This window comes from Thalia democratica, chromosome 6, assembly GCF_965202585.1.
Source record: "Thalia democratica chromosome 6, ktThaDemo2.hap1.1, whole genome shotgun sequence".
In the NCBI taxonomy this organism is placed as follows: Eukaryota; Metazoa; Chordata; class Thaliacea; order Salpida; family Salpidae; genus Thalia; species Thalia democratica.
This window is the reverse complement of record NC_139170.1, coordinates 25,195,794-25,267,882: the sequence shown is the minus strand read 5'-3', so window position 1 is coordinate 25,267,882 and position 72,089 is coordinate 25,195,794. Positions and strand designations below refer to the sequence as shown.

Here is a 72,089-nt window from a genome sequence, read left to right as displayed (position 1 = left end):
TAAACATAACTAAATAATTTTGAAAAATTGTATGAAAATTGTACTTATAAAAATTTCAGAGGCATATCGAGGAAAATGCTTTGATGGGTTGTCGTTTTTCATACGAACGTCCTGCTTACTACTTAAAAGAGCCAAAAAAAGAAGACTTTGATGTAAAAGACTACGACTTCTACGGGTCTTACGGGCACGAGAAAAATGAACCATATCCTTACTTAGATGAAGTTTTAAATGATTGTACTTATAATTTTCCTAAAAAAAGTCACAGTTTGGTAAGTTAGAAACAAATTTTTAACTTTGTAGAAATTTTCTTAATCTATTTTTAAGTTGTTTTTTAATATTTTACAAATTAAAAATGTAGATGAACTCGTTTTTTATACCTTGTGCTTACCATACTGTTTTTGTTAGAATCAATGAATTATCGAAAATATAACAAATAAATTTGTATTTTTTTTTAAATGTTAAAAGAGATCTATAAATATATTATCTAAATAAATGTTTTAGTAAACACAATAAACATTTTTACTTTTTATACATGCTTTATTCGAAGTTATAAGTCTAAAGAGTTTATTTCATAGACAAAATAAAGGTATACTAAGAAAACTTATTTTCTTTATTTTAAAAACTAGTGATACAAAGAACCTTTACATTAAGATTGGGCAAGAATGTTTAACATGTCGAACATCGGTGGCAGTTATAGACTCCTCATACATGGCAAAAATAGCTATTACTGGAAGAGATGCCGTTCAACTTGCGACATTGGCATTTACTAGGGATGTTGCTAAGGCAAAACCTGGTCAATCTATCTATATGCTGCTTTTAAATGACGGAGCTGGAATCGAAAACGACGGTGTTGCAACGATTGTTCAATCTAAAAGTGGAGGTATTTTGATTAAATTAATTATAAATTTTTGATATTCAAAATTTATGCGACAAAAAAAATGTAAAGAACTATTAGTTTCTGTAATTCAATATTTTTTGTTGAAATAAATCTATAAAAAGTAAAAGCATTGAATATAAAATAACGTCATCATGACTTTGAAAAATATATCCTTATCTAGTTTCGTTTTAGCTTATCTTGAATAATGAACGATCTGTAAAGATATTACTAGATAATGAAAAACGACGCAATGAGCTACGTAGTTCTACATCTCCCGATCTCATTAAATGCACAAAAATCTTTGTTTAGAGAGTAATGACACATTTTCAAATCTTCTAATACAGAACTAGACTCTACAGTATTAAATATAATTTTAATTAAAATAAATTTAATAAAAATTAAAACAATATTTTTTTATTAAAAATCGTTACAAATGCACATATAGATAAGTATAAAATATCTAAAACTCTATGCTAATAAATCCTGAGTGTTTAGAAATTATCATCGTTTGTTCATCCTATTTTTTACTTCACGTAAAAACTTTGTAGAAGTAGCAATTGCTTAACTGTTATCTAATTAGATAAGATCAACGAAACATAGGAGAAAGTCTATCAGAGCTATGGCCTGAGTTTTAATGTTCCGTGAGATAAGTTCAAGAACACATAAAGTTTTTGTCATACCATATGGATCATCAGCACTTAAAATTTTGGTAGACTGAGACCCGGCTTTTATTTTACGTCTTACAAACGAACATACTAGCTGCTTTACCAAGTGGAGTAGTTAAGTGATCATTATTTAATATTCGTTTTAACTAATCGTCCTTTAAATGTAAATAGTTGTGTCAACTTTGTTTTGCACAGCTTTTTTTAAACATTGCCTAGTGCTTTAAAGAGTGTGTGTTTTATTAAAATCTAAGTGTAAAAATGTACTTGTTGGGCTATTTAGTAAACTCTCTGAACACAACATACCTTTAAAGTTACTAAAAGTAAAGCGTCCCGCAAAAGTCTATGTCTAAAAAACGGCTTTTATGTACAAAACACTGACGTATCAGGTCCACTGACTAAATAAATTGCCTAAACCTGTGTTAGAACATCGAAAAAGTGTACTAAAACTGGTCTATTTAGAAATATAAAATCATCAAAATTTAAAATCCTGCATATAAAAAGATTTTATTGGTTTTTCATGAAACAGAGGAAGCAAAGTTACTATGATTCAATCAATGTACAATTATTGCATAAAATAGTAATTACATCTCACAATAAAGATCTTACCTTTTTTTTTATCTAAAACTTTTGTATCTTCTATTGCAACGAATAATCACTAATAAATATTTGTAAGCTTACAATATATACCAATTACAAACTAAAGTACTAGTATAGTTTAGTATTGTTTATTGAACGACAAAAAATACGCTCAAAAAGCTTGGTCCAAGGACCTGGTGTACGAAAAAACCTTTTAGTTTTCGAGTCGTACACCAGACCAGTTTAATGTCATGTCCAGGACAACACTATATAAGTATTGATGGTGTGAATTTGTTAATGTTAAATAGTTTACTTGTATCTTTTCAGGATGATTTTTGTTGTAAATGTGTGTTGTTTCTTTATGACTAAGAAAAAATGACTACTAATCATTTTAAACAATTGGATCAAAACTTTATGCTAGTTATTTAAGAAAAATGTTGTATAATAGAACTTTTCTATGCTTAAATACTATTCTTTTTAATATACATGGCTTTTGGTAGGTTTTGACTACCAGAGGCATCTATTGATTTTTTAAATAACTGAGTATTGCTTACTAACTATTGTATTTATATTCACTAGTGTAGTCACTTTGTTTTTTTTTTGTACAAAATATTCAAACGTACTTAGGGTAATTGAAAATTATTCTATTTAGAGTACAAAGTGAGCATTATATAGTTATATATAATTTACTTAATAAGTCTTCAGAACCTCACATCTGGTGCAATTTAGTCTCTCAATAGACGTAAGGCAAGTAACTCATAACTTCCTGTTGGAACAATCGAAAAAGGAAAGTACTTCTATTCAACTATACATGTAATTGCTTCACACTGTTCTTCAACTTGATCTGATTCTGCTTAACAGGTAGTTGCACCATTATAAAGGTCATCAACATTATCAAAAAAAATACAAAATTCATGATTGACAAGATTTATATAGCTACCATGGGACACCTTATAAACAATACTGGTTGAAATGTGATTGTAAAATTTAGAAACTTCCTGTTTCTCCAAGCGAGTCTCCGAAAACCATCGATTCTGACTACAAATTTATCGAATAGTACCGCCTCAATTATAACTCCACTCTTGTCCCATTCTCGTGAATGAAAACTATTCTCATTCCGCAATAGATGTTTACTACCAACTCGCTAATTCTCCGATTGAGAGTTTCTGTATTCTCCACAAACTTTGTTCGAAGCGGCTCTATTTAAGGACAAATTAAAATTGCTATGAGTAGTATTTATCAACTGAAGTAATTGTAAAAAAAAATTATGCATTTTCAGTCTTCCTAATGCATCAAGATTTTTTAGTAGCAGTCTTTTGACATGCTTTTCTGCCGTTATAATTAATCTTAAATTTTCCGCATTGACCATTAGTTCTTCCACATTGACTATTGGGTCTACCACAATGACTTATGGCTGATACGATACAGTGGCCCAATAAAGTTTGAAAGTATAGCAAAGTCTTAAAACTATTAAAGTTTTGTTGTCAATTTAATAATTAGTGTAAATAATTAAAAGAAAAACGTTTTATATCATTTTATGACTATATTTTTAATTTTATTTAGATATTTAAAGGTTTAGTGTCTTATTGTACAATATTTTCTTTCAAAGTTAGTAACAAGTCTATAAATAATTATTTAAAATTATTATAAAGAAACTACAAATCTATTAGTCTACACTTTTGTAAGCTTGAATTTTAGTGTGTACAAGTTTGTTTTAAAGGTTTAAAGTTACATCAAAAATGTTCTGAGTTATAACAAAATTAACCGAGTCTGCATTGACGTTTTAGTTAATCTAACTTCAAATTTGTTTATAATATAAAAAATACTTATTTAAAAACCTTCTTAGAAAACGAAGTTTACCTGACTGTTAGTTCATCATCAGTTGTGTACGTTTCAAGTCACTTACAAAACCTTGCACAAGACAAAGGATTAAAATGTAGCGTAGAAAATAGAACAGATGATATTGCTCTTATTAGTGTCCAAGGACCAAAAAGGTTAATATATTCAGTTAAGTTAAATCATCAACTTTTGAAAAAAGTACTGTTTTAAAAAATGCTTCCTAATGTTTTCACCAGGGTTTCCCAAAGTGGGTAATACCGCCCCCCTAGGGCAATTTTAGTAAGTCGGGGGACAATAGCTAGTAAAGGGGAGTAAAGGGGAGGAAAGGGGCGTTTTTTAAATTTTAAGGAGTCATAAAATTTTTACTTTTTAGCTTGCTCTTTTACTAACTTTAGCTTGCTAATGAATATTTGACCCTGAGGTAAAATCCTGAGGTCATAATTTGAAACGTACATTAGATACTCTTGAGTTGCAAATGAAGAACAAAAAAAAAAGGTCCTAGCTGTTTTTAATGGTAATTTTGAAACTTACACTAGATATTCTTAAGTTGCAGATGAGGAGCAAAAAAAAAGTCTTAGGTATTTTTAATGGTAGTTTTTTGAGTATTTTTTTGAGTTTTAATGGTAGTTTCTTGTTGGAGGGGGCCATTTGAAAAAAGTTTGAGAAACCCTGGTTTACAATATAAAATCTAAATTACTTATTGTTTTTGTATTTTTATCTTTTTCTTTAAGTTATATTTATTCTATCAAACAAAATAAATTAATTTAAACATGTAAAAATTTAGCGTTAAACGCTTGGAGTATACATTATCATACTTTTATTAGATAACAGTTTATAACACTAATAAAACTAAAACTAGAGAGTATATACAGATTATAAACATTTTAAATTATTTCATTCTATGATTTTTAATTAAAAGTAAATACGAGCCATGCTTTTTTCTTATTTTAGTTATATAAACTGTGACGTGTACCTCCATTATCAAATCGTTTTTCTTTACACCAGGCCTATTAAAGACATTAATGAGCGTTTACTTTTTTTTAAATATTAAGATAAGTCATTTCCATAAATTTAACACTTTTTGATACTCAAGTCAACCGGATCTGAACACTTTAAAAAGCTGTCCTTAGTGAGTTGTTCAAGTAATTAATTAGTGAACAGTAGACAATTTAGTACACAACTTTTATTCTTAAACCTAAACTATAAAATTTTGCTTATTTTTGTGGTTATTACCTGTTAAAAAGCCATTAAAACAAAAAGACATACACACATATATTTTTTGTTTTGAACAACTTAGTTGCGTCAATTATTTCGACTGTACCCAGAAATGAACGCTATAATTTTAATCTATATAAATACATTTGCGAGACTTTTCAAAAAGTGGGCAATATCGACCCTTTTTAAGCGATTTTAGCTATTAACAAGTGTTAGTTAGGAAGGGAGCAAAAAAGTAGTTTTGTAATTAACTAGTAAAGGGTGCGACTTTTATTTAAAATTTATCAAAAAAGGTGTTAGTAAAAATAAATTCGGAAAACCCGTGGTTAGATTGTTATAAAGATTCGTCGTGATTATATCTGCCTAATGTTTCCTAATGAGGATAAAACCAGGTCGCAATATGTTAGGATAAATTTTTTTAATTATTGTTGGGTGTAGACTTGTGTTCGTTGTTTAGTAGCGAAACACTTCAGCTTTGCTTAAGATAAAAATAAGAATAAATAGAATAAAACACATTAAATAAAAATTTATAATTTAAAGTATTCCAGTTGTTAAAATTATTTAATAATTGAACTAAGATACTAACTTTTAAAGAAGTTTAAAAATAAATTTGTATACTTTAAATTTCTTTATAGCAACTAATTTATATATCTTTTCTATACTTGATACTGTTTATTAGTTTTTAATCCTTTAAGTATAACACTATACACAATAAAAATCTTTGGTAAACAAAGAAAAAAAAACGACTTGCAAAACTAAAAAAACATTTTATAACATTTTTGGATAGCATTGACGTGATGCAAGAAGTTACAAACATCGATATTGCCAGCTTAAAATATGCACGTTGGGAAAATGGATTGATTGCAGGAAACAAATCCATGGTTGGAAGGTAAAAGAATAACAACTTGTTTGGAATAAAAAACCTAGATTAAATAGAATCAAAAAGTCTAAATAAAAAAATAATCTGAACTTTTTGTTTTAATTATTGGTGAAAAATAGAGAAATTTTTTTTGGTGCTATTCTGTAGTAATATTCTTGAAATAACAAATTTAAGCAGTCCTTAAAGTTTTAAAAATAAATTACAAAAAATCTTGTAGCACTTGCATTAAAATTTTATTTTTTTATTAGATTTTAATTGAAATAACATGATGCAGTATCAAATTCATGTTACATCTATTTTTTAAAAAGCCTAATACAATTTTTAATAAGAATAAAAAACTACTCTACAAAGGAATTAAAGCCTAATGTTGATTTTTTAAACTATTACTGACTATGGTCTATAATTTATATTATTATCAATATATTTAGCTTTTAAAAAGTATACCTATAACAATGATATCTATAATAGCTAAATAGTTTGGTTAATGTAATGTAAATGTAAATATATTACTACAGTATTATCATAAATTATATTTAAAAAAGCTTAAGAAATAATTTCATATAAGTTTAGAGTTAACATTAGAAAAAATTACTAAAACTGTTTGTATAAACAACCATCTTCCAACATAAATCTAACACCACTTGTTGTCCTATAACTAATTTTGTTCTAAGTTTTGAAAAAATCTAGCTTACTGGGTGTTTTTTAAAATGGTTTATAAATTTCTAGAACTTTACATGTACTTTTTTAGATAAGGTTCAAGTCTTTTAAAGCTGAATTTATTTTATAATTTCCAAAAGCTAATTAATAAAAAAAAAGAACAACAACTTAAGATATTTGGACTTTATCAAAAACAGTTAAATTTCTAATATTTTGTTACATGAGCCTAGTTTAATTGTTAGTTCAGAGCAAACAGTTAATTTTTTTTTTGTAAATTTATTTTAGCAATATTTAATATTTTTTTAAATTATTTAAATATTTGATTAAAACGAACAAAAAAAAAACATGTAGCAAGGTTTTTAACATCTTATAAAACGTAAACTAAACATTAAGACTGTATGTTAAATAATCATTCTTTCCAGTAAATAGTAATTTAGCTTGTCAGATAATTAAAAAGAGCTTCACTTAAAAGTTTTAAAACATCAAAACAAAATTTGGAAAAAGAAATGCTCAGAGAAAATGAAACTGAAGTTAATAATGATACTTTAGTTTCTTATTTATAGAATATGTTACCTTATTAAAACAGCGCAAAATATAGTTTTTGTTACATGTAAGTAGAAACAATAACTTATCTAATTTACTGAAAAAACAAAAACATGTTTTAAAACAAATCATAATTAAACATTGAAGTTAAATTACATTATACCCCTTAACATCCAAACTACTATACGTATAAAATATTTATATACATTTAAGATTATCTTTCGTTGGTGAACTGGGCTATGAAGTTCATTGCAGCAGGGAAGACGCAGAAAAAGTAAATGACGTCATTATGGAGCAAGTATTAAAACGCGGCGGTTGCATGGCTGGATACAGAACGATGGAGTCGATGAGTACTGAAGTTGGTTTTCATCACTGGCCTCATTCCATTAACATCAGTGACAACCCTGTTGAAGCTAGATTGCTTCAATTTTGCGCTAAAACAAAGAAATATATTGGAAGTGAAAAGCTTACTCAGTTGAGAAAAGAAAAACCTGAAAAAGTTTTGGCTTGTGTAACCGTTGACAGGTTTGTTCTAATTGATATGAAAACAAGTTTAGGTAAAACAAAACGTATGTGTTGACAACATTTTTAATATTTCTAGATAAGTAGATAGAATAAAGTTTAACTATAAAGTTTATTTAAATCATTAACAAAACTTTTATATAAAATTAAAAATTAGGAATGTTTTTATACTATACTATTAAAACTATACTTTGTCCTGGACAAAACGTTAAAAGATATCCAAGTGGTGTGCGACTTGATAACCGAAAGGTTTTTTCGTGCACCAGGTCTTACGACCAAACATTTTGAGCGCTTTTATTTGTCGTAGAATAAACAATTTATACTATTATTTAAAAAATGGATTGAAACTATGTTGTTTTTCATAAAAAGTGATGTACCTATGTATGGACACGAGACACTTTGGAGAAACGGAAAAGTTGTTGGAGACCTGAGAGGATGTGACTTTTCTTATGCTCTTAACACAAACTTGGGATGGGGGTTTGAACTTTTATAAAACTTTTAGTTAATAAAACATTTAAAACTTTTAGATTAGTATAAAATAAAATTCACAGTACTTTTTCTTTATTAAATTGACATATAGTTATGGTTTTAACAAGTTAACTTGTTAACATACATAAATGTAAGTCAGTTTAACAAAAAAAAAGTACTGTCAAATTGATTTTACAATATATTCTACAGCGAACGTTATTCGCTTGGATCTTAAATTAAAAACTATTAGCTTGAATTTTCGAGTACTTAATAAGTAATAACGTTAAAAATTAGTATTAAATTCATCTTTAACACTACTGTCATGATATTTTGTTTTTCTTACTTAAATTTTATTCTGTAATATTTTAGAAAAAGTTTTCATTCTTTTAAATTTTTACATTATAAACTGTTCCACATGAACAAAAAGCTCTGATTTCTTTTAATTTAGGTTTTTTTTTTATTCAAAATAAAGTCCGAAGTAACGAATACAGACAACTAAAATGTTAAACTGTCTTGTTATTTAAAAATTAAGTTGTAAAAACTGTTCTTTACAAAAAATTTAGTTTTTGATTAAAATATTGTACTTAGAAAAAACAAAGTTACCTTAACAGAACCTTTTATTAAATTAAGTAAAAACTTTATTTTTTTAAGTTCAAAATTAAAATATTTTGTATAGCTATGTTCATGGAGACCAAATAAATGATGATGAGCTCCCAAGTGGAAAGTATGAAGTAGAAAGAATGTCCATAAAATACCCAGCAAAAGTTTCTGTATCCAGTCCATTTGACCCTACTTTGTCTCGCATTAGGGGAAAATATGATCCAGAGTTACAAGCAGTTCTTGTAGATAAGCTTAATAAGCTAAAATCAAACAGTTGATTTGTTTGTTTTTCAACAAATACTAAAAGAGTCTGAATGCAATAAACATCAGCAACAAATACAACAACACAAACAAGAACATGTAACTACATCTTTTATGCTTTAAGTTGAACTTAGCTTATTCGCTAGTAATATTTTTTAATGCAAAAAGTCTCATAGTAGCCTACTTTGATAAACTTAAAAATGTAAATTTTAACACATAAATACTACTTAAAATTTTCTAATTAGCATATCTTTTAGAAAACTTTATTTTACGAATAAACAAACAGATTTAATTCCATTATGATAAAAAAACGACATTAAACAACTAAGTTATTAAACTTGTACCTTTTGACATTAAACCTTAAATTTTCAACTTAAATAAACATAAAATTTTGTATAATTTATCAAACTTAATAAGCTCAACATTTATAAACTCAAAGTAAAAGTAGTCATTTAATATAGTTATAACCATGACTTACCAAGAACAACAAAAAAAAAGTTTATTATCAAAAAAGAAATTAAATTGTTATTTGCACGAGGATTTTAAGTTTTAAACTTAAATAGCATATGATATTTATAAAAAATATTTTTTTTAATTTAGAAATAATTTATTACTATACTTTCAAGATTCTGTACGTATTTATGATAATCAGGTAAATGATTTTTTTTAGTTTGAAAATCAGACTTTGTCTTTATATTTTTACTTTATCAAAAGTAATATGAAATACCAAACTTGGAATTTTATTAGAGTTAGATGTTATATAAAGTTTTTCAAACTTTATTGTCAAAACAATGTTTTACTCCTTTGAAATAGTACAAACGAGTACAACATTGTTTTAACAATAAAATTTAAAAAAATGTAGTTGTTAATCTCCTTAAGTCGAGAACTTTTATCGTAATCTATAAATTGAAAAGTTAGTATGCAGTACTTAGATATTGACTAAAACAAATGACTTTAACAATAAGTTTCAAACCCTGGCTTAATAAAAGGCCTGGTACAATAATAAGCTGCTCAATTTAGTAAAGACACGTTTCGTACAGATAAAATCTTATTGTTTTTTACTGCTAATTAATTGTTACGTTTGAGTTGTAATCAAAATTTGGATTGAACGACAAAAATACATCTTAAAATACTGATTTTGAGATATAGCGTAGTAAAGCTAGTCCGTCGGAAAGTCAAAACATTTGTTTTTGTATGAAAGTACTTTATTAAACTGACGATTTTTCTCGGTTCGTTAAACACGAGTAGTTCTACAGAGTCTATGAAGCGTGAAGATTGTGTACGATATGTATAGACGGCATATGTAAGTCTAGGCTTAGGCTCCATTTAAATTCGCTGATGTTTTCTTTGATCGTATTCCAAACGGGCGTACGAGCTGTCTAGCCATGTGGACAATGTATTAAACGTTGCACGAAAATAAGAAAAGCTGAAATCACTTATCATATAAGCAAACAGTAGTTTCATGGAAAAAAAAACTGTTTGTGTATTTATTTACTAATGCAGGTTTTATATTTTCAACTGACGGACAAGTTTCAGTAAAAACTAAACCCGGATGTCAGTCTCTCCAAAGTTTGTAGTTTGATGATCAAAGTGGTAGGACTAAACCTTTATGTTAACTTAAATTTGTCTCACGGTATATGTAAGTTCAGGTTTAGGCTCTGTTAGACTTTCACTAATGTTATCTTTGTTCGATATGTATAACGTGTATTTAATAAAAAGATTAAAATTAATTTTTAAGAATACAAAAAAATTATGTAAAACAAGTTATCTAAAATAAACTCAGAACTTAAACGTTTCAGATTTAAACTTAAGTTTAGGAGCATCAGTACAAATGCAAAGTGTAAGTTTACTTAAGGTATAAACATTATAAATGAAATTATTAAAAGTTACTCTATAAAATTTCAGATAACTTTAAAGTAAATAGTTTAAAATTTGCAAAGATTTAATATAATTTCTAATGAATAACACTTTACTGCTTGATAGCATCTTTGCTGAATAAGCTCTTTGAAAAGCTGTTTATTTATTTATTATTATAGTGTCTTTAATAATGTCTCCTACTTTGTGTAGATTTCTAAAGTCACAAAAAAAAAAGTTAACAAATATTTATCGTATTTTCAAGATTCAACTTAACAGATTAATAAAAAACAAAGTTTTACTCTAGGTTCTCGTCAGTTGTAAATTAAACAAGAATACAACACACGGCTAAAAACTGCTAATATTGTCGAATAAATCAAACCAAAATTTACTTAAAATATTTTGTATGTAATATTTAAACTTAATCAAACTTTATAAGTTAGTGAAGCTAATATAAAGTGAAAATATACTTAAATATAGTACATACAAACTGAATATATTTTATGTAGGGATGTGTAATTTACGGCCCACGGATTGGAAATAACTGACCCGCTAATGTTTACAGATTAAAGTGGAATCCGGCCAGCGATAAGTAAAACTGTGGCCTGCGAGCATGTAAATCTGACCCGCTAAACCAAAATTTGAAACAACTATAGATATTCAGGGCTTGTAATAAACAGCAAAAAAATCTCAGGTAAAATTTCGGAAGATTTAAAACTTACACTAGATATAGTAAAAAAAAAGTCACAAATAATTAGTTATATGAGTAACTTTCGTGAATTAAATACAATTGAAATGCTTTGGCCCGCTAATTTTTTTCTATTTACTAACTTTTTTTTTTTCTTTTTACTAATTTTTCTTTCTTCGGCCGCCAGCTAAAAACTTTACCCACCCCTAATTTATAGTATACATATATATAAATATACACAAAAAAAAGGTAAGACTTTTACATATTATAACCTAGATAAAATGCTTTAATTTAATAATCAAAATATGGAGCTGATACAAATTAAAAGTTAAAAGTGTACTAAATTTTGGCGATTATTGTCGTATTAATTGTTACTATAAAGCAGTGAAACAAAATTAGACTTAATAGAAACTAAGTTTTATAACAACTCCATTCTAAACCTTTTATAATTAAAACAAAATATAAATAAAGTTAACACAGTATAAGTTTAGTTGTTCAAGTTGTATTTAGTTTTATTGTTATATTACTTATTTATTTATAATATTACTGTTACTTTTGAATAAGTGAGGCTTATTGTTTGAACTAGGTAAAATAATCAATCTTTAAAAATTCATCCTTTAAATTTTTTAACGTTTATATATTATCTTATTTTATTCACTTTTATGTTAAATAGTTTTTTCTAAAAAATTATTTGAAAAAAAATTATGTGTGTTATTTAAAATAATTAATCTAAAGTTTTGGTTATTTTCTACTATTAACAATTTTTTAATGTTATTTTAGTTTTTTTATTGTATTTTAATACAGTTTAACTACATTAAGTTAAGTTTTATTAAGCGTTCTTTTTTATCAACATTGTTTTTTTTTGTCGATGTATTAAAAGTAAATAAGCTATTTAAACATTTTTAAGTCATTTAATGATAACTAAAAATATCTAAAAGCTATACATAGAGACGGTTTTTACTTTATTAGATAACTAAACTAGATATCTAAACCTAGACAAATATATTAAATGTTTAAGGAAAAATACAAGTTTAGATTGAACTGTATTTGTAAATATTATGAAAACAATATTAATGCACACACTTTTCAAAAATTTATAGAAGTATACATATACTACATTTATATACTGTAGATAACCAAACTTGGATCGATTGTGTATGCTATTCCTTTAACAAAACAATTACAATTATTTAAACTTAATTATATTACACATATCAAAACAAAATTTTTTATTTAAAGTTGCCTTAATATTAAACTTAATTCTAGTAGAAATACTTGAAATTAGTTCAAAACAATTCTAGCAAGTGTGCAAACTATGTTTTTCAATCATTAGTATAAGCAATAATCTATTTAAATCTAGGTTTTTGTGGTTAATGTTTTTTAAACTTAAACAATGTTAAAAACGAACCGTTCTTTAAAAATTAGTATACAAGACTTTTCTTTTGTCAAGGTATATTTTTGTTTTTTACCAATATAAAATTTCCTAAAGTATAGAGTTCAAAAGGAATTGAAATCCAAAACACGCTTTCTTTTGTATAAAGTGGCTTCTTGTAGTACTTTTAGCTTTAATTAATACTTAGCTGTTTACTTCATAGTTAAAGAGACTTTGAAAAGCTAAAACCTCATTATACATTTTCGAATAAAAGAGCTCAACCGTAGTCAAACCAAAGCTTGTTTTAAAATAAGAAATTTAACACTATCTAGACTTTATATTTTACTTTTTAACTTTGTTTAGAAAAGCAACTTTAAACTTCAGTGTTGAAAGTGTTATATATTTTTTTTTACTTTATTGCTATTTTTTTTTAGTTTTATTTCTTCCGACTAATGAATTAATGAAAGCCTTTAAAAGTAGTAACTACTTTTTTATTGCTATATTAAACTCTTCAGTTTAATAAAACGGTCAACAAGTTTTGTTATAACAAAGAGTTTTAAAAGTTAAACTAAAATTTAGATATTAGTGTTAAAGTTAATAAAAATTACAAAAATGTAATAAATCTGTTTGTTAAGTTTTACTTCAAATACAGTCTAGTATATTACTACAATTAACATTAAGATCAAAATAAAATTTCAGTATAGCGCTTCACAAATGATACCTAAATACTTGTATTTTGAAACCATAATTAAAACGATATTATTTAAGTTAGTATATTTTTCTTAGGTTATCTAAAACAAGTTTTATTCAATAAACAAACTTCTTTGAGAAAATCAAAATGCATTAAGTAAGGTTTAAACTTTTATAAAATTATACTTTTTATTTGCTTCTATGTTAAATTTTTTAAATGAAGATTATAAAAATAGTAAAAATAAAATCTTAATACAATACTTTTTATTTTTAATTTACTCTTCATGAGTCACACTAAATTTGGTTTGTCATGTTGGGGCACATTAAAATATCAATGAAGTCAATGTAATTATTAATAAGGCTCGTAGATGCATTCATTATAAAATATATGAAATGGTTTCCAAAAACTTTAAAATCACAGAAATAATTTAAAAAGTTGAAAATTTGTTTAGTTATAGTTTAGGTGTTTTTATGTATAAAATATTATACGAATGTATTTTACCAATCAATTTCAAATATTGTTTTAAAAGTTTAGATAAAGTACATAACCATTTAACAAGGTTTAAAAAAAAAGTTACAAATTTGTAATAGACTTTTACATAAATCTTTAGGATGTTAGGTTAGTAAACTTAGAACTAAAATTGCTGATGACTTAAAAGATCAGGACCATCTTGAAAGGTTCCAGATGGTTTTCAGGAATATTTTACTGAAAAAAAAAATAAAGTAAAATAAGTTGAAATTGGGGCTTATTCCCACATATTTAAGAAGTATACAAACAGTTACAAAGTATGTTCATTGTATTCTTACAATATTGATTCAGTCTAGATGTTAAGTTTAGACCGTTGGTTTAGGAATCTACAAATGTTAAAGCGTTTTCGTTTAAAAATCGTTAAGTTATATTATAGTAAGCAACTACTTAGTCAAAATATCGGTATTGTATATTTTAAAGGTAAACTAGAACTAAGCCTGATAATCATAAGTGTCATTGTTGTTGTAATACCTAATTTTTTACAAGAATTTATTTTGTAGTTAAACAAAAATGCAAACCTTCTAAATCTAATCTACTTATCGATGTTCCTACTTAAACTTTTTTTTTTTTTTCTTACGATATACTTTTGATTAAATGTAAAAGAATAAAACAGCTATGATTATAAGAGTAGTTTATATAGACAATAATTTACTTTTTAATAAAGACTAGCCTGTGTTTTGTTGCAGTCAAAATAGATTTAACGATTAAAATATAGCATTCAAAACAATGCGCTTTGATGTGAAATTCACTATACACAATTACCAAATTTCTTCTAAAATTATCCTAAAATAGCAGTAAATTTAAATATTTTGACTATTATAACTTTAACTTTTTGCTTTGTCTAAATGTGTACCTTAGTTGTAGCATCCATGCTCTAATTTAAGCGATGCCACTTGATATTATCTATGAGTAAATCTATTCTCTTGATGTATTTTTCCGTTCACTGGTGGTTGTCCATTAAAAACGGAAAGTATTTGATTATTTTAGATGAACTGTTTCTATAACTGATGCTATGCGAATTTTAAAATAAAACTTGTATATATTTAAGTAATCTTTACTGATGAAGCTAAATTTCATACCTGATTTTCTTTAGTACATTTTTCTGCTTCGGGTCTATAGTTTTGAAATACTGATTGTATGTTTCTTAAGGTGCTTCAAGGTGGCCTATTTGTCTCTTTTTATACAAATTATAGTTAAGTGTGTAGCGCGTTATAGTGGAGTTTGTTGTTAAACTCTTCACTCATTATATTGTATAGTATAAATTATAAATTGCATACCATAGTTTTTTTATGATTTTAAAACCTAATATATTTTTTTACCATTTAATACGATTGATGAAGAACTACTAAATATTTTTCTTGAGAGAAAAGTTTCTTTAATATATAGTAACTTTCTAGTTAAATCCTTAAGGCAAGTTTGCAAGGTTAAAACTATATAAATTTTGTGGTCTTCCTAATATTACTGAAATCATTATGATCAAAATTAAGTCTCATTAACACTTTTCTGACATTCCATGAATCCAGTATGAGAGTTTGCCTTTTTTTTTCTATTTTTCTTATTAAAATGTTTATTAAAACAGTTTTGTAACAATTGTACAGTGTATCTAGATCGTCATTAAACATTTTTTTGTTTAGTTTGAAATAGTGTTTTTTTTTTGTTGTGACTGACTGTCGATTTCCAATAAAAACAAAACGCAGGTCTCAGTCTACCAAAAGTTTGTAGTCTGATGGTCGAATGGGCATGATCAAATTTTATATTAGCTTGAGTATGTATATTAGCAAATGTAAGTTCAGGTTTTGGCTCTGACAGGTTATAGACGATTTTTTCTTCGATAAAATATTCTTTACTAACAGCTTGGCAAAAATTGGTAGACTTTTGATAGAAATTAAAAAAGAAGTTCTTCAGACATGCAGTGTTGTTTAAAAAATAAATGCATATGTAAAAAATAAATTATCTTTGAACGAATTAAGTCGAGTTTTTTAAATATATTCCTTTTGCATTTTGAAAGTTGTTTACATCTACCCATTATGAACTATCAAACGCTTTTCAAAAACTTTTAAAGAAAGCATGATTTTTTAATTTTTTTAATAACAAAATAAAATTTGAAAAAATTGAAAATTTAAAACTATGTTTTTATTTTCTATACAAGTTCAATGTTAAATTAGTAAACTTTTATATATGTTTATAAAATAAGTAAAGTAAATTTAATTAAAATGAATTAGAGTTCGATGATTTTTATATAGATTTTAAACTAAAAATTTTTTATTCAGTTTCATTGTATAAAACTAAATAGTTTTGAAAAATGAGTTTTTCACCGTGGAACTGTATTGAGTACGAATCAAGTTCTAGAATTTTTTCTCCAATAATTTTAGAAAGAAGAAAAATAATTCAAAAACAAAAAAAAGCAAGAAAAAAAGGTAAAAACTTGAATTACACAAATTAAGTACTAATTTATAAGAAGTATTTGTAGAAAAAATTTTTATGCTCAGATTTGAATAGAATTACACATGTTAAAGAGTATGTGTACACATTTAGAAATCAAGTTTCAGCAAAAGACTATATAAACGATTATCGTGGTCAGCGTGTAGAGTTTTTCAAAAAACATATCAAGAGCGTAAAAGAAAACTTCAAATGCTTTTATAACCAAAATGATGTTGAAAGTCTATACCGAAAGTATTTATTTAAGACTCAAATGAATAATTTGATTTTTACATAGACTTTTTTTCAGTTTAAAAAAGGAAAAGTATAAAATTAAACCAAACGTTGTTTATCACGACAATAAATCTACAAAAAGCTATAGCATAAGTTCTCAAAAATTAAAAAAACGCTGCGTCTTTCCTAAAATTATTGTGTCTGATCAAAAAGATCCAATGAAACCTACTTTTCTTCCCAGAGGTAAGCGTCAGTTTTATCGTTTTAGTACGTATTTTTCAATTTTTTCAAAAGTAGTTTCTGTTAAAAATATAAGAAGATTTATACAAAAATTTATTTATTTAATTTGATTTTAGGAAAAGATTTTGTTGTATATAAATACCATTTACAACTTAAAATCACTATGTTCTTCATTTTAATAAATTTTCATACATAAAGCTTTTTGATTTTTATATCCAATTTTTTGTCAAGAGTTAAATGAGATAAAAATATACTTGAGATGTTTAGTTTTAAAGTTAAAATGATTAATTATTTATTAATGAAGTATAAAGCAAATGTAAGTATAGATAAAATAAATTAGTCAATAAAAACTTTTTAGTAATCTTTTAAAAACTTTTAAATTTTTATTTGTAAAGTTGACAAAAGTAATGGGTGTAGTTTCGTTAAAATAACATGATTATTTTAAACAAATTGTATAAAATAGTTATGAGAAAACAAGGTTTGAGGAAATAGATTATAATATTAACTGTAAAAATACAAGTTCATGTATGTTAGCTGCATGAATAGTAAAAGAAAACAAAGTTGCTTATCACTGTGGGAACTGTATAAATATAAAAGGATATTAAAACTTATCCACGAGGAGCCCAACCAGGTAAGTTGTATGGAATGGTCTAAACTCACAAAACAATTATCAAATTAGACCGGTGTTATCTGCTATTAACACGCCAGAATATAGCTTGTCTAAATGACCTGAATTTAAACCGAAATGAAAACTTGTCTCAATGGCAAGTTTAGTTTTTTATCTTCAGTTGACAACTAAATGTTTGTCAGCAGAATATCTACACAAGACATAGAACATACAAACACCTTTACTAGTTTAGGTATCAAATTCTCTAAACACAAGTTCCATTTAATTAATTTATTGAAGATACTATAACAACTATTATCGATAAAAATACCAAGTCAATTTAATAGCAGCAAAATAAGAAAATAAATATTCTAAGGAAAATCTTAGATCTCTGCTCACAAACTTATTTCCTCTATAATCAAAAAGTTTCTAAAGAAGTAGACGACATTGCAATGAGTCGTCCACTTGCGCCATTATTAGCAAGTTTTTTTTGTTGCATCAAAAAAACGGGTCACTTTTGCACGGTGTCATAACGCGTCACTTTTCTACGAGTAGTCACTTTTTCACGAGTTGTCACTTTTACACGAAGACAATTTTTAACGAAGCATCGCTTTTTCAGAGCGTCATTTTTTGCACGAGCGTCACTTTTGTACGAGATTAGGATCAGGGTTAATGCTTGGGTCAGAGTTAGAGTAAGGTTTAAGGTCAGGGTTAGAGTAAGGGTTAGGAATAAGGTTAGGGATAAACTCGAGTTTGAGTTAGGTCAGTGTTAGGGTTAGGGTTAGTATTATGGTTAGGTTAGGGTCAGGACGAATACGTGCAATGTTACTGCTCGTGCTAAAGTGACGATTCTTGCAAAAGTTACTCCAGTGCAAAAGTAATCATTCGTGCAGAAGTGACTCCATGCTAAAGTGACGACTTGTGCAAAAGTGTCTACGTGCAAAAGTGACACTTGCGCAAAATTCACCCGTCGTGCAATTACTTTAAAAAACTCTCCTAATATTGTTTAAATATTTTAAATAAGAAAATTAAACTAGTTTCAAACAAACTACACACAAATGATTATAGAAAGCCAATAGTTACCGAACTGCTAATGCAATACACAAGTGTCATGACCTTGTAAAAAGCATGGAAATTACTTTTATGTAACTAGAGCACTAACTTATGTAAGAGCTTAATCCATTTTAAAGAAGAACTTTTTGAAGTTAATAAATACTATTGAATAATCAATATTCGGAACAACTTATACGAACTATAATAAATAATTTCATTAAACCCACAAAATCAATAGTTTAACTTTAAAACAAGAGCAAAAAACAAATACTGGTAAAAACTCTGAAGTTGATCGATTCTGTTACTTATAAAATTGTATGTTAAGATTTCAAGTAATGTTTAACGAACAAAAAAATGATCTTAGTATGATTAATTCGAATACAACACAGTTATTATTTTAACCTATTGAAACTAAAATTAACAAGAATAAAGCGTATTTTATTTAAAACAAGTAGACATTAGGTAACTTTTTGTTTAATAAGATTAAAATTTGTCATAAAACTGTAAGATACGCATTTAACGTAAGGTATGCATTTTTTACTGAGTTTTAAAGCATTGATAAATGTATGTAAGACTAAATCAAAACTTTGATATAGTAATAAACTGTTACTATTTGTTTTTAGATCAGAAATTTAACGAACAAAGTATATTTTGATGTAAGAACTTTGTGAAGAGCAATTACAAATGTATAACTACTTTATAAAATAATAAGATAGTTATATTTTTGATCGAAACAATAAACTATTTATTTTGTTATAATTGTTTTAGTTTCTGACCGCTAAATCTATACTACGGTTTTTAATAATTAATTTTCATGAAAACTTGTTTAATAAAAAACTGTGTTTAGCTGTTTTATTTTAAAGTTAGTTCAAAAAGGTAATAATGATCAATACAAAAAACTTCTGATGTATAACAAAACATATAATGCTTGTTCATACTTCTGTATATTATAATTTAATAAAACATTTAGTTGCTATCTGAGTAAGTTAATTTTTGATAGTTAAAATCATACACTAATGTTATAAGAGGTAAAATAAATATATGTTTTTGTATTTTACTTATGTTAAATTTTTTCAGTGTTGATAGTTTGGTAAAAAAATAAAGCACTAGCTCACTTGTTTATCTTATTTTAGGTGTTTGTTTCTAAAAAAAGATATTTTTACTAAAAGACAAACGCTTTTTCATTTAAAATATATTTTCACCTTACTACACATTACAACATTACAGTATGTATACAACACATGTATACACCTACTTTAGCTTCTATTCTTTCATTACAGTATTTATTTTTTTACAGAACCCAGTTGAAGTGTGTTGATTCGTTAACACACAGAAACATATGTTGGTACAATAAAGGAAGATTACTGTATAATTCATTTTTTATTTATTTAATTTTACGTTATTGTTACTGAATTTTTAAAAAAATGTACATTTTTTGAAATAAAAAACTACTGACAACAAAAAAAAAATTAAATCATAATGTTTAATCTAGATAAGTCTTTATCGAAGATTTCTGTAATTAATAAAAATAACTCGATTTTTGAGACGCTCATCGCAAAATGTATTTGTAACAAGTATTGATATTTAAGAAGACAATAAAACCTAAAGCAGCTAAGTAAAAAGAACTAGAAGTAAAGAAGAGTTCATTACTTAGAGTTAAACATATTTAAATTTTATACATTTACAAGTGTTTTAAATATATATAACTAAAGTATTTTTTCGAAAAAAGTTTTTTTTTTCAGAATTAATAGATGCTTATGAACATAAAAATTTAAAAAAAAGTATCTATTAATTGTACATAGTTACTTTTATTTTTTATTTGTACAAAGTTAGTAAGTCTACAAACAACAATATTGTTTCAAAGGTATACTACTAAAATTCCTCATAAGTTTTTTTAAATTTTGTTTCATTATGTCGAGAAATAGATAGTCCAAACTCCAAACTTTTTAAAAATAAACTTCACTCAAAGAAATTTCAACTCCTTTTGTTTAACGTTTATCATTACAGATGAGAAAAATCTATATGATGATTTTTGAAAGATATAAGTTGTGACCAGAGATGCTAAATCGCAGAGCACAAAATCCCCGCAGTAGAATAAAAAATAAAAAGCATGGCAATAGAATTAAAATTTCTTATGAAAGCAAAAGCTGTATTTTACAAGTTGAGAACATAAAAGTTTCATATATTCAATTACACCAACCAACATATTTAAAACCATATTCTTTTTATAAGTATGAATGCCTTAAATGTAAGTTTATGTTTTTTATTTTCATAAGGTTAATTTTATTCACTTTATTGTTAATTTAATCATAACTACCTATTAACCTTGTAGTAGTAGGTAATGTTTGGTTAGAAAAATTAAAGAAAAGTATCTTCCACTTATTTAAATGTTTAATAAACTAAAAACATTGTAGCTTTGGAACTAATCGATGTTAAATTAATTTATTATTAGATTTTTTTTTCCAAAAATTAGATGCAATAGACAAATTATTTTTTCTTATATCCTACTTTTATCAAATTATTTGAATTTTTAAACTTAAAAATAAAGTTTGATTATTATAATTTTTTAAGATTCATTATAAATTATTTTATTAAGACATAGATTTCACTTAAAAGTAATTTGAATATAATTTATAATTTTTGTTTACAAACTTGAAACTACTATTTGCTTAGATTAAATCTATTTAAAATTTTTAATGTGACAAATTTATTGAGTCTTTTTTTATTATAATTAGGTAGTTTATCTAAAAAAAATATTATACTTGAAAGTTTTAGTGTACAACTCAAGGTTTTTAAAACTAGTTTTGTAAATTAAGCAGAGTTGAAACAAGGTCAGGAAAAGTCAAAAAACTCAGGAAAAGCAGAAAAAAAAGATAAATAACAAGAATAGTAAGGTTTTTTTTTTAAACAGTCAGGAAGTTTGACTAAATATTAAAAAATACCAGATTTTGTCAGTTTAAATTCACTGAATTCCTTATATTCAAAAACAAGTCTTTGAATGGTAAAAAATTAATTTAAATTCTTCAAAGTGTGATTAAAATTGAAAAAATTTCCAAGAATTTTACAAAATTACTTAATGCCTTCATGTGGTAAAATTAAATGAATATCCTTTATAAAACTGCAAAATGTTTCTATTAAAATTTTTTTAAACTATCCTACTAGAACAAACAGTTTTTGTAAGCAGTTTGATAATCTGTAGCATTTTTTAGTAAAACAATGATAATACACATAAGTTTGTTTATCTAGCATATGTTAGAATTGAATTGTTTTTTGTTTAAGTAAATAAATAATTTCATTCTAATTAAACACTAGGTTTAGTGTTTTGGGTAATAAGTTTATGTTTATAATATACCTCATTATAATTTTTTCAAAATTGTTTAAATTTTTAAAATAAATTATAAAAGAGGTGAACTTCATGGTTAAGTTTAATTATTTATAGTTTATTGTAGAATAGTTGTTTTTTAATATTTTTTACATAAATAAGGGTAAAATATTTACCACTAATTTTATAAATATTGATAAACTGAAATATAAAATTGAAGGCTTTATTAATTCCAAGTGTTTGAATATGTATTATATTATTTGTTTAAATTGGTAATTTGATTTAGAAAAGTCAGGAAAAATGTAATAAAAAGTCAGGAAATTGTTTAAAGAGTGGATAATAACTATAGGGTTGCTATTTTACCTAGAAATTAAAAGTTCTGTACTTTGACAATTAAGGCAATTAAAACCTTAGCAAAGCTGAAATTAGATATAATTTAAAAAAAACCTACATTTTTTAACAATAAACCTAAAAAACCTGAAATTCTTAACAAGTTTACATAGTTCGGTAATAAAATTTAACTTGATTCAAAAATATTTCATATAAATAAGTTTTTTTTTTATCAACAAAAAAAACTTTTTTTCATAAAACGCATTTCAATAAACTTAAGTATTTTTCAATGGCTTATGCTATCAGGGTTGCCACTTTACCTGGAAATCTGTTTTTACCTGGAAACCTGATACTTAACAACTAAGGCAAAAAAAACCTGGAATTTGAGAAATTTTTAACCAAAGACTTAGAAAAACATTCAGTTTTTAACAATTTCAGCATGTTAAGTAGTACAATTTTAACTTGACACAAAAAAACTATCATATAAATAAGTTTTCAATTAAAATTTTTTAGTTATAATACACATTTTAATTAACTTTATAGTACATATACAATGTTTTTTTATTATTTAACACAGTTTTTTATATTAGACATAACTTTAAACTGAAAATAAACCAAAATACATGTAATTTTAAAAGCCTTGTAGAGATTTGAAAAACCAGGAAAAATTTATAAACATGAGTGGCAACCTTGTACTATTCCAAACAGTTTATTACAATAAATTTAACTTTAAACTAAAGCTAGACTCTAAAATGTGTATTTTTGAAGATTTTTTGAAATCATGTAAAAAATTTAAATAAAAATCAGGTGGCTATTCTCAGGGTTGCCACATAGTCAGGAAAATTCAGGAAATCAGGAAAAACTAAGAAAAATGACAAAAGTCAGGAAAATTCAGGTCAAAATGGGGGGTTTTTGAAAAAATTCAGGAAAAATTCAGGAAAAAAATTTATAAAAACCTCAGATATTGTCAGTTCAAATTTATTTATTTCCTTTTATTTCAAAGCCTTCGATTAGTGAAAAATTAATTAAAAATTCTTTAAAGTCAGACTAAAATTGCAAAATGTTCCTTAAATTTACAAAATTACTTAATTTTCAATGCCTTTTTTAGTAAAATTATAGTAAAAAGTCAGAAAAATCTTGAAAAAAGTCAGGAAAACTTTAGTAAAATGTCAGGAAAAAGTCAGGAAAAGTCAGGAAAAATTTCTCAGCTTGACTTGTGGCAACCATGCTATTCTGTAGTAGTTAAGGTAAGTCTCTAATGGTTTTTTTTTTCTTGGATTTACAAATAGTTATTAAGTTACACACTAAACACATTACTTTAGCAGTTACATTTTCGTAGGTAACAACCGTTGAAATTATTTTAGATGAAATTCCAGACCAAGAAGATTTACCAACTTTAGATTTTCCACCACCTAAAAAGATGAGGTACCAGAAATCTTGGGAATCTGTTTATGAGTTAAAAGGTTTTTTTATCTCTAACAGGTTGTAGTATTTAAGAATACACATTTGAGTACTTCAATTTTGAATTCAACAACAATTTTTTTTTAATACTGAGCTTTTTTATTAAATATTATAAAGGAAAGTTCTCATATTTTTATTGAATTAAATTAATTTTTCCATTGTAATTTTTGAAAAAAAAATAATTTTTAAATAGTTTTTAAAGTATTTTTTGTAGTTTTATTTCAATAATACACAAAAAATTTTATCATCTAAAGTCAAAAATTCCAATTCACTTTTTACCTAAAAATTAACATTTTGTTTTAATAATTTAATAATTAACAATACTTTAGCATGATATTTTTTTTACTTTAGTACTAACCTTTGACTACTTTATTTAAATAAATATACTTAAAATACATTTTATAATAACAACACACAAATTAAACTGTTAATTTTATTATAAAATTAAAACCAAAATTTGTTAGTATAAAACAAAGTTCGCTTCATAGACAAAAATTGAATTTCTAATTTTATTATTTAAGTAAAATGGTTCATAGAGGCCATAAGGCGGTGAGATGGGCAAATTATTTATTTACAACAATTTTTTGGTTTTACACCTTACAAATTATCATGATTTTTGTTTGTTAAACAAAAAAAAAATTTTTAATTTTTGTCATAAAATACATTTATTTGAATATTAAAAACATTTTTCTGACAAATGGTTTGTGGTAATATCAAGATTTCTTTATAAAATTTTTTAGTATATTGCTTTCAATTACAAAAAGAAAATTTTTATTTACTATTTTATAAATGCTAAGAAGATTAGCTTTGACTGATTTAATTACTAGACAGATCTACTTAGTTTTTTTATTTCAAAAAAGAATTATTTCACTGCATTGATTAAATTTATATATAAATTTTTGATTAAAGTTGTGATATAAATAACAATTTTATTATAAGCAAATTTATTATCCCATTTGTAAGCTTAGATTTATAAGATAGATTTAACTAAAGCTTTTATTAATTGAGAATAAATAAATTAAAAAAAAATTGTTATTTATTGATCTTGTAGTGAAACAAAACTTTAAAAAGCACGTTTTAAAAGTAAATACATACTTAATTAGCTCAAGTTGAACTGTGATGCTTACATCAGGCTAGCCACTTTACCTGGAAGCCTATAATTTGTGAAATTAACCCAAAAAAAAAACCAGGAATGTTTGTATTTTTGAAAAAAAATCGGAAAAACTTCAAATTAAAAAAAAACCTGGAAATTTTAACATTTTAAGCATTGTCAGTAGTTAAATTTTCGATTTGACACAAAAATTTATAATATAAATAATATTTTTTTTCTTCATCTAAAAATTTTTTATCTACCAACACATTTATTGTAAGTTTAAAGTATCTTTTTAATGTTGTCATACTGTTTAACACAGTATCTTACTTTGAACCTAATTTTCGACCAAATAAAGATTAAAATTGTGAACTTTTAAAATTCTGTAAGAATTTTGGAATACTTTGAAAAAAATTTGAAAATACAAGGCAACACTATTACATCTATTAAACTGTTTAGTTTATTGTGAAACGTTTTTGTTAAATCATTGAAATCTCAATTGTTCACTTATTAATAAAATAAATATTAGATACACAACTTATTTATAAACAAATATAAATAGTGTTTAATGTTTTATTAGTTATATCTGTTATGTCAACTATGTGTAATGCTGTTTTACTTATTAGATTGGATTGCTCCAACAAATTGTGAAACTAAAGCTTTTTGCAAGTGGTGCAATGTAGAACTACAAGCAAAAAAGAGCAACTTAAAAGTTCATTCTTATTCTGACCGACATAAACGCGCATCTCCAGTCACAAATAACCACAACTCAATAAATCAGTTTAGGATGGAAAAATCTTTTAAACAGCAATTCAACAATTTCCTTAAAGAAAACGTACGCCAGACAGAAGTCCGGTTAGCATTGCAACAAGCTCTTCACGGGAACTTGCTAGCAGGCGAACACCAGATAGATGTCATGAAGACACTTGGGACAGCTCACGAATCAGCAACGCTTAAAAGGAGGAAAGCAAAAATGATTCTGTGCAATACTCTCGCACCAATTTGCAGAAGACTAATCATAACTGATTTTATGGTGAAGCATTGTTCTTTCTATCTGGATGAGAGTACAGATACTGCTGGACAAAGTTTTCTAGGTAAGAAAATAACTTTTAAGCTTTGTTAATTTAATTAAGTTTAAATTTGTTATTTATTTACATACATTCTGTTGAATATAAAAATATTTTAATACTAAAAGCTTATTAAATTTAAATTTCAAACATGAAATAAGCTTTAAACACATTGTTTTTTGTTTTATTTTTTTAATATAGATTAATTCTTGTAACACGTTAGCTGTAAAAGAAAATATTTTGTTATGCAATGAGTTGGATATTTTTAGATTACTCAGATGTAAGTAGGTTTAATGACAGTTAAAGGAAAAAGTTTTTATTTTACAGAATTTTTACAGGTTAATAAATTAAAATTTACATAAAATTAAAGTTAGAATTACTATGATTTTTTTTAATAATTATACAGTAAACTCGTTCTAGTAAACTAAGTCAGTTTCATTTCTAACATATATTTGATTTTTGTGTTGACTTTTATTTAATAGTTTAAGAAATATGTCAAAATATTGTTGATTTTATTTTTCTAATAAGGAGAATGATTTAATTATTATAATATTTATTAAACAGCAAAAAATTTTAATTAATAAAGAAAATAATGAATAAATTAGCAATTTGTTGCTTTAACGAGCAGGGTTGCCACTTCACCTAGAAACCAGGAAAAACATGGAGTTAAAATTTTAGGCATAAAAATACCTGGAATTTTGTACATAAATCTTTAAAAGACGTTGAAAAACCTGATATTTTCAATAATTTTTACTTGTATAGTAATAAAATTTGGATTTGAATAGAAAATTATACCCTATTTTTCAAAGTTTTTTGTCATCATCAATTTTTTTTTATTAATGAACCATTTATAAAGCAGCTTTAGTGTACCTTTTCCATGTTTTTATACTCTTTAATACAGTTTTAACATTAAACTTAACTATTAACTTTAAACAGACCTTAATATGTGTAATTTTAAAAACTTGGAAGAAATTTAGAAAACCTGGAAAAAATTTTAAAAATACCGAGTGGTTAACCGGAAGCAGTATATGTTCAAATAATTATAACAGTTTTCCTTTTATATACAGCGGTTGTAATTACAATTAAAGCTATACTTTCTTAAACTTTTGTTCTACTACCTTCAGTTGTTTAACTAGAACAAAGTGGTAGTCCTTTAATTTCACAGATTTTATGTACTTAAAAGTTCGACTATATTTGGTATTTTTTAACTTTCTTAGTTATCTATTTAAAAAAGCATAAGTAGTAGTTACCAACAGATAATTTTAAAACATTTATATTTTTTTTCATTCCAAAGTATACAGATTATAAGTTCTTTTCATTCAAAATTTTACAGTTATTAAACTTATAACAAAAAAAATTAGAAAGCTTTATGTTTGAATCACAGGTGTTAGTATTTGTTATCTAAGCAAAATGAAGAAAACTTCAGTATCTACATTTTTACACCTCGAAGACCTTGGAAGAGACAAATCAGCGTTATCTATTGCTAACGCATTCAAAAGAGTCTTAAAGATGTATAATGTTCAGTTAAAAAATGTAGTTTCAATATGTAAGTATATATGAACTGTTACTGTTTTTTTCATTTTTGTATTCTAGTTATGTATTTATTAAATATGTACTACTAACGTGTTTTTAATTTTAAATTTAGATATTAATAGTAAGTTAATTTTTGTTTATTTCAGCTATTCTCTGTGTATTCTTGCTAACTTTTATAAACTAGTTTTAATATCTTACAATGATCTATCTTTATTAATAGACTTAATTTGATTTTATTCAATTGTTTAAGAAAAGTATAAATTTAAGCACAAACTGGTCTTATAATTTAAGAAAAATATTTTTTTTTTTTTTAACTTAGTTAATATATTTTTAGGTACAGACGGAGCTGCTTCCATGACAGGAGTTAAGAATGGAGTAGGACAAATTCTGAAAAAAGATAATCCCAGGCTTATAACAATATCCTGTACAAATCATGCTTTGCAAAATGCATGTTTAAATGCAACCAAAGCTACAATACCTAATGAAGTAAGTATTAAAACTATTTTATATAAATTATTAATTCAATTGTTGAATGAGAATTTTAGTAAGCTGCATTTATTCAAGTTACAAAGTTGTTTTTTTATATTTATTTATGATATTTTATTATATTTTAATATGTTGTATTAAAAAAAACCATTGTTGTTGAATAAAAGTGTGTATACTTTTAAATTAAATAAGGTTGAGGAGCTTATTAAGAAAACGTTCAACTACTTCAAGTTATCTAACACAAGAAGAAGTGACTTTGAAAATTTAGGTGTGTGTATGACGGGTGAAATTCCGTTAAAATTTAAAGCCTTAAGCAAAACTAGATGGATATCACACTTTCCATGCATTGAAAGAATTTTATTGAATTGGGAAGTACTCAAAGCTTTTTTTAATGAAGTAGGTATTAAACTATTACTATAAACTTCAAGACGCTTTAATAATTAGAAAAACTATTAGTATAAAACTTAAAACAATCCTGTTTTAAATTATTTAGCATTTTTACAATTCTATTTTTACAAATATCTATGAATTTAAAATTCAATCTGCCCTGAAACTTAGTAATCATATGTTTACTAAGGTAACATTTTATTAAATCAAATATATAATCAGAAGATATATAATAAAGGTTTAAAAGCACAAATTAATTAACATAGATTTAATAAAAACATATATCTTTTTAAACAAAACTTTCTTTGTTAATGAGCCTTGTTTTATAAGTATTAGTGTTTATTAACTATAATGATGTTTGTTATCGAAATTTTTATTCTTACCTATAACATTTGTTTGTATATTAGCCAGAAAGAAGAAGAAACGATTTACATGCTGAAAGTATTCGAAAAATGCTAAATAGCAATAGATTAAATTTTGCTTTTAAATTTATGGGCAAAATTTTAGAGAAAGTTAGTTTCTAAGACATATTATCTGCTTAATAATGAATTAACACCCTAAGCACTATAACATAACTAATTTCAATCATTCTAATTTGATTTTAAATGTTTATTTTTAATTACTTATTTTGTAGTCATGCCAAGTTTAGCTGTAAGTATTAAATGTAAAGCAAGACTAAATTTTTACAGTGTAATAATTAATTATTTTTATTCATCAGGTAAATTCTGTTAATATTCTTCTACAAAAAAGTAAAGTAGAACCTTTTAAGTTTGGATTAGCAATAACAAAACTTATACAGCATCTAAAAGACCTCATTTACCAACCAAATTCAAGTAAGCTTAATTTAGATCACAAGGCAGCTAAGAATAATTTTTAATTTTAGGCTATTAATAATAAAGTTTCGTTTGATTTTATATCTACAACATTTTGGCGTAAATAAACATTATTTTTTAATTAGTAACGCAAACAAACGTACAATAACGTTCTTATAACAAAACATTACTAACATTTTGTTAAAGGTTTAGTAGATTCAAATTTAGATTGGATTTTATACAGAGTAAACGATATAAGTAATTATTATCAATATTTTATTTTTTTATTAAATTAATTGTTAAATTATTATTTTACTATATAAATTAAGTTGTAATTACTAAAATTTACATTTTTTTTGTAGCTAACCTTTTGGAAGAACCTATCTTTCATGTAGAAGTAAACGAAGTTTATGCAAATTTATCCATTAGTAAGAAGGCAGAGGTTAAACTAATTAAAATTCACGTTGTTTAGTCAATTGGGTTTATTAACAACTAAACTTAATTGAACTTTTTTAAATAGGATTTGTTTAATGAGAATAATTTCTGAAATTGTTTTTACTTTACTTGAAAAAATTTTAAGTCAAAATACAAGTTATTATAATAACTGTGTTTTTTTTTTACATAATCGTTTTTTTTTTTTTCAGTAAATTCTCATACTTTACTTAAGTAATTTACTTAATGTTGTGTATTACACGTGAAAAAATTTCTGTTAATGACACGCTACGGTTCTAATCTGTAACTAATTTTCCTATAATTCCAACATTTTTATAATTAATTGTTTTAATACAGGTAAAAAATATTTTTCAAAGTTTTGTTGTAGTGTTTATAATTGAATTGGAAAAAAGAATGCTGCAAAATCTTGAATTTATGGCTCAGTATGAAGTTGTAAACGATGTTAGTTGGTATTAAATATATCTTAAAAAAATAAAATAACTTATTTAAATATCATTAAAACTTATAATTTTTTAAAGGCCTTAAATAGACGGATGCCGGATATTGAGAAGTTTTTAGAACATCCAAAAATTAAAAAATTGTTTGAAGGAAACCACAGAGATACTATCTCACTTCAATACAAAAGTTTGCATGGACGTCATCAAACAAGTATCGGTTAGCTAAAGGAAAATAACAATAGTAACCTACTACTTAAATATAAATTAAAATTTTCATTGTTAATGTTAAACAAGTTTTGTAATTTAGTAAACATTGTAAATCTACCGAAAACTAAGTTCTGATAAAATAAAAACATGATTTATTATTGTAAGAGTACACTTACAATTGATTATGTACATAAAAAGTTATCAGTTTATTCTTAACAGATAAATCAACAAACGTTAACTTTTGGAGCAGTGTTCGCGTTGAATACCAAGAACTTAAGGAGTTAATGATGAAACTACAAACGATACCTTTTAGTAACGCGCAAATCGAGCGAGACTTTTCCTTGATGAATATCTCGAAAAACAATAGACAATCTAATATGGGCCATATTTTGTTAAACTCCTTAATGATTATTAGGTAAGTAAAAATTTAATGTATTTGGATTTATGTCTTTTTATTTTAACCTATTTATTTCATAGAAATGAAATTTTAATGTGTAATTTAAACTGTAAAGTTTTTAATCATTATTTAGATTATTTAAGTTTAGTTAAAGTTGGGTATGCAACTCGATGACCGAGAGGTCTTTTTGTGTACCCGGATCCTTGAAACAAGAAATTTTTGAATTTTGTTTTGTTATTATTCAACAAACCTTATCATTTTGATTTTTACTTTTAAAAATTATATTTTATTATAGGAGACATAAAGGCCCTATTAATAACTTGTTTTTTTTAATGTAATCCAATTAAATTAATATTTTGTATTACAACGATTTGTTTTATATAATTTTTTTTCTTTTATTTTAAATATAAGGGAAGAATAAATGCATAATAAGAATTGAAACATTTTTTTGCTAAATTTATCGGTATATTATCAGTAAAATTCAATAATATATATCACTAGTAAAAGTTACTAGAACTTTTTTAACAAATTTTAGTTTAGGTAGTTTTTTAAATTTTTTATTCTAATTAAAACTATTTGTACAAGGTTAAAAAGCTTGGCGTTTGCTTATTATTTAAATATTTTATAGGTTGTTGTCTTTTTAGATAAAGTAAAGTATAGTGTTAATCTGTTTGTTGAATATTTTTATCATAAATATAATATTGGTAAAGTAAAAAATTATAACTCAATGTATGGTTTATAAATTACTCTTTTTCATTCAAAGGTTCAATTCAAACATTAGTAATAAAAAATTCCTACAATTACTTTTTACATTCTTAAGCCAATTATTACCCAAAATTATAATAAATTCTATTTTTCTCAGATCAACCTGCAAAAGAATGGAGTTATGCTGTGACAAATTTCCACTTTCAGATACATTGATAGAAGAAGTTGGTAAGTCTAGTTTGTACAAACCAAGAAGCCAAGATGTCAATGAAATCTTGACAAACGAAGAGTACAGCAAATTTAAACCTTCAAATTTGACAATGTTTGCAGCAAACAATGTAATATAAAATTTCAACAAAATTTTTGCGTGTTAAAAAGCAGTTAATTTAAAAAAAAATGCTTTTCATTTAAAGTCAATTCACTATTTTAAAAACACTTTTACTTGAGTGACTGTTAAAGCATTCTACTGTTTAAATTTGTTGTGACTGTATTTTATTCAAAAATTTCAAATTTGTTTATTTACAAAGTTTTGTACATTAATTGCTAAAATTTCTTAGACTATTTGTACTTTTTTACATATTTTGTAGTAACAATAATAAGTTCAATAATAATCCAACCGTTAATCGCGCTAATTTTTTATCATATGAGTATTGTGCTAAATTTCTTTTGCCTAACAAACTTTAAAATTTCTCATTTTCTTAGTTTTTATTAAGTGTTTTTTAATACTTAAAATTGTTATTTTAAATTTCCGTATTAACTTTTGTATTTTTTAAAATTTTTATATAAAATTTTAGGTTTTTAAACAAAACATTTTTACTTCAATTCAGCTTTTTTTTTAAACAATTTTCTTTATTTACCAATATAGATTTTTTTTTAATTGCCATAACTGCTAGTTATTGCAATACAAATTAGTTTAAGTCATAGTGCTGTAAACTGCCCTTATGTTATGCACTTGTTCTTTTATTAATAAACATATAAAATTAATCCAAGCTCTTTATATATATATCAAAAAAGTATGTAGAGTATATAGCTTGTATTAGTATAATATTTTGTAGTGTCGAAGGTTTGTATAATTTTTTTAATTACAATATATCCTAGTTTTTATTTTTTCACAAACTTTGAAACTTGAATTAAATGAATAAACCTAGAAGTACATAAGCAACTTACAAAAATAAATTACTTTTTAGTTAACTATACTTACAAATTAAACATTGAAAATGGTTTAAAACTTAAAGATAAATGAAATAAGTAATACTAGTAACCTTTTAGATTTTTTTTCTCTTAAATAAAGTTTTATTTTATGAAACAAATTAAAGTAGTTTAACATGAATTCCTTTAAATGTACAATTTCAGTCTTTGCTTTATATCATAGTCATTATTATCTAATAAAATATCTTTTCACTAAGTTAACATTTTTAGCTGCGAATATTCTTACTGCAAAAGCTTTAGTATAATTAGATTGTTATAAAACTTATAGCAGAAAATATTTTTAATTTAGTTTAAAAAAGTAAATTAAGCTTAAATCTTTAACAAACTAGTTAAACTGACCTTATTTTTTTTCATTTAATAAAAATTTAAGGTATATAAACAAATTAATTTTTGATAAAAATTTTCATAAGAAAAAAAAATGTTAAAATAAGTAAGTAAATTGTAAATTAAACACTTATGTAGTTTTTCACTTTAATAAAATTTTTGCAGGAACAAAAAAAAATTTTGACTTTAAGAAATATAAGACAAGACGTGAAAGTTAGTTAAAACTTAAAAAATTAACATGCATTATTAAAGTTTTAAAATTAAGTGAATTACTCAAGCGTACGATTTTGGCTTATAAATTTCTTTTTTCTTCTAGCTCTCTCACTTTTGCGCTAAAACTTTGCGTCTATTTGTAAAGTTTTTAAATGAAGAGAATAACTCGAGCGCGCTCCAGCGTACCACTCACTTTTAACTTTACTTTCTTTTATTTCTCCAAATTTCTCTCAATTTACTATAGAGCTTTAAAGCGCGTGTTTACAATTAAAACAGCTGTATTTAACTGCCATCTTGATTATACCATGTCTGGTTGTGACCACTAACCCGTTGTTGTAGAAAGAGTTTTTAATTAATAGTGTTTACTACTTTCAATCCCTTTTATAAAGTTTTCTTTAAAACTAAAACTAGTAACTTCATAAAAACTTCTAATTAAAAAGTAGTTTTTGGTTTTATATATAAACATATTAAAAACAAGTTAACTGAGTAAACTTCTACTGAGCCCACATACAAAGCTTTAATAATTTATTTCAAAATGTAAAGTCAAAATTAAAAGTACATATGTTTCATAAAAAGCTGAAGATTAAAGCACTAAGCTTTATGAAGCATATGTACTGTTAATTTTGAACTTTTCATTTTGCAATAAATGATATATATTTATTTATTCATTTCGTTTGTTTTTAAATTAAAAATAAATTTCAATTTAAGACTGTAAAATAACTAGTTTAGAAAAAAAACTTTATTTAATAACTTGTCTAATTTAATGCTAAGTTAGACAAACGTAAAAAATTATACTTTTTATCTTTAACTTTTAAGATAATTAGCATAGTTATTATTAAACTACTAACTTTACTTTCTTAAATATTAATTAAACTATTATTAACTTCAATTTTTAAAACTCAAAAACCATTTGTAAAGTCAGACAGTGTTATTTTTTTAATAAACACTTAAAGTAACTGCTTTAAAACCAAGAATACTTGAACAACATATGGATTATACGAAACTGTATTTTTAATGTTTTAATTGTTTCTATAGCTTTGTAAAACGTTTTAGTTACTAAATATTTTTGTGTGATAGCTATAAATAAAATGCAACTTAAGAAATGATACTTAGTCATTTAATACGGTCTTATATATAAAACATTAACAAAGCTTTTTTATACTTTTATTTTAAGAAGACTGTATGCTAAATAACTTTTAAACAAAAGCTTTATCATTTAATTTAAGATGTTTTTACAGAATTTTAAACGACTAAAAACAAATAGTGGATGTTTTTTTAAATAGAGCGCTGGCTGGCAGACTTTAATGAGTAGCAAAACAAAGTAAATTACAAAAAATCTTGCATATTTTTGAAAAACTAAATTACGATAAAAACCTTATACAATAATTTAATGAAAAAAATAGTTAATTACCATCTTTTAACATTAAAAGTCCAATTAACAATATGTTTGTACAATTTAAAACTATAGTCTAAACTATTTTTATTTGCACTAATACTTTTTAATCTTGCAGTTTACAATAGATAAACAATAAAGTTCTCAATTTACATTGCTATGAAACAGCGATTCTTAACTAAGGGAAAATTTCTTTGTGTTAAGGAGTAAATTTTCTTTGTTACAAGTTATGTAAATTAATGTTTATTTATTGTCTTTTTTATTTATAAAATAGTATTTAACAGTCATTTTTTAAGTCAAAGTTGAACTCTTTAAACTTTACGATTTCTATATTCGAAAAGCTTAAAGTTCAAAAACCCTAGTTTTTTCTCAAAATTAAATAATTTTTTGTATATTAAGGGTAAATTTAGTAATTACCTTCAAAAAAGGGTTAAACATGAAAAAAAAGTTAAGAACCGCTGCTATAAAGAAACGGCCTAGATTTTTTTAGTTTATTGCAATTAAGTCCTTTTTAATTGATAAAAAAAATTAACAATTGAAGATCTCTAACAGTTTATATCTAGATGGAAGGAAACAGTTTGTTAGCTTTGGAGGATATGAGTCGACCTGTGAAAAAAGTGAAGTTAGGGTACTACAAGGCTCAGTATTAGGACCGTTATTATTCCTAATACATATAAACAACTTACAGAATAGTACTAGTTTCAACTTTTAACGTACTCAACTTTGCAGATGATAGAATGTTACACAAAACATTCACAAAAGACACATACCTAAAAATGACTGTGAAATTTTTACCACAGAACTAAAAACGGTATCAGACTGGCTTATGGGAAACTAAATTTAACTAAACCTTAACAAAACCAAAAGCATGATTCTACATCAATCAAAAAATAGTTTTTAGAAAAATATAGACCTTAATGTAAAAATAGGTAAAACAGATATAACAAACACAAAAAGCTATAAATATTTAGGAAGAGTTATATACAGAAATTTAAAATAGTGAAAGCACATAGAAACTATAAAAAAACGAAATTACAAAAAACACTGGATGTTTTATATAAAACCAGAAACTTCTTAAATGAAAAAGCATTATATTTGCTCTTTAATTTTTTGCTTATGTGCAATGTTAGATATGGCTTGTTGTGCTGGGGAAAAGTAAATAAAAAATGATACCAATGTTCTCATAAACAGAGCATTTAGATGTATATATTAAAGAAATATGATGATAGTGTAGAGACTTAAAAACTCAGAAAAAATATTAGATGTTAAAAGTCTTTTTCTATATGAATTAGGTCTATTTACGTTTAACAATAATTTGTTACCATATAACTTTAATAATTACTATGAAGGTTTAAAAATTGTCCATAGCTATCATACGAGGCCTTCAGAAACAAATTTTTTTCTACCTAGATGAAACAGCCAAATAGGTCATAAATCGCTATCCTACAAAGGAAGTAATTTATGATTTAAGCTACCATTATGTTTAAAAAATATAAGTCATTTTGGAAAGTGTTAGGATGAACTTAAAAGCTATCTATTAAATAGTAATTATGAAGGTCATTAGTGATCATTGCCACTCGTCTGTTTACTTTTGTTTAATGAGTTAATAGTGTTTGTATTTAATACCCAAATTTTTTATTTATTTATTTTATCTTTTTTGTTTTATTTCTTTTTTCAAAAGTTGATTTGTTTGGTTACAATAACAGTGGTTTAGTCTAGATTGCAGCATTTTATATCTGGTTATTCTTTAGATTATTCTTTAAGATTACTATTTTGAATTAAGTTCAGAATATAACTTTTTTTTTAGCATGCCAATTAAAAATAAAAATTTTTATAGATGTAATATGCTTTAACAAAATATTAAGTATTTAAATAGTAAGCTAAGATAACTGTTTTAAACAAACTTATGTTAGAAAATCTCTTTTTTTTTTTTGAAATCAAAGAAAAAAATCTCCCTTTTATGTTTGCAAATATTGTTTGCTTTCTATTAATTACAATTTTAGTCTTAGACAAGTATTCAAAATATAAAAAAGTATGTTTTAAATTAGAAGGAAATTTATTGTTGTTAAAATTATTATTGTTTTATTTTTATGCTTATGGTAAGCATAAACTTTACAGTATCTTTACATTTTCATTTATAAAAGTTAAGTTCAGTAATGGTAGAATTAAATTCTATAAATTTATTAAAAAAGTATACAATAGTTTTTTTATTTATTCAAATGTGAAGTTGTTTTTACTGTTCGAGGAAAATTGTTAAATAAAATAAAAATTACACTTTTAGCACAAAATACTGATAAAATTTAACGTAAAAATAATTCAGCGTATTACTTTTTAATTTTCTTTAAAGAGGTTGTAACGGTAACCTATCATTCAAGTATTCACATTTTTGCTATTAGTATTGTTTATCTCCTTTTAAAAGGGTAGCTGTCAAATTTGCAAGAGCGTACAAAATTGCACGAAGATACTTTTGCACGAGCAGACAATTTTGCACGGAGACATTTTTGCACGGGTTATTTTTTTTTATTAACTTTTTTTTTTTTTAATTTAGTTTTTTTTATCCCTGTTTCCCCTAACCCTTACCCTCGGTCGGTAGTTTTTGAAAAAAGTACAAAAAATATTACTTTTCTCTTATCTAATCAGTTAATCTAAGATCTTTAGGGAATAGCATTTTTTAAATGTTACAAACAGTTGGTAGAAAGCAGATTTTTAAAAATACCATTTTAAAATGTAATTAAAAATTAAATAATATTGTCTTTTAGATTAAAAATTAATTGTAAAAGATCTGTTTCTACAACTGCTTTAAAATTATTAATATTGTGACTCAACAAATTTTAAAATTACTTGCTACAAAAATTGATAAGTTTTTAAACTCTATGGCTGATAGAAAAACACACTTTGACTTGTTTATTATGTTAATAAAAACTACTTTTACTAAAAACTTTAAGTTTACCGAAATTTAAACAAAACTTTTTGTTTAGTTCGATTAAAACTGTAAATCCAGTATGAACTGTTTATTTACTATTTGTTTTGTTTTACTTTTTATTTCTTTTATACTTTTATTTGCATTTATTATTTATTTTGTAAAGTTATATTATCTATATTTTTTGTTTTTATTATTAATCTATTATTAGTTTATTAGTAGTTATATATTGCTATTTTTATTATAACTTGTTTATTCTTGTATCGTAATCACTACAAGATAGGTTTAGTTTTGTAGCTTGTTTACAAAATGTTAGCATTTGTCCTTGTAGAATAATCTATCATAAGTGTTATACTACTTCGGTGCACTACTCTCATTGCGTTCTTTTTGAGTCTAAATTCTTATGAAGTTTATTAAGTTATAAATTTTTTCCATATAAGATTTTTCATCAAAATCGGTGCATACTTGCGCTTACGCAGCGAATCAGTATTTTTGGTAATTGGTATTCAAAAATTAGTTTAACTTTTCGAAAATTAGATAGTTAAAAAAAAAAGCAAATTAAGCAGAGAAAATAAATAATAAAGGATAAAGATCATACATTCGTTTTTTACTTCTTTTCTTTTTTTTTAGGTGGCACGCATGCGCCAGTATCCCTCCTCACGCTACGCCCCTGGTTCTTATGTTACAAAGCAAATTTTTAACTACATTTTTAAAGACAAAATTAACTTGATTTTTGTTTAGTTTTCTTTTCTTTAATTTCGTTTAATTGATTGTTTTATTACTTAAGATTAAAGTATTTAAATGATAAAAAAATTATGTGTAATTGCTCGTAAGAAACTTTATAAGCATATTGTGTACGACTCGATAACCGAAAGGATCCTTTGTACACAAGGTCCTCAGATTAAACTTTTTAAGCGCTTTTTTATAGTTCAATAAACAATATAAAGTTTAGTACAATAGTAAAACATTGTACTGTTTTTAAATATCTGAGAACAAAATTCGAATTATTTTAATGTAAAAACGGAGATTTCGTATTCTACGCGCTAGACTGGGACTGCGGGTCGAAGTTTGCAAAACTTTAAATTAAAATTAGTGCTATTAGTTTTCAACAAAAATAGTTTAACATTTAAAATCCATCAACTTAAAGTACTGATTACTCGTGTTGTGTATTTTTTCAAGTAATCTGTGAAGATTTATTAATAGTTTGCTTAAATCTTAAATTTATAGTATATTGAAATATTTAAGAGTTTTTATTTATTTATTAAAGAGTTTAAAAAAAGTTTAAATTGTAATACTATGTCTAACAAGTACAAAAATATTTGTTTTTAAAAGTTTCTAGTACCAAAAATATTAATAAAATTTTACTAAGCATAAATAAACTCAAAAAAAAGTTAAAAATTACTTAGAATAAATGAGGTAAGCATTTAATAAGCAAAAACAGTACTATTTTAAGTATTAACATTACATTAAACCATTAATTTTATATAATATAGAATAACAAAGAATCAATTAATCACGTTTGTATATAAATAAAATCGCCTTCTAGTTTTATCACGTTTTAAACCAACGTCTCTTAAAAAGCTTAAACGTATTTCATGGAAAATTAAACAAAAAAAAAAAGTTAGCGGATATCAAGTAATAAAATATCAAAAGCATTTCTGATCAATTTAGACTTAATATAGCTTATTGAAGAAAAATATGATATTCCCATGCTTGGGTCACCTTAAGAAATCTGTTTAGTGTCAAATACTTTTTTTTTTTGAACGGAAGTAGGAAATCACTATCTTTTAAGCTTGATCCAGGGGTTTTAGCGGTGAAAAACTGTTGTGTAAAACAAGATAATCATTAAGTAAAAACTCTCGTACTTTGTATTTCATTTGATTACACAAACATTAAACTAGCTTAAAAATCATTTTTATACACAAATAGTTTATTTTAACAACTATCAACAATATATATGTTGTTTTTATTACTTTTAACTGTTAGTGATTAATTTAAAAAAGAAGAACTTTTTTTTCTAAAAAAAAAAAAATAACTTTTATAATATTTTTTAAAATATGTTAAAAATTTTTTATTTTAGTTTGCTTGAAAACTAGCGCTTTTAGTAATTTTAATTTGTTTTTTTTTCAGCTTATCAATAAGTATCGGTGCCTTTTTTGTTTTATGAAGTATCAGACTTATCAAATATTTAGTCTAAAAATATTTCATTTTTTACTTAGGAAACATTGTTTTCATATTTTTGGTTTACTTGCTAAAAATATATTATTTAATAAAATGTATCATCGTTTAATTAGAATAAATTTTAATTACTATAATTGATTATGACTTTTAGAGTATAAAATAAGATTACTTTGACTTTATACCTTTAAAACAACACGACTTTACTTTTACCTAGTTTCTTTGTAAAATATCCAAAACATAAATTTTTTAACGTATAAATGTAAAAGTTTAAACTAAAGAAGTACAAACCCTGTATGTAATGTAATTTGCTTGAAGACTTCTAACAGACCGCATAACCTCTATAGATTGTTGACCAAACACTTAGTTGTCATAAAACGGCTTGCGGCTTGTTTTCACCTTCTTGAAACACAATAATTAATTTTTAAAGTGGTTTAAAGCCTAATTACCTCATAATTAGATGTTATTACTTAAAACGTTTGTACAGTTGATACTTGTGGTCGCATTTAAATTCCAAAAATTAGATTAATATTATAGTTTACTTTTAAAGAACTAATTTGTTAAATTAAATTTTAGGTAAACAAATTAAACCAGAAAACACATTGGTAAAGTAAACATTTTTTTAATACCTTTTCAGTAGTGTAGTTTTTAACTTTTTTAAAATACATTAAATTCACACAATTAAAGTTATAATTTTAAATAATATACTTTTAGTTTATACTTTTAAGTTTTTATACTTAAAGTTTTTCGTTTCTGTTAAACATATAATTTGTTTTATATAACATAGTATAAAGTATAACTGGTATATATTGTGTAGTATTTTAGAAGTAAGATTCTTCTCTAAGTAGTAATATTTCTACAAAATACAATTTGTGCACAACAGTCTCATATACTCTTTTTTTTTACAATGTTAAAGTTTTAATATTCCTATAACACATCAAAAAAGTATTTGTTTTTATGTTAACAGTAAAGTTGTGTTTCTAAACATGTGCTGGAAACTTTATTTCATTCGCACATAAAATGTTTTACGTGAAGAAAATATGTATTAAATTGATTTAGTTTTTACATATTTCTATAAAAACTTATGTTAGACTTTAATGCAATAAAGTTTAAATAATTGCAATAATTTTATCAACAAAGCGAATTGAATTTCAATAGTATAGTTTAAACATGTTTTTACATTGAACTCTGGCGTGAAAAATATTTTTTATTTCAAAATTCACAGAGTATATCTTTAAACAACTTTATAAATTAGTATTATAAATGTTGAAATTATTTGTTTTAAGTGAGGTTTATAAAATAATAAGGATTTAGAAAATTAACTTGTAATTTAAAGCTCTAGTTTTAAACTTGTCTAAAACCGAAAATTATAAGTTAACTACTTTAATTAGAAACAGTTTTGAGACGCCGTTTTATACTTAAAATATTTTCAAGTGTACTTTTTAAATTTTAGTCCGTTATAAAGTTAAAACAAAACTAAGTCTTATTTTTGTGATATTTTATTTTTATTTTTCGAAAAATCGGTAACGGTCTAAGTCAATTTTTTTTTTTAATGTATTGTGTGTTTAAAAAACTTTTTTTATTAATATAGCTAAAACAAAATTTAGAAGTAGTGACAACTGCAAAAAGTTTTAAATTTATTTTTTTAACTATGCAGTGACAATGATCAAAAAAGTATTGTAAATAGAAAAAAATTGTAAAATAGTAAACGCAACAAAAACAAAAACACCGTTAGAATACTGCATTATTAAAAAGTAAAACAATTTTATGTTACGACAATGTAGTATAGTTTCACATTTTTGTCTTTTACAAATTACTTCGAATGGAACTATTTGAAGTTTAGAAAAATCAAAATACACAAGTTAGACAATAAATAAAATATAAAAACACACAGAACTACGTTACTATTCTGAAATCGACTATTACACTCTTTTAAAGCTTTTTTACGACATTTTCGAAATTAAAGTTAATCCTAAATTGTTGAAATTGATAGCCAAGGAACTTCTTTCAAAGCAACACCTCTTCGGCGGCAGTTAACAGTTTGGTGATTAGATATTTTTCTGCAGTAAATGTACATTTTCATCACTGGAAGCTGCCAATTTTTTGACCGTAGACTACGCTTGCTATATATCGAACTTATTTTGTTATTAATTTGCAAAGCATTTTTTTGTTGGCTAAAGCCGGCATCTAGTACATCAAACTTGTGACGCACCAGCCGAAAGTTGTTGCGACGAACTTTATTTATTGTTTTATTGTCGTCATAAACAGATATAGGCTTGCTTTGTATCATTAACTCTCCTGTGGATTTGTGATGAGAGTTGAAGTTAGTAAGCCATGCCACCACCTCAATGTTATGGTTACGATTGTTTATACTGAATTCGACGATGACTTCTGCTTTATACACATGTCTATTCAGAAAAGATTTATTATTCACGTCAAACTTCATACTTGCAGTGTTGCTGTCTTCTGTTTAAAAGTTTTGGTAAGTTCAAAAAAAGTTAAATATAGAATTAAAAACGGGTAAAATGTTTTAACCAAAGTATATTTTTCCAATATAATATTTTAAACATTAATAAAAATATCTCACTTAAATTTTTTTTAAGTAATTTAAAGTACTTAAAGTATTACCTTTTAAAAAAACTTTCGGGTATATATTCACACGTTCTATATTCAAGTTGTTGCCTATTTTAGAATATGGTTTTTTTAGAAATTTATCAAACACAACACGGTTGGAAAGTACATGGCGATTTTTCTCACGTTTGCTTTTTGTTTTTTTGTTCTTTTGGTATCTTTTTTGAGATGACATTACTCTTCCATTTGTAGAAAGTAATAGATTAAGATCGGATTCTCTATTTTTCGGACTCATAGCTAGCTTCATAAACTGTACTATTGAAATGTTTGAGTTTCCGTTTGTTGTATGTTTTGGTTTTGCAGTGACACCTTTTATATTTTGGCAGGAAAACAAAAATAACATAATTAGCTTAAAGATGACCTTGCAAAAACAAGAACCCATTTTTAGTATCGCTAGTAAACTCTTTGAAAGTAAAAATTTGTATAAACAGTATTGCTCGATAGAGTTAATTTGCTTTTATACTAATCTAGCGAGCCCACGGGCGCTTTAAAAGTTAGTGAGAGAAAATATACAAAAAAAAAGTTCTACACTTAAGTAAAAAGAAAATATTTTTAATAAGTATACTCTTAAATTTTTGTTTATCATTACGTTATTACTTTGAACTTGCAAAAGAAAAGAGTAAATGTTTTCTCAGTAATCTGTACATATACTTGCAGCTACCGTAGTTGTAAAAACAAACTTAAATACAATTTGTATTCTCTAACAAGACCTTTAATTAATTTTTATTCTATGTTCTTAAAAATATAGTTTCTATTTTAGACTATCAAAGTTAAACATAAAAACTGTTGTAAATTATACATTGTTTACTTATACTTTATTGGTAAACTTATTACGGTGTAGAAACTATATTTGACCAACTAATAATTAAGCATTTAGACTTTTATAAAGTTTTAAAACATTTAGCTTTGATACTTCAAGTTGTTAGTCTGGCTATAAAATATATTTTTTACGCTTTTTTGTTCGGAAGGAATTGGTTTTTATGTGTTTATAAAAGAATATTTTTGTTCACGTTACTAACCATTTATAGATACTTAAAATAAACGTTTTAAATTTTAACGTTTACCTACTGGTTAAATTTATTTTTTTACAGCGCTAGCATTTTAAATTTCTATGTTAAAGGCAGCATAAACTGAACTTTTTTAAAAAGTAATAACTTTGTTATCTTACATTATTGAAAAAATTCCCTTACTCTAATATAATAACTTTTTACCTATGTGTACAGAAACTAAATTAACGATTTAGTATTTACATAACTTTACTTAAAAACATGTATTATTCAAGTAGGCATTGAAAAGTTTTTTAATCTATGTTCTAAAATTTTTAGACAGTTTTTGCTTACTCGATCAAAAATTAAATTTCAAAAATAAAAATCTTAAAAAAGACGCCCTTACTATTTAAAAATATCAATTTTGCCTAATTTTTCAAAATCAAAACATGCATTTTATTGATGAAAAAGTTTTGTAAGCTTAAGTTTTTAAACGAAGTAAAAACATAGTTCTTTATTCTAAATTGAAGATGTTTGACATAAAAATAAAATAAAACTTAGCGCTGTGTTATATAATGTCCTGAACAAGACGTTAAAAGGTATCTAAGTGGTGTGCGATATGATAACCGAAAAGTTTTTTATGCACTAGGTCTTAGGACAAAATATTTTGAGCGCTGTTTGTATCGTTCAATAAACTATAAAAATAATGTAGACTTATCTAACAGATAATTTGTTGTGTTAACTAAGTTTGTAACGAAACTTATAACCATAATTACTACGAAAAATAACATAAGTTTCTATATATTTAAAAAATATTAAATTATAAAACAAATTTGGTTGTAAATTAGATAAAACTAGAAAGTATATCTATAACAATACTTAAATGTACTTTTTATTATGTTTTGTACTAATTAAGTTTTTTTTTATTAAATAACTGCAAAACATTAATATTATTTAAAAATTAATCTGTAAAGCACATTTAAGTTTAGTAGTATGCTTTTCAGTAAAAATGTTGCTGAGCAATTTAAAACTTTTGAGAATAATTTTGTATTTCAATCTTACTAAGTTTTTTGTATTTAAATTATATGAAAAAGTTCCAGTTTTTGAAATTAACCTTATATTTTGCATTATAAAAACCAAAAAAAGCTCATAATTAATTTCAGTATTTACGATAATTTTGATTTTAAAACTCTACTAATATTGCGTTTAACAAGTTATATAAATAAAACACAAACAGGTTGCTTGGAAGCTTTTGAAACTTATAAGCTTAAAGCTTTATATCATTATGTACTTTAAAAGTTAAGTTTTAAACGTTTTTTTTTTCAAGCGTAATCATTTGTATTAATTTTCCTTAACTTTAAACCACACATAAGAGTTATCTAAAATAAAATTAAAGCAATATATCTGTTTTTATAATAATTTTATCGTTACTGCTCACAAGATGGTATATTTTTTACTTCAGTTTTATCAATACAAAATAAATAGTTTAGTAACTTTTTTTTTTTGTCAAAAGTATAATATTTTGCACAAGATTGTTGTAGAATTATTTCTTCAAACTCTTTTTACTTTTACTTTGAACTTAAAAAATTTACAACAAAACTAAAGTGATTTTTTTTTAGTAAGGCCTTTAACAGTTGCTATAATAAACAAACACTACATTTCATAAAACACCAATAGAGTTTCGTGTTATAAATTAGGATTAGTCATGTGTCTAAAAAACTATAAAACTAAAATATTTAAAAAAGGCAATTGTACATACACCAAAGCAAAACTGATGTATCGGTAACTGTATACGAGTAAATAAAAAGAAATCATTACTGATAGTAATTTAAATATCCTAGACTTAGATGTATTATTTACTTTTTTAATTTGTATCCAATTGGTAATTATACATCTAATTATAATTATGTTTGCATTAAGTCTTGCACGAAAATTCTAAATTAAAAAATGTGGTACTCGATTTCTAAGAAAACGAGGTCTAATAATTTTTGAAACTTAGTACATCGAGCTGAAATTTTTTCTTAAACATACTTATTTGCAGTTAGACGCTTTTTAAATTTTAAGTTGAATTAAGTGAAAACAAGAAAACACCACTTTGAAAAATAAAATACTTACACAAAGTTTTAGTTTTTTTAAATATTTCAGAAATAAATTTCTTTTTTGAAATTTTTTTTCTTTGATAACTTTACACATTTTAGATGTTTAGAAGCTACTCAAGTTGGATGGGTGTCACTTTTGCACGAGAGAACACTTTTGCACGAGGGAACTTTTGCACGGCGACTCTTTTGCACGGCAACATTTTTACACGTCAAAATTTTTTCATGGCGTCACTTATTGCACTACGTTACATTTGCATGGCGAAATTTTTGCAAAGCGTCACTTTTTCACGGCGATATATTTTCACAGAAATAATTATTTTCTGCAAAAATGTTAAACAATCGGTCAATTTTGAACGGAGCTTTTGCACGCTTCTAATTTTTATTTTCTTAAATGATTATATAAATTTTATTTTTACTAGCTTCAATAAATTCGCTTTTAAACGCAAACTATTTTGAATGAATAAAATGTGATAACTTTTTAATCAAATTTTAATGTAAAGTAATTTTAATGTAAGTTTTATCTAGAACAATATAGTAACATACTACAATTAACTTTAATCATATTTATAATCTTAATTTAAATGAATTAGATAAGTAAAGTTTTTTTTTAAACTAAAACAATTTTTGACATATTAAATAAAAATCAACTGAATTTCGTTAACTTTTAAACAAAAATATAAACTTAATCTAGTAGGACTTTAAAGTACGAATCTTGAGACTGATTTTTTACTTATATTCTCTTGATGTTAAAATTAGCATTAAAAAGTTATGTAAAAAATATTTTAAATTTATTTTGGTTTTAAACAATTAGTAAATTAAAAAAAAATATTTAGATAACTTATGAAGTGTGAAGGTATTTATGATTTTACTTGATGTTTATTTTTTAGTTTTATGGATTTTTTTTTTGCGTGAGAATAAAAAAAGCAATAAAAAGAGCGCACTTTTCATGACTTAAACTTTGATCAAAATAAACTAGAACAATATACTTACACTTTTTGTATTCTTTCAATCTTAGGTTCTATATAAACTTAGTTTTTCATCCCTGGTATGAATCTTTTAAGAAAAATTTCATTTTATCCTTTAGTTATTTTTTGTTTCTTACATTAAGTTTAACTGTTTAAGATTTTAAATCTTAGATTTTTTATGAGTCTGTTATAAAATTTAAGTTTTCAGTTTATTTTCATGTTACAGATTTGGTACTAGCTAATAAACATTTAACCGGTCTGAATGTAAATGGGATGTTACGCGCAAAAAATTCATCGTGCCAAAATGTCGCTGTGCAAAAATGTCACTGTAAAAATGTGTCGTTGTGCCAGTATCATCGTGAAGTATTGTAGTGCAAAAATGCTGCCGTAAAAATTGTCATTATGCAAAAATGTTGCCGTGCAAAAAAGATCCTCCTTGCAAAAGAGTCGCCGTGCAAAAGTGACGCCGTGCAAAAGTTTCCCCTCGTGCAAAAGTGACGTATTTGAAAAAGTGACCCGTTGACACTCAAGTTAGATATTCTCATTAAAAGCAATTTCTCTTTAACTAAACTTAATGTAACCTAAATTTTTCTAAATGTTTTTTTTTAGGGTGCACGACTATTCAAATTAGGGTAATTCAAATTCTTAAAAAAAAAATTAAAAGGGCCACTACTAAAAAAGTAATGTATATCTGTCAAATGTAAAAAATACATATGTAGGTCCTATTAATATCAACAAGCAATTTTTTTCTTTTTGCAAGACAATAATTTTTTTTTTCAGATATGGTTTAAATAAAGTAAAAAACATAGTTGTTTTTAGTAATTTTTAAATATATTAGAAAATATTTTAAATATTACAAAAAAAAAAGTGGCTTGTAGATAAATAAGATCTACATATGTAGTTTTTTTTTTTAAATTATATTACTTATTGAGATATAGTCTTTTAAATATTTTTTAGGAATTTGAATTGTCGGAATTTGAGTTGTCCGAGTTTGAATTTTTATGTAACCCTTTTTTAACATACAAACCTAATACTTGAAACTTTTATTTTATGTAATTTAAGAGGAATATAAATAAGCGACGATAAAATAGTTACTAGAATTATACCAATTTGTTTCATAACAAGGCTTAAGAATATTCTTGGAGATGGTATATATTAAGTTACGAATTATTATCAAATTATTAATTTTTACAACATAGATTTACCGTTTTTTTTTTGTAAATTGAACATAATTAGCTAAGTATAAATAAAACAAACAGCATTTTTATTAGTTAACGAATAAGTAATAGAAAAGTTATAAATATGTTTAGTATACAGATACGACAGAGACTAACTAAAAAGTCTTTTTCAAAAGTTTTTTCTAATATTTAGGCAACGTTTTCAATATTGAATTTTAAAGAAACTGCAAACAAAAAATATAAATGTTTATTGAAAAAATAACTTTATAATCTAAATATCTATTAACTCTTATAACTTTTACTCAATATTGAACAAGAAGTTGTAAGGTTCCAATAAACTATTTTCAGAATTTTTTTATTGCGAAAATACTAATTAAAACAAAGTTTGTAAAGATAGCTTAAAATTTAATATTAAAATAAGTACAAATTAAACAAATCAGTTAATTTTTTTGAAAAATAATTAAAATTAGATAAAGCTATATTTACTAACTAAGAAGTATTTAATATTTTATGATTGAACAAAGTATTTGATTTTTGACAAAACTAAAAGTTGTAGACCTCGTCAAGTAAAATTGCACAGTTTTTATGAATATTGTTACTTCTTTATCAATATAGTCGTCCTGGACAAGACTTAAAAAGTTTCCGTGGTGTACGACCAAAAACCAAAAGGTTCTTCGTGCACTAGGTCCTAGAACCAAATATTTTAAGCGTTTTTGTTGTCGTCCAATAAACTAATAATAATAATGAAACTTTTTAACTTTTTTATATAATTGATTTTAAATACTGTATAAAAATTTATACTGTAAATACTGTTTTTTTTTCAACATAAATTTAAAGACTCCTTAAACTTTAACTCAACTGAACTTCTATAGTGTCTACTATTTTTTAACTAACTTTAACTATTTTTTATAAAAATATTTGTTTATTGAGATTTTTAAATAAAAACAAATAATAAACTACACTTTTAAAAGTATTGTTGTGTTATACTTAACGTTATGACAATAATTTGTCTATTAATTTAATTACACTTTAAGAAAACATAAAAGAAATATTAACTGTTAATAGGATTTAAAAGTTGTTAGTAGTTACCTGAAAATCGAATTAGTCTTTAATTTTTATAATTGTAAAAATCTTTAACGTAAACAGTGTTAAGAAATTGAAAAATGTGGTTTTTCACAAAACAAATATAAATAAACAAAATTTAATGAATTTATGAATTTAAGACAACCTAAGCAGTGTATCAAATTTTGTCTAATACAAATTTATCTCACAAAATTAAAGTTTGTTGGTTGATATTTTCCAACAAAAAAATCAAATCAATATTCCTAAATTTTGAGATTATAATAACTAGTTTTAATGCATTTTAATATTTCTTCTTTATAGATTGATATATATCGTAGTGGTAATAAATATCAAAAATTTATGCCAGATAGAAATAAAAGGCAATCAATATATAAATGAATTTAACAGACTAAAGATACTCTAAATTGAAAATAAAGCTTTGATAGTTAAAAAAAATTTACAAAACTGAATTTTTGCAGTTTGCTCAAAAGTCTAAACTTTATTTAAATTAGAATATTTAACTTTCTAATCAATTAAATCAAGTTAGGAATTTTTAACATTTTAAGAAGTTAAACTTACAAAGAAAAAGAACATTAAAACTGTACTGACACTAAGCAAAGTATATAAAACTCGTCAATTATAGTAACAATGTTGTTTGAAAATTCGTAATAATTTAATAAATTAAAAGTAAACTTTATTATTTGTCTTTGAATGTAAATATTAAAACTAAAATAAACAATAAAAAAACATTTAAATTTTTTTTATAAAGTTTTAATACAACTGACGCAAATGTTTCTAATTTGAAATAGGGTACTTTAAATAAAATTTTTATTAATGTCAATTATTTTTACAAAAAAGATCATATGTTTTAAAAGTTTTTTTTTAATTTCTATCACTTATGAGCTTTTTAAAATTAAAATACGTACATACTGCTTTGTGGATTTATTGTACTTAAAACTAAATGTTTATAGAAAAGAAATAGTATTATTTAAATAATAAGTCTTTACACAGAGCAAATAGTAAATGCACACACGAAAGTAAAAATTAAATACTTTTTGAACGACTTTGAAGGTGTATAAAGAAAACTTTATTCATAATTATTTACCTTCCTCATAGTATGTTGTAAGTAGTAGAAACGGATGGCTTCTCACAACCAGTCCTTTGCGTGCGCAACTTACGTGCAAACCGTTTTTTTCACACTTCACTTTTAATCGTAAAGTAGAAATATTTAGATCTCGCACTCTAAGATTTTTTTTTTGTTTTTTCAATGTTGTATTACGTACCGTATTGTGCAACAAACGATGTGCAAAGTCGTATACGTCGTAAGTAAAGCGAAAAACCCGAACTTGCTGCTTCCGGATTTTCTCAAGAGAGTTATCACTTACAAGCGTGATTTCACGCCACTCCATTAAATTACTGAACATTTCATTCCCGTCTTGTGACGCAGCTTGTGCTAGAACTTGTACGTCATGATTCTTTTTACTTAAAAACATTTCAAACTCGACTAAAATTTCCGCTTTTTTGACAGTATAACTCGCAAAGTTTTTATATTTTGAGGCATCTAAGTTGAACCGTACAAATTTCTTTTTGTGAAGAGCTGTAATTTTTTTAAATATAATTTTAAACATTTTAATATATCTTAGGTATAATTCTAAAGTATAAATTACTTTTTAAACTTACAACATTTTTTAAAATTAATTTAAATGATAAGTTACAGAAAGATTTCCAACTAACTTAGATATTGATAATTTATACATAACTTGATAAAACAATAATTAAAGACAGATAAAAACTATATATTTAAGTTATAATTAAAAAATTTATAATTCATTCAAATTAATTTGTATTTAAAACTTTAATTAGCTTTTAGCTTTTCAGTAACCGCTACGTCTTTATTTCTAAACTAAAAATAATTAAGTTTTTAGTTAAACTTTTTTTTTATGATATTTTGTCTAGCTTATATTTACTGCTTATACATAAAATAGACCCTTCATAAGTTTTACACTGGTTGTTAAACATTATTAACAGTTTGATAACTTCAGATTTTTTTTAATTTTAAAATGCTTAAAATAGTTTTGTAAATAAAAATGTTTTAGCACATAATCTCAAAATGTTTCTAAATCGTTGTTATATAGTACAAAAAAAAAAAACTTGTTGACATACTAGGATAGTTTTAAAAACTTGCATACTAACATATTGTTATTTTCAAAATAAATTTAAACGCAATTTTTATTTTTAATACATATTTAATTATAAGTAGTCAGTATATTTATTTTTTCTAGAATCTATGAAATCCTAGAACTTTAATAACTTAGTTTATTTATATTACTTATTTATATTGTTTAATTAATTACTTGTTTATAATTTTTTTAGTTAGGATCATTTTAAATAGATTTTAATTTAGTTGAATTTATTTTGTTAGTATAAGTTCAAACGAAATAACATATACCTCTAAATCATAAAACAGTCAAGTAAACTCAACTAAACTACAAAAGTTTTATGGACTTAAAAAAATAGATGAACAAGCTTATATTAGATAATTTGCATAAAGATAAAAAAAAGTTCACACTTGAGCTTAGTTAAGCACAAAACTAATTTATTAAAAGCGAGTTTAGTTACTTAAAGGCTTAAAAATTTGATAACTTTCTTACTATAAGAGTGTTTTATCTTACCTTTTCTATTTAACTTTGCTCCTTTTATAATTAAAGTAGTTATTTTTCTTTTTTTTTCGATTAAAGGTGTAGTTTGTATTTTAACTCTATTACTTAAAGACGGAAATGGTTTGTTTTTGTTTTTTCTACTGTGTCTTATCGAACTACTTTGATGGAATCCCTTTACAGTATAATTATTTTGCTCGATACTGTTTGATGAAAAAGCTTTTGCTTCAAAACAAAAAACAAAACAAATTCTAAAAAAAAATTCTAGCTTCATAACTAATTGTATTTAGAGCTGAAATGAGTTTTGATTCTTTATTTTAAGATTATAAGCCCATTTTATACCTTTTATATAAAATATATCTTTTTTTACACTCGTCATAGTTGTTAATCGCCTCGCAGTAATGTTTGACATTGTAAACCACTATGTTTAAAAAAAACCTGAAGTTTCAAACGAACCAAACAATAAACTAAGCTATCAACTATTCATCAAAGGACTATATTCTATAAAATTACGTATGTATTTAAAAAGAGCTCAAATAGTTCTACTTTCATTTTTCATATCACTTACTTTTTTATATTTAAGGCGTCATTCTAGTTTACAACAAAGTTTATAAACAAGGAGAATGATCGACGCAATTATATGCTTGTCTTTAAAACTTCCTTTTCTTTTACGATAAAATTAAGTGCATTTAGTAAACTTTACAGATGTTAAGATAATATCAAAGTATTACAAGTAAATAAATTAAAGTAAATACAAGCATTATAAATTAAAATCTATGTAAAACGCAAGTATTAAGTATCAAAACTTTTTTGTTAATGTACTTATAGTATCTCTTTAAAACTATTTTCATTATTTACATATAGTTCAAGCTTGAAACACTTTTTTAAAAAGGATTCTTAATAAACAGTTTGTGGTAAATTGTAAGTTTCAATTAAAAAAGTTTTTACTTAGAACCCTGAATTATAACAACACAATTACTTTTCTTGAAGCTATTATTAGCTAATAACTTATCTATTAATAATAGCCCTCAAAACATGTGTAAATTAAATTTTAATTACAAGCTGAATAATTCTTGTTTAGTTAAGTTTAAAACATGCTGTTAAAGATTAAAATTAATTTAATATAAGACTTTTAAGTCTAATGGTTCTAGTTTTTGAAATTTAACAAAAATAAACTGATATATTTAACTGTTTAAGTATCTAGATGAAATATACTGTAACAAGCTATAAATTTTCTGTATCAAACTTTTCTAGTGACTTTTTTTTACGTTTCTAGTACTCGTTTGGTTTGCTAACAAAACTACACAGTTGTAAAGAATTTATCCAAGATTTATGTCTAGCGTAAAATGGCACGTAAATCACACGACACATGAAAACAGACCAAGCTTTGGCTCTGATGACTTTCGCCTATGTTTTTTTTAAAGACTATAACAAATATTTTTTTTTACCTCTAGAAAAATGTTGTATTAAGCTATGTAATGATATCTAGAAAAAAAAATAAACTTTTTTGTAGTAAGTTATAACAAACTTGTTTTGTTTGGAACGTTTATTATAAACGTTTGAAATATTGCAACGACATTTTAGAAATCAAATATTTTAAAAGTATTTAAGCACTCCTTAGCAATCACTATGTTATCTCAATTAAAAAATAAATTTGTTGTACTATGTAACTAAATTTATAATAGCTTTAATGATTTTCAAAGTTAGTGTAAAGAGTTGTAAAGGTATAAGATATATTCAACAGAAGTGTTATCAAGTTCTTTTTATTAAACGTTTTAAGTTTACTAATTTATTTAGATTTGTATTAAACAGCTTTTTATCTAAAAAATAGTTTCTAGTGTTACTTTTAAATTTTTTTTCAATCTTATTTACAAAAATTTGAAGTAACGTTGACTAGTTTAAAGTTTTACTTAAAAATTTTAAGCTGTATGTCGGGTAAATTTATAGTAAAGTATTATAACAAACAAACAAAAAAACAAACAAACACTTAAATTTACTTTATTTTGAAATGTATGTCAAAACTTGCGCAGTTTACTTTTTATTAAACTAATGACACATTTTTAAACATTTACTTTTCTAGTCTATTTAATTAAAACTTTGTTTAAAAAATTTTATGCAGTTTTAGATTTATTTTAACTTAAAGTATGCATAATAGAAATTTATTAGTTTAGATTAATTAAAACAAAAGAAAAGTATTAAAAGTAGAGCCTATTTTTGTTAACGAGACTTTATTTTTGAACTATTTTCAATCAACAGTTTTTTATATAGGACAAAATACTTAAAAAAAAGCAAAACAAGATTTTGTTTTATTATCAAATCTTGAAGAAAAGTAAAACGTAAAAAAACATTTGCTAAAATAAAAACAACGTCATTGAAACGAAAGATCAGATTAAAATTTAATCTAATTATGAGGTCATCTTTCAAGTTATACTCAGTTTAATCTTTCTTTAAACATATTTTCATTCTAAATTTGTCCCCTTTTTCAATTCTATTGTTAAATGTGTCAAAGTAGTACCGTAATCTACTTTTTACGTCTTTCACTAGCAATGTGAAGTAATAAAGTATTTTTGCGACAATTAACACCGCGTTGTAATTGGATATCGATAAGAAGACGCAAACGATCATCATCACGTGCTTAAAAGCCAACACTTTCTTCTTTCAGAAAAAGAAGCTAAAATAGCGATTGTTTGTTGCCATTAAGGAGCGATTAAAGGCTCATTACTATCACTTTGACCTCTAGGTACCCTCAGTAAACCAGCTAGTAAAATAAATAGTTACTTCCTATTGAGAGTGCTTTATTGTTTTAATTATGACAACCTAGTTGTTTGCCCTATATTTTGTAACGATTCATAAAAACAAACTATCATTGTTTAATTCTTTTAAAAACCTTCTGTTTTTTATAAGTTTACAAAAAATTGTTTATAGATTTAGCAACTTTATTCTTAACTATCACAACAATTTTTTGTATATGTTTAAAGAAAAAACAATTGTATACAAACAATATATAAAAAGTTAATAGATTTTTTTATTTATAAACATTATTTTAAATTATTTACAAAACTGGCTTTTGTTAACTACTAACGTTTTTTATCTTTAAAGTACTGAACGTAGCTTTTGTATTTTTATTATTTGTTATTTTACATTATATTTTGGTATTTAAAATTATAATACATAATCTTGCTAATAGGGCTTGTAAACAACAACAAACTTCAAAAAAAAAATTGGTTTCTATCAAGTTATTTTAATCTGAACCAAAAAGTGCAATAATAACTTAAAAAAATGAACACACTACAATAGTTTAGTTATAAAAATATTTAATTTTGGTAATATAAATATTTTAACTTTTTTGACTTCTTAAAGAATGACCTTTTAGCCAGAGAACGATTGGCCAATGACGAACATGATATTTTTCGCAATAAAGAGTATGATGTAATTTTAGTATGAGACAAGCCACATCAATGCAGTAAGTTTTCTTAAAAGTCGTTTTGCAGTTTGTCTTGTCGCAAAAAATGAAAAAAGTGGCAAAATTTAGAAGCATTGGTATAAGGAGAATGAGCTGTGTAAGTTTATGTTAAATACAATTACACGGAGTGTTTAGTCATTCATTTACCGCTATTTATGTTTAAATCAATTTCAAGCTAGGTCCTATGTATTTGAAATTGCAAACAAACCTGGGTATGTTTAAAACTTCAATTTTATTTTAACACTTCCACAAAGTAGTTTAAAAATGACGTAATATTTTTACAAAGCTATCCTAAACTAAAACTTTTAAAAAAATACAGTTGATTATTAACATACTTTCATTTTTATTAATCTTAACAAAAACTGTTACTCTATAGACTTTTTTTAGTAAATAATGTAACAAAAATTTATCTAAAAATTTATTTGAAACGTATAACACAAAAGGAGTTAACTAAAAAGCATTTCTTATTTGCGACTGAATAGTTATAAACAAAATTACTTAACTTTAACTTTTTTTTTAGTAACAATAATAGTAATAGAATTCGTTCAGTTAGTTAAAGCTTCAAACCAGCAAAACTTTTTTTTTTAAGTCTAAACTAAACTTAAAGTGAAGTATTATTAGCAGTTTTACTATACGGTTAACGCTTTTTATTAATTATTTTATTATATGTTCGAAAATCAACATTTTGAAATTATTTAATGACGTAATTTCACTTCATTTTAGATCAAATTTTATTAGTGAATGATAAATCTAACCACTAAAACACTTTTAACAAATTTATTATACTAAAACTATTTATTAAGACTATACTTAATGTTTTACTTGTGGTAAAATGCTATAGTTCATTTTAAGGTAAAAATGATAAATCAAACTATGATATTAGAAATATATAATCTACTTTCTGAACAACAATGATGTTTAAAACAAGTAATTTTAAGTTTATTTACTATTAAATGTTAATCTTTTAAATCTTGACGTATTTAATAAAATCATGGTAGTTTATTTTTCTGTTTATACACTTAAAACATTATTTGTAATCACATACTAAACTTTAGTCAAATTACATTTACAATTTAGTCAAATTAAAATCTTTTTTTCCATTGTTTATGGTTTTTTAAATAAGTCTTTTAAATGAATTTTTTAATAAATAATTTTATAACTAAATAAAGTTTTTAATTCTCTTAGCTTTTTTAAACCATTCAATTAAAATCTTATATAAATGCTAAAAATCAAAACAAAACTCATTTAATACTTAGTGGGAAGAATGATATTATAAATTTTAAAGTAATTATAATTTATATTAGACAAATGTTGGATTTTTATTTAAAACAGTCTTAAACATTTTGTATAGTGTTTTAATTTTGACAAAATATAGTTTCTAAGTTAAATTGAAAAATATCTAGTAAATCTTTAATACTAGTTTATTATAAGTTTATTTGCAGTTTTAAGTTTTTAAGTTTTTCCTTTAAAATATACTACATTTTTCAATGTTTTACAAACTTACTTTTAATGATAACTTAAGTAGAATTTACTTTTAACCTAAAAATAATAAGTAAACAATTTTTCATTTTTAAAGTTTAAGAAATAAAACATGTTTGTATAGAATATTATTTTTTTATTCAAAATTTTTATTTCCTAAATTACCAAAAGATATTACTCATGTACTATTGTAAAAACTGTATTGAGTTATATAGTTAGAAAAATTGACATTGCCTGTTTTATATCTAATCTTTAGGTGTTATTCTGTACATAAGTTGTTTTTATTGAACACTTTTTGTTGTTTATTGAAAAATATATAATAAACTCACACCAAAAAAATAGAGTCAAAGGACAAAATATAAAAAACCTCATGTTTGCGAGCATTTTTTTAGTTATTTTAGTTGTTTTGATCTTTGTAAGAAAAGAAATTAACAGGAAAATAAATGCAAAAGGATTTTTAAACTTGACACTGTTAAATATAAATTTTGGTAAAAGATAAAAATAAACAAAACCAAATTTGACACTTAGCTCAGAATAACTTTTCATGAAAACAAATTAAAAAATAATAATAAATAGTAAAATGATAAAAAATAGTAAAAAAATTGTTTAAAATAATGAACTTAAGCGTATAAAAATGCAATATACTCTCAGAAATAGGTAATTTGTAAAAGATAAAATTCATAACCTTTCAAAAATGTTAATTTATTTTGAGATTTAAAATTTTCCTAACTGTGTATATGTATAGCAATTAATTTAACTAAAACAAAAAAAAACTGTAAACAGACACACAAAAAACAATTTTTGCTGAATAATACTTAGCTTATTCTAAAGAAAGTAAATATGAAACTAGCTATTATTCTGTCAACTTTATATTTTAACAGTTTCTGTAAATGATTTAATTTTTTTTTTAATTTAATCGTATAAAAGAATTAGTAAGTTTATCTACACAAAATAAATATTAACTATTAAATTCAACTTTTCACTTCCAGTTTAAAACATAACAAAAATATAGTAGTAAATGCTAGAATCTAGATCTAACCAATTTCATTAGAACCCAACCAACTTATTCCATAAAAACTATCGTTAGATATAAAGTAATTATCAGTATATTTTTTAAAACACATGAGAATAATACCCCGTGCAACCTGTACATAAACTCTTCATATATTTAGATTATGTTTGAATAAGAATTGAAAATTTTTGTTTTTTAATAATCTCTTCAAAGAATTTGTATAAAACTGAGACTAATTTTTTTGATGGATCTAACCATTTTTATTTTTGTTTATCTAAAATTTAATCCTGTCCGGTCTTTAAAATCAAAAGAGGAAGACTACCTTAATCCCATTTTAACTTCATATATTTAGTTGTACTTTTACAAAAACATCTATTACATTAACCTGGAACCTTTCAATTTGTATTTTTCAATAATTGCTCAAATAACCTTTTCTTAACCTAAATAAATAAAACTAGTAAAAATGTTAAGTTCAAAATAAAAATTAATAAGTTACAAAGTTATTAAGTAGTATGTAGTTCGATGACCAATCTATACATCAAAACTTTTACCATACTTTTGAGCGTCCGAGTTTTTAATTGTTTTCTATAAATTATTTTTTAGTTTAACAAATTTATATTTAACTTCTAATACTGTGTTGTGAAACTAAATCGATAAAAAATGTATTAATTTTTAGATAACTATAAAAATTATAACTCAGGTAAAAACTCAAAACTCGAAGGCATGCATTTGATAAAATTATACTTGTTTGTTATTTTCTTTATATTTAGTAAGTAAATCAAAAACTACATAACGTACAATAGTTATAAATATTTAAACAAACGTGGTAATTATGTAGAAAGTTTATTAATTATTGTATGTAAAAATTGTTAAATTTTGAAAACCTTTGAGTCTTAACTTATTAGTTTTTGTATTCAAATCCTTATACTACAACTGATGAAAATATTTTAGACTTGCTTTGGTATTTTTATTTTTTAACTTGCTATGGTATTAATTTTTTTATAATTTTGAATTATTTTCGAAAAAGTATTAAAAAATAACTTCAGTTTGTTATTTGTTTAATATAGAAAAGTAATGGGTTAAAACCGAGTCAAAAAACGATAGGGCTTTAGCTGGTTGACGTTAACTAAAACTTGTTATTTCTTAATAATGTTGTCAAATTTTTTAAACCTGTATATTAGTTTGCAAATGTGAAGTTTATTTTTTCAACTGATTTTTTAACTTTAAACAGTTTTGACTTTTATTATGGAAACTGAAATTTTTCAAGTATAAGACTAGGTCAGTGTTTATTTTACAAAAACAAAATTAAGTATGTTCTATTTAAAAAGCTTTCAAACTTTTAGATAAAATACATTTATCTTAAACAAAAATAAGAAGCTTTTTAAAATTCTATTGATCATGTTAATTATTAAAATAGAATGTTTTTGTACTTATATATAACTTATTTTTTATGTTAAAAAACCTATTCATACTATAAAGTCTAATAAAATGAGTTACAAAGATTAAACTCATATTAACTTTCATTAAGTTTTAAATTACAAAACGAAAACTAGTGTTTAATTTTAGTTTTTTGTAACGTTTTTAAAACATCAGGTTACTACTTTTATATATTGAAACTCAAAGTAAAGTTTTTCATAAGAAAATGTCAAAAGAAAAAGATTACTTCTAGAATAACAAGTGTTTTTTCTCTATTACGTCAGCTTAATTTTTTGTTTAAGTTTAAATATGTGGCTTGCTAACTCTTCCGGTTGCGGAAAGGTACGTATATCTAATTAAGCGCATAATGATTTTCTATATGGTTGCCACAAACCACAAATTATTATTTCGGTATAAAGTGTTTCAAATATGTAAAACTAATGAAAATACTTTTACTGTGATACCCTTTTTTGATAATTAAACTGTTTATATAACTTTTTTTTATTGTAATTTTTTGTTTATACTAAATTTTTTAAAGCGATTACAAAGCAGGTAAAACTATAGATATCAATTTAACTTTTTTTTAACTAACAATCGATGATTTATTTCATAAATTTGTTATTTGTAAAAAATAAAATGTATAAGTCATAAAATTACTAATATTTTAGTAAACAAATTTCTATTCAAAACAACTAAAAATGCTCAATGACTACGAAAATGCAAAACATAAATTAAGTTTAAAATCCAAATTTTTAAAGACATACTTACAGTTTTAGCTAACTTATTTGTATGAGATTGTAAAAAAAAAAAGTTTACTGAAGTCGCTTGTTTTCTTTGAAATAAGATATTACTTTAAGTCAAAGACATGATTTTATTCAGTGAATTTTTCAAATTTTTTAAATGGTTTTTCACATCTTAAAGAATTTTTGATTGTTAATTAAAAGTATATTTTATTAATAGAAACAAAGTAATAAATTTCAAACAATCTTAAGTTAAACTAATTTTTCAAAATTTAGCAGGGTATCCCAAACTTATTTTAATAATTGCCTACATAGAAGAAACTTGAAAACTATTTAGCTAATTACCAGTTTATTTTCTGAATTTTTCAACTCTTTACTAGTAATTAACCCCGGATAACAAAAATCGCCTTTAAGGGGCAATATCGCCGAATTTGCAAATTCTGATTTAAAGTTACTGAATTTAATTAAGCTTAATTCTAAATAAAATATAACTTCCATAAACACTTTACAAATTAACTTATCAAACTTATAGTAATTTTTTCTTGTAATACATTCAATTTTGATTATATAAGTTATTTTAAAGTTCTGAAATAAGTTGCTAAAAATAAAGCTAAACAAACCATGTGTATGTCCTTGAAGTTAAGTAGGTTGTTATTTAATATGCCATGATTACTTTGCAAGTAAAAATTAAAATAAACTTTTTATACAGCCATATGTGTGTTGAATTTTTAGCACTTTTATTGGTAATAACATCTTTAATGGTGAACAACTTTTTTTTTTGAAGAATTAGATAGAAATAATTATAACTTTTCGTTAAGATATGAATGTTCTGTAAAAATGATAAATTTGTAGTAAGGTCAAAAAAGTCATTAAAATTATTTACTGGTATATATTTATTTAAACTTTATTATTATATTTTATAGTTTTTATAGTTATTTTATTTGGTAGTTTTCAAATCAAATTTACGAGCTTTACGTCAGTAACCAATTTGTAAACTAACAGACATCAGCAGTAAAAAAACATTTAAATTTTTTCTGTCCAAAACTATGTTTTAGGCTAAAAATTTATTTAACATAAAAGTAAACACTGTAAGAAGACTTATAAGATGTTTATGGTATATCGTAAATTCATTTTATGTATAATTTAAAAAAAACATTTCATTTAAACTGTTTAGATTTTTATTTATAGACTTATTACTTGTTACTTAACGCTTTAGCTAGTTTTTTTATCATTATTATGTACATACTGTAAACGATTTTGGTGTTTATATGTTGGCTAAATATAACAAAAGTTATATACTTTGGTAAATTCACAAACTTTTATGGATATCTTTGTCTCTCACCTAAAAAAACTAAAAATTTAAAACGGATAGCATTACAACTACTGATTAAAATAATAAAGGCGTTTTAGAATACTTGAACTATTGTAAGATACATTAAACCGTTTAAACTTTTATTTAATTAAGCACGTTTTGTAAATAAAAATCTATAATAAAAGAGTTAAAGTTATAAAAAGAGTTGTGAATTTAAAATATTAGAAAACATATCAACAAAATAATACAAGAATACAACTGATTAAATTAAAATAAGCTCTAAACATAAAAGCTTTTTGTGTGATAGAGTTTTTTTTTTATAGTGCAAAATATTTTTAAAAACATAGTAAAGTCAACTTAGTGTTAACTTTTTTCTGATTTAGGTGTAGTATTTAAATTTATTAGAATACAAAATAGAGTGTTTTAGGCTTTTAATCTATAGAAACTTTTGTTTTCAGTTTAAGACTGTAAAATGATAAAAAACATATTACCTAATAGTTTTAAAATAACTACAGGTGAAACATATATACTAAAACAAAGAACACAAATTGAAATTTTCATGTATACTTTTGACACTAATATGATAACAACAATTTATCCTTTTATAGATTACAATAAAACTCTTTAGTCTTAAAGTGTAAAATTACCGCTTAAGTTCTAATCTTTCTTATCATTCTAAACTAATAAAATATGACAACCATTTTATATCATTCTATAGTAATTGAGGTGGTATTTTGATATATAATAACTTTAATACTTTTGTATAACAAGAACAAAAAGCTACTTTAGTTTTATTGTAAGTTTTGTTCAAAAAAAAATTATAACTTAATACATCTACATTAAGCAGTTTTATCTTTTGAAGTTTTATTAAAGCCTACTTTTATACTAAACGTTATTATGTACAAATTAGCTCATTAACAATTTATATAGTAACAAAAAAAAATTTAACTTATTGTAGTTATACCTAGACCAAAATAAGTATGTAATTAGAATAATTTAATTATTTTAAAAAATACTAATGAAAGGTTGTTGAGACGGGACCGGGTCTAAATTGCGCGAAGACAAAATTGCACGAGGTTACTAAATTGCACGTGGGGACTAAATTGCACGAGAACAAAATTGCACGAGTGTACAAAATTGCACGAGGGGACAAAATTGCACGAAGACTAATTTGCACGGAAGCTCAATTTTGCACGAGTTACAATTTTGCACGGAAGCTCAATTTTGCACGACAGACAGTTTTGCACGGAGGGTCAATTTTGCACAAAATAGTACTAACTTAAAAAAGATAAATAAAAAATATATTAAAACCTTTATATTTTATAAAAAAAATAAAATAAGCATGTATTAGTGTAGTTAATTTTAAGTTATTTAAGTTTATATTAGTTTTATTTATTTTTTAATTTATTTAGCTTTTTTTTAATTGAAACTAAATTATTGTGTTTAAAAACTAATAAAAAATTTAAAAAGTTTTTAATAAAAATATAAATAGGGTTTTATTTTAATAAAAATATCCCTTAATAAAGAACAAACATGTGTTGATGTAAACTTAAATTAAATTAAAATTATACTAAATTTCAATATAAAATAAAACAATATTAAAAAATAATAAAAAAATAAATAATATTTACATGGGTAGGTGTTAAAATTGCACGAGCGTACAAAATTGCACGAGGGGACAAAATTGCACGAAGATACTTTTGCACAGAAAAAATCGAGCATGCAAAACAGTAAATCAATTAAATAAATTTAGAAAGGAGAAAATCCGTCTGATGAAATTTTTATTGTGCATTGTACAGAAAGTTCTGTTATGGCTGTGTACTTCCATAACTATACTTAAAATTGTTTTTTTTTTTTTTTTATTAAACTTTTAAACATAATTTATATATCATTATTTTCTATTTGTCTAAACTTTATCTAAGTTGCATTACTATTTGCACGCGTTTTACTCTAATTATATCTTAAGTTTCTCCTGCTCTGTTTTTTCTCTTTATCTAACCTAGACTTGCGCAAAAGCACTGGCAGAAGCAATTTTCTTCTTACTTTTTTAGAAGAAAAAGGAGATACTAGCTTTTGACTAAAATAAAACAAACAAAATAATAAAACAGCAAGAATTACTTAGTTTCTATTTTTAACAAAAAAATTATTAGTATACACAAAACTCTTTTTGGTAGTTATATTTTAAAAACGGTTAGAATCTAATTTTATAATCTAGTTTTATTTTTATTTTTATAAATTTTTTTTTGATTGATTTTTGTTTATTATTTAATTTGTTCATTTTGAATTTTTTAATTATTAGTGTTTCTTTTAAACTTTTTTAATTATTTATTTCATTTATTGTAACTTTTTTTAATAATTTTATTAACTTTTGTTTTGGACTTTAATTTTATGTATTTATTATTTAATTTATTAATTTTCATAAATCTTATTTATTTTTTGGTTTTTTCAAAATATATTTATTATTTAGTTATTTGATTATTTAAATTCTGACTTCTTTTATTATTTACTTTAATCTATTTAACATTCAATATTTATTTTTATCTTAGAAATAACTTTTTTTAACTTAGAAATATCTTTTTCTTTTCTTTTTCTAGTTACTATTATTTTTTTTTATTAATTTTTTTTTTTTTACTTAATATTTATTTACTTTTTTATTTTTAATTGTTTTTTTTAATTTTTACTTAATATTTTTTACTTATTTTTTTTTATAAATATTATATAGTTTTTGTTCGTATTTTTTTATTATTTAGTTATTAATTTTTTTAATTTCTGATTTTTTTTAAGTATATTATACACATTTTTTCGTGCAAAAGAGTTTTCTCGTGCAATTTTGTCCCCTCGTGCAAAAATTTTTACGCGCAATTTTGACCCGTCCCTGGGTAGGAAACAAAACTCGTGCAAAATCGACCCTCCGTGCTAAATTGTCACTCGTGCAAAAATGACCCTTCGTGCATAAGTGTCTGCGTGCATCATTGTCTACTCGTGCAAAAATGTACCCTCGTGCAAAAGTGTCTTCGTGCAAAAGTGAACCTTCGTGCGATTTTGTCTACGTGCAGTCTTCTCTTCGTGCAATTTTGTGCTATCGTGCAAATCAGTCTTCGTGCAAAAGTATCTTCGTGCAGTTTTGTGTTTTCGTGCAATTTTGTCCCTTCGTGCAATTTTGTACGCTCGTGCAATATAGACAGCTACCCTGTTGAGACATAGAAAAGCGCTCAAAACATTGTTCAAAGACTTAGTGTACGAAAGAACCTTTCGGTTATCGAGTAGTACACCACATACTTTAAAAATTTATTACGAGTTAGCAAAAAAAAGTTTTCAATTTTGAGTACTAAACTTCAACAAACAAAACAAACGACAAAAGAAAAGAAAACTAATCGAAATTTAACTAAGTAATAAACTTACTTATAAAAATTTTATTTAAAACAAGGATAAAAAACTTGTCTGACTACACACAAATCAAAACAAAGTCTAAGCCTAAAACTTTGCAAAAAAGTAGAGCTTAGAAAGCTATGTATATAAATTGTGTTGCTTACTTTAATTAGCTACAATTAGTTATTATTTTACTTGACAAAGGTAAATCTGAATTTTAAACTAAATTATATTCTAGATTGTAAACAACTTTGTTATTATTGTCTTTAGTTTTCAAATAACTTGTTTTATAATTGCTTCATATTCTTAAAGTTTTTTAAAGTTTTACGCAAAAAATGTTTATACTATATACTGCTAAATGAGATGCAAATGTTACAACTCTTTTAGTTCAATTAAATCTAAAACTACGTTTTAAATTATTTTATTTAAAAACATTAAGGTTCTTTTAATGTAGTCATTAAGTAGCTCAAAACAGCTTTTAAATTTATGCTATTATATAAAGATTATATTTTTAAGTGCACGACTATTCAAATTCTGTCAAATCAAATTCCGACAATTCAAATTCTCAAATAAAAAATTAAAGGCTCCAACTCAAAAAGTAATACAAATTTGAAAAAATAAACGAATGTAGGTCTTATTAATATCTACATGCCATTTTTATTTTGTGCAAAATTTTAAATATTTTTTTAGATATGGCTAAAATTAGTTTTAAAATATAGTTATTTTACCAGTTCTTTAGTATTTCAAAATATATTAAAATTTTGCAATAAAGAAAAAGTTGGCTTGGATTTATTTTCTAGATTTACAAACGTGTTTTTTTTTTATGTATACTACTTTTTGAGATATGGTCTGTTAAATATATATTTTTTAATTTGAACTGTCGGAATTTCAGTTGTCCAATTTGAACTGTCATGTAACCTAAATATTGTAATGCGCTAACTTATCATATAATTTTTTTTTAAATAGTGTTGATTAAAATTTATATCTGCAAAATAACAATGGTTGAAAGATAAGAAATCTTTAGTTTTAAGATATATATTGTTTCAAAAACAATTGCTGAGTTATTTTATAGCTTTTCAAAAAATACTTGGTGTATAACTTAGTAACAATTTAAAAGTAATATTTTTATACAGTTTATAAATTCGAGAACAAAAATTGCAACAATTGCAAACTACAGTTATATTAGTTTGAACTTAAACAATGTATTAAATTTTTAAGTCTTATTTGAATATTTTTAGAATTAGGTAATTGAACAAAAAAAAATGCTCAAAGTATTTAATTCTAGGATTTGCTGAAGAAACCTCACGAAGAACCTCTCGGCTATCGAATGGCACACTACGGATACCTTTAAACGTTTTTCCAGGGCATGGTTTTTTTTGTGTTATAAAAAAAGTTAAAGTAACAATTTTTAACAATGCATATTTTTAGAAAATAAAAAAAACATAAAACATGTTAAAAGAAACTCAACACAATATAAAATTTTACTCAGAAAAGCTTATTATGGAAATAAAAATACATAAATAGTATTTTAGCTTTAAAATAGATGTTTTTGAAACAATAACTTAGGCTTATTGACTTGTTTTAAATTATTCATAACTGTAGTTATATATCTATAAATTAGATTTTAACACTGTAAAATACGTAATAAAACAGCAAACTAATACACTAAATTTGTTTACTACAGCAAAATCTTAGGAGAAAAGAACAATTACAAAACTAGCTATCATACTTTAATTTTTTACTGAAATTTAATTAATAAATTATCTATTTAAAAATTTTAAAACAATAATATAAGAGGCTTAGTAATTTTATTTATTTTTTAAAGAAAAACTATTTATTAAGCTATTTTTAAATAAATTAGTTACATAAAGAACTATTAATTATCATAGAAATGTATGCTTTTAGTATCAAATAATGGGAAACTATCTTTACAACAATAGTTATAGAAATCATAATTTACTACATTTAAGACTCTACTATTAGGAAGCATAATTTAGATTTATACAACTTTTTTTTTAAGTAGAAAAACACTCTTTTATATCAAGTTTAATCACTAACTATATCTTCTTCACTTTTTTTTTTGATATCCATTCATGCCCCCTTTTTCCCGATTAGATTTTCTAGATCAGAAGTGGTGTGAACTGCAATGACGTTACTATTCTCATTTTCCCTGAGATATAGGTTTCCACCATGTGTCAAAGTAAACTTAAAAGTACTAGCCTTTTTGAACTTTTATGCAAGATAAAGAAGGTTTTCACTAAGGGGTATGAGATTTTCATTGATATAAACCATGTCAATACCTACCATCATATCTATACATATCTGCCAACTACCAACATTACTGAAGTTTTTTACTTCTGCTAGTTTTTTTTTTGCATTATTTTAAGCTTTTGATCATAGTATCTAATTTCTACTATGATCAGGTTAGTCATCTTTAACAGTTTTGTTCATAATTCTTCTGCAAAAGCTATTTGGCTTCTTTCAACATTTGAGTCAACTGTTTTTAAAACTTGCATTACAATTTCAGTATTTTCAGCTTTCTCATTTTGTTGCAAGGATATACTCTGTATATCAATGTTTGGACTGCTCTTCAAGTTCTCCATTTAGTTAATTTTCAGTATCAGTTACTTTTCATGTATTGCAAGTTATACTAGCATTGATTAACAATCTAATTTATTTTTTTCTCTATGGATTCTAACTTGCTGTGCATTTTTTTTCTGCTACAATTTCTTCTAGTTTCCTTTCTCTAACTCAACGATTCTCATTATTGGGTTGATAATTCCATTTTGAGTTCTTATATTTCCTTTGATATGGTTTCTATATTGGAGTTTTGAAAAAAAAAATTAGAATTTAATTTTCAAATCTCATTCTTTATGGCTTTAGTATCAGTCTCTATTAGAAACTATTTATACTTTTTTCACGAGCCGAAAACGCTGAATTTTCCACTTTTCAAAACTGTGAAAACGAAAGTAAGAGCAAATTTAAAGCTCATGTTTTTTTATATTTTTATTTATGAGTCTTGTCATTTTCTATGTTTTCAAGATTGCAAAAGCTACGGGTTTTATTTAACTTTTCGATCATCCTATTTTCTAGTCTATATCGAACCTAATACAGATAATACACTTTCCAAAAATACTTGTAATACTTGTAATTAGTACCCTCTTTTATGTCTATGCTACTTCTCAATTGTAATTTGTAAAAAATAATTTAAGAAAGCTCATTGTAAAAAAACTTAAATGGAAAAGCTAAACAATTTTAAAAGATATTTTCTTTAACTTTCAAAAATATGTGAGTATGGGCTATACTTTAAAATCTATTTTACAAAGTAAAATACAAATAAAAGTACGCCTGATGCGTAAATTGCATATAATATTTTTCTTTTAAAAGTTTCTAATAATTTTTGTCATGCAGATTAAATAATTATCGTATTTAAAAAATGTTTAAAGTTTTAAATAAAGCTAGTTAAGTTATTTTAGTTTTTTTAACTACTTAAAATATTTATACTTGTTTTCTTTATAACTAGTTTTTTAAATTTTTAGATAGAAAAAGATTGGTGATTTTAGAATTTAATTGAGATTAAAAAAATTCATTCACTTCTTGTTCGGAAATAGAAGTTTTTCACATAAATATATATATTTTTTTTTAATGTTTTTATAAATAGATCTGGTCGATAGTGCTCGACAAATTAAATTGGAGCTAAATATTTACCTAATTATATAAAAACAATAGATTAGACAGCTGTTTCGTACATGAAATATAAAACTTCATGCACTCCTCAGTAAGCTAAAGTTTATTACAGTTGTAAACAGAAATTTAGATTTTGAATCTTTTTCTAAAAATTATGACGTAGTAGTAGTACAATTTTTTTTACGTTTAGCTGAATTTAAAAAATACGCTGTGCTTGTCAATTTATGCATTTTAGAAAGTTGTTTTAAACTATTAGAAAATTATTCTAAACTGTTAGAAAAAAAATTTTACTACTCGTGTTTGCGGCATAAATTTTATTTTGTTATAATATTTGGTTAGTGTTTAATTTTGCTAAAAAATATTTTTGGTAATGGATGTATATGTTTTGTCTTTCGCTTTTATTGTTTAGTGTTATGTTTTTATCTGATTTATCGGTTTCTATTTTTTCTAAGTTACACAGTTTGCAGCCAAATTTAGTATTGAGGTTTGACTTTGTCCTGTTTAATATTTCCCATTTAATTTTGTAGTCTGTATTATTATCTTTTAAGTTTCATATGTAGTTAGCACCATAAAAGATAAAATTTGCAATTGCCGTACAGAAACTTACCCATTAAAAAACCAATGCCTAAAGTCAAATATAATATATAAAGCAACAATAACATCAAATACAACAACAAAGTAATATTAAGAATCCACAGAAAATACTTTCAAACAAAGATACAGAAACAACAAATCATCAATCAACAATATTAACAAAATACATACAACGGAAAGGAATTTAAGAAACGCAAAATTTCTTTGATATCTCTTGTTTTTTAGCTTGTTTTTAAATCCTAGATTTTGTTTATCGAGATAATAAACAACTAAAAAGAAAATAAACTTATTTATCATCAAATCCTTTACAAATGATTTCTTTGACATCTAGTGTGACTTTTAGATAAATAATTATTGAACTATATTGACTACTGTTTTTTAAACTAGTTTACTTTAAAACCCAAACTATATTTTACTAATTTAATAAAGTTAATATTATGTGATATGTACGGTTTAAGCACTTATTTTAGCCTTTCTTAACTTTTTTTCGGAATAGTTTTAAATCATACAAACGGCTAATTTAGTTCAATGAAAAAAACGCCAAAACTAGAATAAACAGCCATATTAAATATTTCTAACTAGAATAGTTTAAAAGTTTAGGAAGCCGATAAAAATTTAAGTTTTTTCTCGTCTGTATTTACCTTTTGATAATAAGTTTATTAAAAAAAGCTTTTTCTTTTTGTACATTCCTATTTTTTTAGTTAAAAAACTGAAATCTTTTATGAAGTGATGTCTTAATTCCTTTTAAGTTTTTAGTCCTGGTGTGTACTGGACAAGACGTTAAATTGTATCCAAGTGGTGTACGACTTGATAACCGTTAGGGTCTTAGTGAACCAGGTCCTAGAACTAAATATTGTCAGCGATTTTTTTCGTTTAATAAACAATTTATATATATAAAAATTAGATTAAGGTTTATAGAAAATCTAAAGTTTTGATATTATTGTAAATTAGTGATCACCAGTATTGTAGGTACAAAAACTGTATATCATGATTTTTTTCACAAACTAGTTATTTATACTTTATATAACATTTTTTGTTTTTTCTTAATTTTCAATTTAAAAAACACGAGTGAAACAAAAATATAGAAAATAAAAATACTTTATAAATAAAAGCAATATAATTAACAAAAATAAAAACTTATATAGGTTATATTATTCAGGATATAAACAAATAGCTCACAATATAAAACTAAACCTTAATCTCATATGATTTTTTTTCAGAAATTAGGAATTTTTTGAGTCTAACCATGTGTCAAACAGAATAGTTAACTTTATTAAATCTTTAGTTAATAAAAAATAAAAAACAACTCTTTTTAATTTAGTTTTATTAGGTTTATATTGTGCTACACCTATAATTTTGTATAAGTACAAAAATATATTTTGAAACTATAACATATTATAAATAAATAGTTGTTCTACATAGGATAAATTTTCTTAGTCTCTAAGTTTTTTCAAACAAAATAAGTTTCGACAGCTTTAGATTATATATAACATTTCACATCAATATTTTTTTTTATTTATAGTTGTTATTAGGTATTTAGTATTTACAGATCTCAGCATTTTTAGGTTTTAAGTAAGTTTATTGTTTGCTATTAAACTTATATAAATGGAAACTTTTTTTTTCTGTTTTATATTTTCTTATGAGCTTAGAATTTAATTTACATTTTGAATACAAGTAAGCTACTGTCACAAGGATTGGTTTAAGTACTACTATTTTATCTAAAATTTATGTTGAATTAGTTAAAAAATTATATGAATTAAAAATGGTTTTTGTTTTACCAGTAAAAGAGAAGTTTTAAAAATTTTACTTTAAGCGTTTAAAATTATTTTACTTAAAAAGTTACGGTTTTCATTTTATATAATGTGTAACTTTTTATGAACCTGAAGACTTTGCAAGTCAAAACTTCTTTTTGCTCTTTAGACTTTTTAAGATTGTATTTTTTGTATTTTCTAACCACTTATTTTGGTAATTATAGTAATAAAAATCAGGTCTTCTTTTATCATTTATAAAATCACAAACGGTAAATGTTAAAAAGCGCTAATATTCTAGTCGAGATAAACTTTACAATTATCCAAGATTAAAATGAAAATTAAAGTAGTTATTAACTAAGATTTACTCTTTTAAACTTTTGTTATAATAAAATTAAAAACTCATTGAACTACACAAACAAATGTGCACGTTATTTCATAATGTGCTTAGTTAAATTTATAGAAAAAATTCTAAATATATTTTATATTATAGTAAAATCAAGTAATCAAAACACACCTAAATTATAAAAACTTATTATTTCAATTTTTGTTAAAGTTTACACTCTTAATATTTAGATATAATTGCTAGAATTGCACGACAATTTAAAATAATGTTTTTTTTATGCTGTCAACACATTTCGCTGTTATATTTGATTTCAACTTACAATGTTTGGTTTTTTTTTTGTTTATTGAAAGACAAAAAAAAGGCGCTCAAGACTTTGTCCAAAGACCTGGCGTACAAAGGAACCTTTTAGTTATCGAGTCGTACACCTATTTGGATACAGTTTAACGTCGTTTTCCAGAAGTTTTGATAAACTTACTAACTTCAAAAAAAAAAATTAATAATGCTTTTTTTTACTTAGATACAACGGTTGAAAAAAGATATTTATTTCTGCATTTAGAAATTTGTTTGTAATCAGACATTTTTTGGCGATCGATAAAATGATTTGATCGTATTACTTGATGTTTAACTTTAATCAAAGTTAAATGAAATTATTTCAAATAGCTAGTTTTATAAAGTTTTAAAATAATAATAAGTCAGAGCACTTAAAGGTCCGTTTTTTTAATATTATCCAGGAATTGTGTATTTTGGAAAACAGTGTACCAAATCACGATCTTATTGTAAATCTACTAAGTTTTCTCACTTATTCTAAATAAACTACTCATTTACATTTAAGACAAACTAAAGCACAAAGAAATTGTATGGAAAAACGTCTGAAAGCAAAGCGAAAAACCTAACAGTACAAAATCTTCATGAGGTGATAATGATGCATTCATATCTCACTTTACCTAAATTATTCATACATTAATGAGTCAGCTTTCGTCAGCTTACTAAAATTTTGACGTTATTTAGCCTTAAAAGATTAAGTCCTTAGCAAAAGAACAAATATTTTACCACCTATCAATATCAACGATGGGGAAATAAGAAATGTATTAAAAAAAAATTCGTTTACTTTGGCTCAATTGTTGCTTCATACGCATAATAAGACAACAAAATCAATAGTGGCACTGGTAAGGCATCAGGCACTTTTGCTTTTCTGACTGTAAGAATTTGGGATAACCAAACAATTTGAGCACATTTTTTTATTGTTCTATAATCAATACAATAACTTTTGCAAAAAAAATATTTTACTTTAAACATTATAATATCAAAACATCTTGATATCAAAAAGTTAACAGACAAATATGAATTTTAGTGAACTATTTTAAAAGAAAACCATATCCAATCGTTTTATTATATCTTAATCTGTTTTTATTAAGCGTTGTTGATTTTACAAAGTAAATTAATACGTAATATTTCAAAATCTGATTAGTCAACCTTTTATTTTTAGTATATATAAGTTTTAATTTTTTATTAATAATTTCTCAGATTTATTTTAAATCAAAATGTTCTTGTTATTTAGACCTACACGTGCATTTTCTTATAAACATATATTGCTTTTTGAGTTGTAGCCCATTATACATTTACAAGAATTTGA

At 24.2% G+C, this 72,089-nt stretch overlaps 2 protein-coding genes across 3 annotated transcripts in view; both read left to right on the top strand.

Annotated features, from left to right (window-relative positions):
* The window catches only part of LOC145839417 (sarcosine dehydrogenase, mitochondrial-like), a 14,213-nt gene extending 4,940 nt beyond the window's left edge, over positions 1-9,273 (top strand). Inside the window, exons 10-16 of the mRNA XM_082946989.1 lie at positions 60-269; positions 652-880; positions 3,965-4,112; positions 5,960-6,061; positions 7,466-7,777; positions 8,144-8,251; positions 8,919-9,273. Coding sequence (XP_082803115.1) covers positions 60-269; positions 652-880; positions 3,965-4,112; positions 5,960-6,061; positions 7,466-7,777; positions 8,144-8,251; positions 8,919-9,120 — 1,311 coding nt within the window. The 3' untranslated portion in view covers positions 9,121-9,273. The remainder of the gene's footprint in view (positions 1-59; positions 270-651; positions 881-3,964; positions 4,113-5,959; positions 6,062-7,465; positions 7,778-8,143; positions 8,252-8,918) is intronic.
* Positions 9,274-22,518: 13,245 nt separating this feature from the next.
* Positions 22,519-31,850, top strand: LOC145837889 (uncharacterized). Of its 2 annotated transcripts, XM_082945374.1 has the most exons (11): positions 22,519-23,687; positions 23,780-23,903; positions 25,618-26,085; positions 27,926-28,077; positions 28,270-28,473; positions 29,183-29,297; positions 29,639-29,718; positions 30,066-30,170; positions 30,248-30,383; positions 30,593-30,788; positions 31,633-31,850. In XM_082945374.1, the coding sequence occupies exons 1-11, from the start codon at positions 23,607-23,609 to the stop codon at positions 31,820-31,822; spliced, it is 1,851 nt and encodes a 616-aa protein (XP_082801500.1). In that variant the 5' UTR covers positions 22,519-23,606; the 3' UTR covers positions 31,823-31,850. The 2 variants fall into 2 exon arrangements, with proteins under 2 accessions (XP_082801500.1, XP_082801501.1); XM_082945375.1 differs by lacking the exon at positions 30,066-30,170.
* Positions 31,851-72,089: the final 40,239 nt, after the last annotated feature.

What these genes read in the sequence shown, in the direction of transcription:
- LOC145837889 (XM_082945374.1), top strand. Translation starts at nt 23,607, where the DNA reads ATGTCAGGAAAAAGTCAGGAAAAGTCAGGAAAAATTTCTCAGCTTGAC. An exon ending in AAGCTACAATACCTAATGAA is followed by an intron (nt 28,078 to 28,269) that starts GTAAGTATTAAA and finishes AAATTAAATAAG; the next exon opens with GTTGAGGAGCTTATTAAGAA. An exon ending in TCAAAGCTTTTTTTAATGAA is followed by an intron (nt 28,474 to 29,182) that starts GTAGGTATTAAA and finishes TTTATTCATCAG; the next exon opens with GTAAATTCTGTTAATATTCT.